Genomic DNA, 72,089 nt, shown 5'->3' with positions numbered 1-72,089 from the left:
GATTGAATGATACTCTTTAGAATATCGATAAACTTTACACTTAATTAGCCAATAAAGCCGATAGCACATGAAGTATGGACATAAAACTACTGACTAACCTTTAACGTTTAATGTCGTTAATTATGTCTTTGATAATGTTATTTTAATGAAATTATGCTTAACAAAATGAGACAATGAGCACACAACGCGATTATAACACATTTAAATACAATACTTATCAAAGGATTAAACCGAAACTGTGTTTAACAATAGGTTATTATATTTTTATTATTATTTAAGTTACGTTATTATTATGCACTAATTATTATTCAAACAAAACAACTCTTATCACTATATTTACAATACTACGTCTACATAAAATTAAAACTAAAACCCGTGCAACCCGTTATTTATTTAATTAAAACACAAAAAAAGCGCGTACACCTTCCTTAAAGGCCGGTAACGCTCCAGTGATTCCTCTGGTGTTGCGGGAGATTGTGGCGGCGGTGATCACTTAACAACAGGTGACCCGTACGCTCGTTTGTCCTCCTATCCCATAAAAAAAAATACTATCTTTACGTGGAAGCGTACCAAGATATATATATATATATATTTCAACAAATCTTATAACTATATTTACATTACTATTCTAACATAAAATTAAAACTATCATTACGTGGAAGGGTACCAAGAATACTGGCAGCATTACCGTGTTGGATAGCAAGGCTGATCCGTTGACCGAAATAGCTGCCAGCGCTTGGGTTTCCTGTAGCCTTATTGAGGCGCCAAGATAGTATTTTGAACATTCTCCGCGCCTCTGGGCCCCACTGACCAAGTGTCTCGACACCAAACGGCACAAAGATGTATGACTCACTGAGACCAACATATTTGCGACGCTTGCTGTCTTCGGCAGTCGAAGCAGCAGCCCCAGCACCAACTGACGTAACTTGGACATGAGAAGGAGCCAGAGAGTTACGTTATATTTTTATTATTATTTCATTTAAGTAACCCGATAACCTTTTCATAGCTCGTTTTCAGTGGGACGACAAAAAGCTAATGTAAAAACATAGTTTCAATGACACGTTTTAATCATTTGAAAAGTATATTTTTTAAATAAATAAGAGATATAATATAACAAAGTGAATTTCATTTTGGGTTATAGTTAATAATACCACCGACTCTATGCAGAATTGAAGAATTCTGACAAATTTTTTGATGCAATTGCAGTATTTTTACTAATGCCTGATAACAATTGTAGGTATATACAGAAAATTAGTGAAAGAAAAAACGTGCTCAGCGTGAAAGTTAGGCATTAGGTTAATAAAGGAATCGGAAGTGAAGAGAAAATAAACCCTAAAGGAATCTTTTAGAAGCTTGAAACCTTAGATTAGGAATTGGTCTCCGCTGCGCTCCAACTAGATACCGCACGCGTAGTAGCAAAATGTGGCAACTAATACTACGCCCAAGTAGGCGTACTCGAGCCAGTCTCCAACAATTACGTTAACATGACGCACCACGTGTTCTGTTAAACTTTGCAAATAATTGAAACTGAAATCCCTCGTTGAGTAGTAAAACTTTGTGAAAATAATACTACAAGAAGTAAGAAAGACGCTGCAATCAGATATCATCAGTAAGTATTTTGTATTTTATTAATATCAATATAAAATAACACGAAGCGTAGGTATGTTACAAAATTTGAAAGATACCATTGAGTGTCAAGATGCCACGCACACAAGCATCTAATAGTTACCGAAATAAAAAAGCTACAGTTCTTAGGTAGTGCGGTATCTAGTTGGAGCGCAGCGGAGACCAATCCTTAATCTAAGCCTGAAACGTTTTATTTTTGTACGAAAATCACTGTGACACAATGTTACAAAAGCATTTTTTTTTCAGATTCTTTGGAGTACCAAAATTAAGCAGGGCACAATAATTCGTAATACCGTTCACATTTAACCAGAGGTCATTGTTTGCTCTTTAGTTATCTGTATGATAAGGTGTTCTATTGTTGATGTCAAATATAAGATAGGATTATTTAAGCTAGGTATATATACCCTTTTCGTTGTTTGGTAATATTTTTATGAAATTTTATAATATTATTCGTGAAATCCACTTCGAAAACCATGGCACAGTAAATTGTTTTCATTGTAAATTAATTAGGCTTAAAGAGGATGTAAAAACTTCGAAATAAGAGGTGGGACTGCTTAAGTAAAAACTTGGATTTTAGTTTAGTATGACACGTGCAGTCATTTGACATATTTGTCAAAAATCATCTTCAAATCAATTCGAGACCACACCCGTACAGGATCAATGATATGATAGTATTAAAAGAGGTTGATATGTCACTAGCGCCCCTAAAATCAATCGCCTAAATTGAGTCAATTGGTTCCTTTAGTCGCTCTCTCGATACGAAAACGGTACACACGCGTTTGTTTTTGACAGAATTGCTTACAATTTGATATAGGTACAACATTAAAACGCCGTCTTGTGTTATGGAAAGATGCACTAATTACGAAAGTAAAAAAAAATCATAGAATTACATACCACAGTTAAGAAATCATGAATTATAAAATTTATTTGATTTCATTGTTTATCTAACAAAATAAATGTCCCCATGACAACGCCGATCGCCGCCAAGCCGATCATAGATCAACGTACAGAAATGACAAAATATTGATGCTGTCTGTTGCGGGACGATCGAGGTAGAATATTTTAGGAAATGATGTAAAAAAGTCATTGTTGCAGTGAATGTTATAATTTTTAAGAAAAAAGTGCGTATATAGGTAGCTGAACTATCAAACAACTAAAACAAGTTTTAGAGTAGGTAGCGGATGTAGACAGTGAGTGCTATTTGTTTACGTAGGAGTTTTTTCAGTATATCCCTTGCTAACTGCAGAAGAATCAATGGATCATTTTCTTCTTCTCCCATTACCTTATTGTAATAAACCCTCATCAAAAAGACATTCATAAATAGATTAAGATACAAAAAATAATAATTGTAATCTTAAAACTTAGCTTAGCAAATTAGAGTTCTCTTTTTCGATTGCGATAATTGCATTTACTATCCTTCTTTGACGTGTAATCGTAATATAGTGTGCTATTGCAATGTTAAATTATTCATGTGTGCGTTAATTTATTATTTTCAAACACCGAATGTTGTCTACGTAACCTATCTATATTTTTAAATATCATTGTACAGGATGCGGAAAATATAACTTATTCAGTTGAATCTTCAAAAGGCTCTAGTTTCCGCTTTAACTGAAAACTATGTTTGTTATATCACTGAAAATCTCTTAAAACTTCGGAGTACTCATAATTTCGGGTGATTCTACAGTTAACTGAAGGCAAGAACTGGAAGTCATCAACTGAGCGTGCCGATGCTTCAAGCCTCACCACCACCTTCAAGAAAAGAGCATACTCCCACCTTAAGGGCCGGCAACCCATCTCTTGACACCTAATGTTGTGCCGTGAGCCTCTTGCCCGTTTGCCCCCTCTTATATATATAAAAAAACATTCTATGGCTCCATAAGGCACAGGGCCAGTCATATATAGAGTACTGCTTTCATCGCTGGCTTGGTGCACCCCAATATTAGCTCGAACTAATGCTGCTGCAGTACTACTCGAAGTAACAGGGATCTAGTCCTCTGTGGATCCCCCAATCATTACGACAAATGCTTAATTCTATGTCTTCTATTGCAATTTTTGTATGTAAGCAAAAGCTTAAACTTTTGAATAGTGACTACTTTATGTGTCACTTCCGCTGTAGATGTTGTTATATCTGTTAGTAACATTTAATTAAATTCAGAGAACTTCAGTGAAACTAAATTAATTATTAATATAGCAATTTAATTATAATGATAACATAAAATAATGAAAACCAATACATTATCAGTAACGAAAAACTAAAAAAAAATTTAATCAAAACGGCGAATAGATCTCACATTTTTATTATTCTACAAAAACAAATGTAAGTGTTTTTAGATTGTTTGGTTGTGTTATTAGAATAATGTTAAATAAATAATTTACTACATGTAATACTAGAAATAGAATTAACGCCCTACCCTTTTTACTACAATATCTGACTTAAATTTTAATTTCGATGCCTATGTTCCTCCAACTTTTATATTTTTTTTATTGTACGATATTACAATTTTTTAATATTGTATATTTATAACACTAAAACTATTACAATATTATATTTTGTTCTTACTTGGGTAACTTTATTAATGGCCTTACAACTGAGCAATACCCAGTTATTTACATTTACATAGACTAAGAATTCATATTAATATTACGAGAAAAAGGTACTAGAACTTTAGTACCTGCAAATATTCACTAAAAAAACAACTGCACTTATAACATAAACGTTTAATATTAGTAGATAGTATTTTATAGCTAATGTTCTGGTACCTATAATAATACATATATTATGTGGAACTATTATAATATCTTTTAATTTTTCAAATACTTATAAGTAGATTTTTGTTTAAAATCTTATATTATGATAAGTGATTCGTCATGTGAAGTAGCGGTAAATTCAATAAGAAACAATATTTATATTTTTTTTGACATTCATAAGTGTCATTTTTGTGACCTACATGAATAAAGTGTTTTTGAATTTGAATTTGAATTTGAAATTTGATTACATTTACAGCGCACACTCATTCTTAAAAGGTCGGCAACGCTCCTGTGATTCCTCTGGTGTTACAGGAGAATGGGAGCAGGTTCACTTAACATCCTTAAAGAAGAGGAACATCTGTCTTCTGCCTGCTCGGTATCTTTAACAATCCATTTAGATTGATCGTTTTTGGAATTTCACATATATAGGATGGGTCACTCTTAATACAATATCGGCACAGAATTCAAGATCGGAAGGCTTTGTAACAGGTTCGATTCTATATTTTCTAAAAAGTCCTGTCAGTACTGTTTTCATTTCCAACATTGCGAACTTTTGACCTGAAATACACAAATATAACAGTTGAATATTAGAAAAATTTTTTGATTATTAATTGGTTTATTTATTAAGCTTTGACTGCCAATCGTCAAATGATGCGTAAGTTCGTTTGAATCTTATTCCAAAAACAGCTTACGGGACTAAACGTCAACTCTTTTTTAAGGCACACACAAAATGCCTGAATTCTTCTTACGCGTAGAAAGACCTGTATGTATCTGACAATTAATGAGATTATGAACTAGAAGTGACAAGAGTAGTAATCGAAGGTGAATTATTTTATGCCCTTCCAATTAAAATTAGCGTAAACAACATACCTAAACAATTCCTGGGTCCAGCACTGAATGGTATGTACGCATATGGGTGTCTTTCTCTGCAATTCTGTGGCAGGAATCGTTCAGGAATAAAGCGTTCAGGGTCTGGGAAGATGTCGGCTCGGTGATGCACATCATATATATGGATATTACAAATTGTGTTAGCTGGTATTTTAAATGAACCTGAAAGGAAACATCATGTGAAAAAGATTTCGACTGGAAAGTAATCTCGCACCTTTATTGACCTTGAATATTTTTTTATGAAAATAAGGGACGAGACCAGCTAGACGTTTATCATCATCATTTCAGCCGGATGACGCCCACTGCTGGACAAAGGCCTCCCCCAAAAAGCTGGATTTATTGCTACGAACCCGAAACCAAAAGACAATCAGCTCAATGGGTGTGTCCTTTCGAGGATCGGCCAACTAAGGTAAAGAAAGGAAGAAGTCAAAAAAAAAGATGATTGCCTCATTCTTTGGTGGGTAAGGTCATTTCGCGACAGTTGTGCTTAGAAGATGGAAGGATAGTTACTGCAGACTGGTATGTCAATCGCAGTTTGCCTGTTGTCTTGGAAAAAATTCGACTGCAGCGCCCTCGAAGTAGGATCCTCCTTCACCACGATAATGCTTCAGCGCACTCCGCAAAATGGACTTTTGAATATTTGACTATGGTAGGTGTCGAGATAATGAGTCATCCGCCATACAGTCCTGACCTGGCGCCCTGCGACTTTTATTTATTCCCAAGAACTAAAGAAAAAATTCGAGGTATTCGCTTTACGAGCCCTGAAGATGAGGTGAAAGCGTACGAAAATGCCATAGAAGAGACCCCTAAGGAAGAATGGTCCCACTTCTTTTCTCAGTGGTTCCATCGAATGCGACGATGTGTAGAGAGGAACGGAGATTATTTCGAAAAATAATAAAAGTATTGGCAACTTTCTACATTAAGCCGTTTTTCATTGTCTAAACATTATCAGTGCTACCTAGGTATTAATATTGCGCTGATCCCACTGTATCCGAAATGTATATATTTAGCAAAATATAATTTTTCCGGATGATGATGATTGTTTACAGAACAACACTAAGGACTATTATTATTTAAATCATAGGTTCTCAACGTAGGCGATAACACCCCCTTGTGGGCGTTTGAGACTTTCGGGGGGGCAGTAGAAGACCCAGAGAAAATTAGGGGGCATTGAGATGGCGCAGATAGGGCGTGGGTAGATTAAAAAATATAGTCTAAAAAGGCAAAAAAGAGAAACTATGATTTAAATGTTCATATATAATGTATTTAGGTTGTCAATATAATATTTTTTTAACATATTCGGTTCGTGTCTTATATCTGCTGGTAAACTATTAAATATATATTGGATTCTCTTTTTTAATTTGAATAAACGTTTTAACGTTATCTGTATAAGTTGATGTATACGTATGTACAACGCTGCTCGGATATTTATTGACGACCTTTTAATAGGCGTTTGGGAGTCTAGTTGTAAGTCAATGGTTCTCCGTCTAATGATATCGTTTGTCTAAATATCGTAAATAATACAATAGGTACTACGAAATTTGGCATAAACTTACTCAATTCAATTTCTTCTGTCAGATACCTTGCTATAAAAGGCACACTGGGATAGAGTCTCAAACATTCTTTGATACAGCAGTCCAAATATTTAATTTTGTTCAGATCTTCAGTGATAGGCAATCGATTGGATTCACCAAAAATACTCTGTATCTCATCAAATATTTTATTCTGTAAATGAATCAAAAATAATCGAACAAAAAAATAGAATGTATTAATGAGAAACAAAAGTGAGAGGTAAAAAAAACTATATTTAAAAAAACCGACTTAAAAAACTATAAAGTATAAAATTACTTAATAAAGATTCAATTTAATACACCTCTTATCCAAACCTATAAACTTTAATATTGTTAAAATACCTGTGCCATCTATTGATCGGTTTAAAGTCGGTGCCAGGCCAACTATAAGTTAAATGATTACTCCTAAAAAAGCCGCACACAAAATAAAATTACATCGGCCACGTAAACAATAACATCATCTACGTAAACATGAATATTCATAAAAAAATTTTCATAAATGAAAAACACTGGGCCATTACTATGTAACATTTTACGGGACCTTCTTCTTCTTCTTCGTCGTTACACTCTTGACAGAGCGGTCGTGGTCATAACGCAGTGAAATCTTTTGGAGCAGATGTGATTCGCCCCACAAGACTTTGCCACTTTTCCCTGCTGGCCGACAGTCTGGTGCACTCATTCAATGGACCGCCCACAGCGGACTTAATTTGAGTGAGTGCTATTTGTTTACGTAGGAGTTTTTTCAGTATATCCCTTGCTAACTGCAGAAGAATCAATGGATCATTTTCTTCTTCTCCCATTACCTATTGTAATAAACCCTCGTCAAAAAGACATTCATATATAGATTAAGATACAAAAAATAATAATTGTAATCTTAAAACTTTTTGGGAGCCGTCGTTAGTAAAATTGTAAAAATGGGACCCTTACTGTAGATACCTTTCGGTTTTGTTTTGGTGTCTGTGTGTTTTTTATTATTTTATGTATAAATAATTGATATCATCAATGTGGCTGTATCATATAAAATCAATGACACATTATCTACTTAATTTTAATGTAGTTTTACTACTTTATAGCTTTTACTACATGAACTCATGAATGAATCGTAATTTAGGCATAAATCACGGTGCACGGTAAAAAATCATATCTGATGAATTAACTGTATTTTTTTTATACAAATACGAATCAATTAGCAAATTAGAGTTCTCTTTTTCGATTGCGATAATTGCATTTACTATCCTTCTTTGACGTGTAATCGTAATGTAGTGTGCTATTGCAATGTTAAATCATTCATGTGTGCGTTAATTTATTATTTTCAAACACCGAATGTTGTCTACGTAACCTATCTATACTTTTAAATATCATTGTACAGGATGCGGAAAATATAACTTATTCAGTTGAATCTACAAAAGGCTCTAGTTTCCGCTTTAACTGAAAACTATGTTTGTTATATCACTGAAAATCTCTTAAAACTTCGGAGTACTCACAATTTCGGGTGATTCTACAGTTAACTGAAGGCAAGAACTGGAAGTCATCAACTGAGCGTGCCGATGCTTCAAGCCTCACCACCACCTTCAAGAAAAGAGCATACTCCCACCTTAAGGGCCGGCAACCCATCTCTTGACACCTAATGTTGTGCCGTGAGCCTCTTGCCCGTTTGCCCCCTCTTATATATATAAAAAAACATTCTATGGCTCCATAAGGCACAGGGCCAGTCATATATGGAGTACTGCTTTCATCGCTGGCTTGGTGCACCCCAATATTAGCTCGAACTAATGCTGCTGCAGTACCACTCGAAGTAACAGGGATCTAGTCCTCTGTGGATCCCCCAATCATTACGACAAATGCTTAATTGTATGTCTTCTATTGCAATTTTTGTATGTAAGCAAAAGCTTAAACTTTTGAATAGTGACTACTTTATGTGTCACCTCCGCTGTAGATGTTGTAATATCTGTTAGTAACATTTAATTAAATTCAGGGGAGTTCAGTGAAACTAAATTAATTATTAATATAGTAATTTAATTATAAATGATTACATAATATAATGAAAACCAATACATTATCAGTAACGAAAAACTAAAAAAAAATTAATCAGAACGGCGAATAGATCTCACATTTTTATTATTCTACAAAAACAAATGTAAGTGTTTTTAGATTGTTTGGTTGTGTTATTAGAATAATGTTAAATAAATAATTTACTACATGTAATACTAGAAATAGAATTAACGCCATAACCTTTTTACTACAATATCTGACTTAAATTTTAATTTCGATGCCTATGTTCCTCCAACTTTTATATATATTTTTTATTGTACGATATTACAATTTTTTAACATTATATTGTATATTTATAACACTAAAACTATTACAATATTATATTTTGTTCTTACTTGGGTAACTTTATTAATGGCCTTACAACTGAGCAATACCCAGTTATTTACATTTACATAGACTAAGAATTCATATTAATATTACGAGAAAAAGGTACTAGAACTTTAGTACCTGCAAATATTCACTAAAAAAACAGTTGCACTTATAACATAAACGTTTAATATTAGTAGATAGTATTTTATACCTAATGTTCTGGTACCTATAATAATACATATATTATGTGGAACTATTATAATATCTTTTAATTTTTCAAATACTTATAAGTAGTTTTTTGTTTAAAATCTTATATTATGATAAGTGATTCGTCATGTGAAGTAGCGGTAAATTCAATAAGAAACAATATTTATATTTTTTTTTGACATTCATAAGTGTCATTTTTGTGACCTACATGAATAAAGTGTTTTTGAATTTGAATTTGAAATTTGATTATATTTACAGCGCACACTCATTCTTAAAAGGTCGGCAACGATCCTGTTATTCCTCTGGTGTTACAGGAGAATGGGAGCAGGTTCACTTAACATCCTTAAAGAAGAGGAACATCTGTCTTCTGCCTGCTCGGTATCTTTAACAAGCCATTTAGATTAATCGTTTCTGGAATCTCACATATATAGGATGGGTCACTCTTAATACAATATCGGCACAGAATTCAAGATCGGAAGGCTTGGTAACAGGTTCGATTCTATATTTTCTAAAAAGTCCTGTCAGTACTGTTTTCATTTCCAACATTGCGAACTTTTGACCTGAAATACACAAATACAACAGTTGAATGTTAAAAAATAAACTTTTAGAGTTTTAATGGTTTTATTTATTAAGCTTTGACTGCCAATCGTCAAATGATGCGTAAGTTCGCTTGAATCTTATTCCAAAAACAGCTTACGGGACTAAACGTCAACTCTTTTTTAAGGCACACACAAAATGCCTGTATTCTTCTCACGCGTAGAAAGACTTAGAAAGGATTACATATAATATACAGGAGTATAAAAAAGTAACAGCAACAATATTATATATATTCACCAGTGGCAGGCTCCTTTGCCCAGGACGCCGGCTAGATTATGGGTACCACAACGGCGCCTATTTCTGCCGTCAAGCAGTAATGTGTAGGTAAGCATTACTGTTTCGGTCTGAAGGGCGCCGTAGCTAGTGAAATTACTAGTCAAACCAGACTTCACATCTTATGTTTCAAGGTGACGAGCGCAATTGTAATGCCAATTAGAATTTTTGTTTTTTTTTTAGAATACTGAGCGGCACAGCATTATAATGGGCAGGGCGTATCAATCATCATCAGCTGAACGTCCGGCTTGCCTTACTGTCATAAAAAGATGTATCTGCCCATTAATGAGATTATGAACTAGAAGTTACAATAGTAGGTAATCGAAGGTGAATTATTTTATGCCCTTCCAATTAAAATTAGCGTTAACAACATACCTATACAATTCCTGGGTCCAGCACTGAAAGGTATGTACGCATATGGGTGTCTTTCTCTGCAATTCTGTGGCAGGAATCGTTCAGGAATAAAGCGTTCAGGGTCTGGGAAGATGTCGGCTCGGTGATGCACATCATATATATGGACATTACAAATTGTGTTAGCTGGTATTTTAAATGAACCTGAAAGGAAACATCCTGTGAAAAAGATTTCGACTGGAAAGTAATCTCGCACCTTTATTGACCTTGAATATTTTTTTATGAAAATAAGGGACGAGACCAGCTAGACGTTTATCATCATCATTTCAGCCGGATGACGCCCACTGCTGGACAAAGGCCTCCCCCAAAGATTGCCACGACCATCGGTCCTGTGCTGCCCTCATCCAATCTACTCCGGAGATTTTGACCAGATCGTCGATCCATCTTGTGGGGGGAGGGCGTATATATAAGAAAATTGCCACGACCATCGGTGCTGTGCTGCCCTCATCCAACCTACTCCGGAGATCTTGACCAGATCGTCGATCCATCTTGTGGGGGGAGGGCGTATATATAAGAAAATTGCCACGACCATCGGTCCTGTGCTGCCCTCATCTAACCTACTCCGGAGATCTTGACCAGATCGTCGATCCATCTTGTGGGGGGAGGGCGTATATATAAGAAAATTGCCACGACCATCGGTCCTGTGCTGTCCTCATCTAACCTACTCCGGAGATCTTGACCAGATCGTCGATCCATCTTGTGGGGGGAGGGCGTATATATAAGAAAATTGCCACGACCATCGGTGCTGTGCTGCCCTCATCCAATCTACTCCGGAGATCTTGACCAGATCGTCGATCCATCTTGTGGGGGGAGGGCGTATATATAAGAAAATTGCCACGACCATCGGTGCTGTGCTGCCCTCATCCAACCTACTCCGGAGATCTTGACCAGATCGTCGATCCATCTTGTGGGGGGAGGGCGTATATATAAGAAAATTGCCACGACCATCGGTCCTGTGCTGCCCTCATCTAACCTACTCCGGAGATCTTGACCAGATCGTCGATCCATCTTGTGGGGGGAGGGCGTATATATAAGAAAATTGCCACGACCATCGGTGCTGTGCTGCCCTCATCCAACCTACTCCGGAGATCTTGACCAGATCGTCGATCCATCTTGTGGGGGGAGGGCGTATATATAAGAAAATTGCCACGACCATCGGTCCTGTGCTGCCCTCATCCAACCTACTCCGGAGATCTTGACCAGACCGTTGATCCATCTTGTGGGGGGAGGGCGTATATATAAGAAAATTGCCACGACCATCGGTGCTGTGCTGCCCTCATCCAACCTACTCCGGAGATCTTGACCAGATCGTCGATCCATCTTGTGGGGGGAGGGCGTATATATAAGAAAATTGCCACGAACATCGGTCCTGTGCTGCCCTCATCCAACCTACTCCGGAGATCTTGACCAGATCGTCGATCCATCTTGTGGGGGGAGGGCGTATATATAAGAAAATTGCCACGACCATCAGTCCTGTGCTGCCCTCATCCAACCTAATCCGGAGATCTTGACCAGATCGTCGATCCATCTTGTGGGGGGAGGGCGTATATATAAGAAAATTGCCACGACCATCGGTCCTGTGCTGCCCTCATCTAACCTACTCCGGAGATCTTGACCAGATCGTCGATCCATCTTGTGGGGGGAGGGCGTATATATAAGAAAATTGCCACGACCATCGGTGCTGTGCTGCCCTCATCCAACCTACTCCGGAGATCTTGACCAGATCGTCGATCCATCTTGTGGGGGGAGGGCGTATATATAAGAAAATTGCCACGACCATCGGTCCTGTGCTGCCCTCATCCAACCTACTCCGGAGATCTTGACCAGATCGTCGATCCATCTTGTGGGGGGAGGGCGTATATATAAGAAAATTGCCACGACCATCAGTCCTGTGCTGCCCTCATCCAACCTACTCTGGAGATCTTGACCAGATCGTCGATCCATCTTGTGGGGGGAGGGCGTATATATAAGAAAATTGCCACGACCATCGGTGCTGTGCTGCCCTCATCCAACCTACTCCGGAGATCTTGACCAGATCGTCGATCCATCTTGTGGGGGGAGGGCGTATATATAAGAAAAGCTCCATAACTTTACATTTACATATTAAGTTACTAAATGTTATTACGTGGGTAACACTGAAAATGTTTAGAACTGGTCAGATAGAAACATTGCTAATGAAAACAATTTGAATTTCAATTTTAGAACTCTTTGGTAACCTAATGTATATTGCATTCATTTGTCATTTGTTTTTGTGAATTGGCGGCAAATCTAAAACTGTTGTTACACGTGAAAATGAACCTAACGCGAGAAACTTTTCGGTCAATGATTTATTATGACTTTCGTTGTGGGCTTACTCAACAACAAAGGTATGATAGGCTGCGATTAGCATTTCTTAATGAAGCCTCATCTCGTGGCACTATTTACCAATTGGTTTAACAAGTTTAAGCGTGGACGTAGCAATCGCAATGATGATCCGCGTGAGTGACGTCCTTTAACAGCGACTACTCAAGATAACATCAGTGCTGTGCGACGCATGATAGAGGAAGATAAGAGAGTGACCTATCAGTAGATACGGGCAAGCCTAGGCATTGGTATGAGTAAATTTCAAAAAATATTACACTAACATTTAGGCGTCAGGAAGCTTTGTACCAGATGGATTCCCCTTAATTTAACCGACGACCAGATACACCTTCGCATGGACTGGTGTCGCCAAATGTTAGATAAGTTCAACGGCGGTGACTCAAATGCTGTATTTGACATCGTAACAGGTGATGAAAGCTGGATTTATTGCTACGAACCCGAAACCAAAAGACAATCAGCTCAATGGGTGTGTCCTTTCGAGGATCGGCCAACTAAGGTAAAGAAAGGAAGAAGTCAAAAAAAAAGATGATTGCCTCATTCTTTGGTGGGTAAGGTAATTTCGCGACAGTTGTGTTTAGAAGATGGAAGGACAGTTACTGCAGACTGGTATGTCAATCGCAGTTTGCCTATTGTCTTGGAAAAAATTCGACTGCAGCGCCCTCGAAGTAGGATCCTCCTTCACCACGATAATGCTTCAGCGCACTCCGCAAAATGGACTTTTGAATATTTGACTATGGCAGGTGTCGAGATAATGAGTCATCCGCCATACAGTCCTGACCTGGCGCCCTGCGACTTTTATTTATTCCCAAGAACTAAAGAAAAAATTCGAGGTATTCGCTTTACGAGCCCTGAAGATGAGGTGAAAGCGTACGAAAATGCCATAGAAGAGACCCCTAAGGAAGAATGGTCCTACTTCTTTTCTCAGTGGTTCCATCGAATGCGACGATGTGTAGAGAGGAACGGAGATTACTTCGAAAAACAATAAAAGTATTGGCAACTTTCTACATTAAGCCGTTTTTCATTTTTAAACATTATCAGTGTTACCTAGGTATTAATATTGCGCTGATCCCACTGTAACCGAAATGTATATATTTAGCAAAATATAATTTTCCCGGATTATGATGATTGTTTACAGATTAACACTAAGGACTATTATTATTTAAATCATAGGTTCTCAACGTAGGTTATAACGCCCCCTTGTGGGCGTTTGAGACTTTCGGGGGGGCAGTAGAAGACCCAGAGAAAATTAGGGGGCATTGAGATGGCGCAGATAGGGCGTGGGTAGATTAAAAAATATAGTCTAAAAAGGCAAAAAAATACACGAAAATACTCTAGAAAAAAACATATTCTCAAAGTGGGCGGTGAGCAAAATAAGGTTGAGAAACTATGATTTAAATGTTCATATATAATGTATTTAGGTTGTCAATATAATATTTTTTTAACATATTCGGTTCGTATCTTATATCTGCTGGTAAACTATTAAATATATATAGGATTCTCTTTTTTAATTAGAATGATAGTTTTAACGTTAATTGTATAAGTTGATGTATAGATACGTATACTATACAACGCTGCTCGGATATTTTTTGATGACATTTTAATAGGCGATTGGGAGTTAGTTGTTTATTGTACGTCAATGGTTCTCCGTCTAATGATGTCATTTGTTTCCATATCGTAAATAATACAATAGGTACTACAATATTTGGCATGAACTAAAACTTACTCAATTCAATTTCTTCTGTCAGATACCTTGCTATAAAAGGCACACTGGGATAGAGTCTCAAACATTCTTTGATACAGCAGTCCAAATATTTCATTTTGTTCAGATCTTCAGTGATAGGCAATCGATTGGATTCACCAAAAATACTCTGGATCTCATCAAATATTTTATTCTGTAAATGAATCAAAAATAATCGAATAAAAAAATAGAATGTATTAATGAGAAACAAAAGTGAGAGGTAAAAAAACTATATTTTAAAAACCGACTTCAAATACTATGAAGTATAAAATTACTTAATGAAGATTCAATCCTATTACCTGTACCACCTATTGATCGGTTTTAAGTCGGTGCCAGGCCAACTATAAGATAAATGATTACTCCTAAAAAAGCCGTACTCAAAATAAAATTACATCATCCAGGTAAACAATAACATCATCTACGTAAACATGAATATTCATAAAAAATGAAATATACTGGGCCAAACTATGTGACATTTTATGGGACCTTCTTCTTCTTCTTCGTCGTTACACTCTTGACAGAGCGGTCGTGGTCATCACGAAGTGAAATCTTTTGGAGCAGATGTGATTCGCCCCAAGAGACTTCGCCACTTTTCCCTGCTGGCCGACAGTCTGGTGCACTCATTCAATGGACCGCCCACAGCGGACTTAATTTGGTCGGTCCATCGCAGGGGCGACCATCCCCGCCCTCTGGTGTTATGGGACCGATTCCGCATCAAACTTAAGAAGGATCACGTAAATCGGATAATAAATCTCAGCATAATCGGTGTACACACCTACATAAAAAATTCCAATCGAATTTAGAACCTCCTCCTTTTTGTAGTCGGTTAAAACGCATATCTTTATTATGAAAGTTAATTTTAAATTGAAAAGATTATGTTTATCTCAAGTGCAATATACTTACTTGTGCTTCAGGTTCATTTGCTATCCTCATTAGAATGAACGACAAAGCCATTGCTGTAGTGTCGTGTCCCTAAAATTGTTAATTGAGCACAAGTTATTTTTAATATTTTTATTAATAATAATAAATTTCGTTTATTTTAAAGATTACATATACATTTTTTTGTGGTTGAGACTTCCCAGTAAGTTGTCTTAGGACACTTGTATTGGGAATATCTCGCAACTTCCTTAGCAGATACATTTTATTTAGTAAACAATATAGAAATAAAGAGAAATTATTAAAAACCAAATTTTACAATTTACAATTAATTGTGTGTGTGTGTGTGTGTGAGTGAGTGAATGAGTGAGTGTGTGCACGTGGGTTTGAATTGGACCTTTAATTGGGTATCTATACAATGCGTGTGTTTGTCATGTCAGTCTGATCAGAAGATTTTCAACTTCATCATAAGCAAGACAAGTTAGCCAATTATTTAAAGCTTTTCTGCATAAATTTAATGTCATAGGATAAATATTTAGGACACGATTTATTTTATTATATAAGTACACTGATTGACAGCTAAGCTGTCGTTCAGCAAAAGTAGTGCGAAAAAGTTTATTGCTTATATTCCTCGGATTATAATATTTTGAAAGCAATATTTGCAAAGAATAATTTTGCTTACCTCGAACATAAAAGTATCAACCTCCTCTCTTATCCCTTGCATGTCTATCCTGCCTTGTGTTTCCTCCTGCAAAAGCAGATCCAACATGGCCAGTCTCCCATTATTGTTCAATACTTCATCTACATCAACAAGGCCCCTGCTATATAATTCTTTACGTTCTCGAATTATATTGTCAGTGAATTCATGCAGATTTTTTACAATTCTATTTTGCACAAAAGCATTTCTAGTAAAAGCGAATATAAAATCGAAAAAGAGCCAAACACGGGAGAAACGTTGAACCATACAGTTACCAAATATGTGAATTGCTTTAAAGTATTTATCAATTACTTCTTTTATTCCATTCCTCATTGATGTACCCATCGCGGTTTCTAAAATAAATACATTTTATTTGTTAGGCTTAAGTGTATTCAAATTATGATAATTATTTTAGTTCTTATTAAAACCATCTTCGTTATATTTTGTGTTTGCTATTAATATGTTTCTATTCTGTCTTTTTAGCTATAAATATTTGAAAAAGCGGAACGCGTTTCACAATTATCCACAAAACATTAATGGCTTATTCATCACTTGCTCCTTAAATTAAGGATTGGTCTCCGCAGTACTCCAACTAGATACCGCAGGCGTAGTCACTGAGTGCGGCAAATAATACTACGCTAAACTGGGCGTACTCGAATCAGTCTCGAACAATGTGTGACGTTGCCACATGTTCTGTTAAACTTTGCTAATAATTGAAACTAAAATGCCGGGTTGCCTAGTAACTCTTTGTAAAAATAAAAGAATTAATAAAGACACTGGGATCATATATAATCAGTAAGTTTTTTGTATTTTATTAAAATAACACGAAGCGTATGTTACAAATTTTAAATATGCCATGGAGTGTCAAGATGTCATATATATGTCATACGCAAGCGTCGTTTTCGCGCACACCCGACCGAGCTACTTACGTCGTTTGCAAGTAGTTCAAAATAAAATCACGCGCATGGCAACCGGAGTCCCGTGGTTCATACGAAATGTAGACCTTCACCGCGACCTAGAGCTTCCGACGATAGCTCAACACTTTAAAGAGATCTCGCGACGCTTCTTTGACAAGGCACCTAACCATCCCAACATCTTGGTTAGGAAGGCATGTGGGTACACCCCCCTTCACCATAGTCTCAACCCAATAAGACGTCCCAGACACGTCACGGTAGACCCGGATGACGACATCACCATCGCGAACGCGACACCCACACAAACACCGACACAGACACGCACACACCGCCTTCACAGGCGTAGGCGCGGTCAACCGGCGCAAACCACTGGCACTCGTCACTCTGACGATGGCCAGCGGCCCGTACCCTAGATACACCACACATTGTTTTTATACCCGACGAGACGTTAGTCCTCGTCCTGTAATCGTTTCACTACACTCACTAACACACGGACTGACTGACGGACTGACATACACCACTTACACAATCACAAACACACTCCACAAACAGACACAAACACAAACATACACGCACACAAACATTTACACTACTTACATACATACAAACATACATACATACAATCATAAACACATACATACATTTTTTTTTTATTTTTTTTTTTATTTATTATTGACATTACACAAAACATCACCACACTCGCCGGCGAGTGTGTTCTTCTCATCGTTTCATCTTCATTTCATCTTCATCTTCATTCTCTCTCCTTCCCAAAAGCACACAGCCGGTCCGTGGTTCGAGTCTCCTTAGGAGACGCCCCGCGACTGTTGTTGCGTAGTCTTGCGGCCTCCACGGCCCACGTCCTACTTCGCTGTGAAAGCCAGGGCTAACAGCACAGAGGAGGTCTTAGTCGGTATGGGGTGTCCGCTTACGCGGACACTCGAGTCCGACATATTACGCCCCGTTCCGGGGCGTAAATACGTAACAGTATTTCCTCCTCTCAAAAAAAAAAAGTCAAGATGTCACACTCAAGCATCTTGGGCATAAAATTAGTTGTTGCACTTAGCGATTACGCCTACGGTATCTAGTTAGAGTGCTAATGCAACTAATGAACTATACTGACCCTACAAGCAAGCAATAAAAAAGAAATATGATATTCTTCACCAAAACATCCTTATCTATAAATATATATTGTAACTAGCTGACCCAGCAAACGTTGTATTGCCGAAATTAAAATCTAGATACAAAAGTAACTGTTGATCGTAGATGGGTGAAAATTTGAAGTTGTATGTATTTTTTAATGCTGACTCATAATAAAACTTAAAATAAAAATAAAATCGTGTGGACCACCCTTTACATTTAGGGGGATGAAAAATAGATGTTCTCCGATTCTCAGACCTACCCAATATGCACTCAAAATTTCATGAGAATCGGTCAAGCCGTTTCGGAGAAATTCAAAGTTTAACACCATGACACGAGAATTTTATATATTAGATATTTATATATATAATATCTTATCTTATATAAAAATAAACGAAATATTAAATTGGAATTTGTAACGGTGGGTGGTATTAGCTATGAAGGAGTGACTAAGCCATACTTTTGTGAAAAAGGCATCATCTTGAAAAGTTAGTGAAGCCCCTTAACAACACCATGTTCAATAACCAAGAATTCCTTCCAGCAAGACTCGGCGCCGGGTCTTAAAGCTCGGTCTACGCAGTCTTGGTTGAAACGAATGTTTCGGACTTCATCCGAGTCGTCTTGTTGTCGTCCCGATCTTAATTCGTGGGATTATGATATATGGTCAGTTATAGAGAGTACGGCTTGCACCAAAGCGCACGTTAGTTTTTCAAAATAAATTTCGTTTTTGCGCTAGTTTTAAAAGTAATACCATTTTAATATTGTAATACATAGATAACTACTAACGAAGGTCAGTCTTAGGCTCCCTCATCGTTTATGAAATCAGCAATGAAACTATAATAATAATAATAATAATATTGACACACTTGACCGATTCTCATGAAATTTTGAGTGCATATTGGATAGGTCTGAGAATCGGACAACAGCATTAAAAAATACATACAACTTCAAATTTTCACGAATCTACGATCAACAGTTACTTTTGTATCGCGATTTTAATATCGGCAATACAATATTTGCTGGGTCAGCTAGTGTTTAATATATAATTTATAATAAGAAAAAAAATCCATGGCATGTAAGTTTGTCTGGAAAACAAGAGCTCAATATTCTATGAGGTTAGATTTTAAAAGTGTAAACTTCTTTAACATACGTTGAATGAGATTAAGTTGTCACGATTGCTTAAGTAATGCTCGTGTTGACTGCAGCGCGATCAGCCAGATTGAGTTTTTTTAGTAAGTCGGTTGTAGAATGTCTAGTGTTGCTTAATAATTCTAAAAACACGAAACATACACAAATCAAGACGTACGTACGTACGAATTCTTAATCTATACCAGACGAAGAAAACGTAGATTCAACCGAAACCATTCACACCAATTTACCCACACAGTCTGTAAATATGAAAGACGAATTCAGTCCTACAATCTCAAAACCACCAAGCACCAAAGTGTATCCCAAACTAGGAAAAAGATCATCGCACCTAAACATTGGGAAAATTCGCGATCTTTCACACAAAACATAAGCCAATCAAAATACAAATCTTACGTGGTTCATCTCACACCTTTATTATGGTATGTATGTTTGTTTGTAACCGATTCATTTGGGCGCGATTTTGACCCACTTTTAACGGCCAGATTTCGTTCAAATTTTGTAGATTTATCGAGGTCCGATGACAATACATTAATTTGATAAAATTATTCCATTGTTCAATTTACAAAATAATATTTTTGTCAATTTATATAATTTTTTCATCTATCGTCGATATGGTAGGAATTGATGTTTATTTTTAATTTCAACCATTATATTTTCATCCAAAGCGTGATTTTTAGTTTTTTGAAACAACTTTTATTTGAATATTTTGAAATACAAAAAATTTTGTAGTAAGAACTCAATTGTAATGTAGAAATCTAAGACAAACCAAAAATCTTTTAATATTTATTAATTTAATAATATTGATCAAGTTATAGAAGAATGCGAAACCAAATTTCGAAGAAAAGACCGACGGTGTTAAAATATAATAAATTTCATGACGTACAAAATATGTATTAAGAATATACTATATGTTAATTGTTTGAAAATATTTCGGCTGACGCTAATAAACCTGTAAGTTGTTAGTAATTTTTAATATCAGAAATCCAGAAGATCGAAATCTCGAGTGATTACCCATTCGGTCATCTAGAAGACAAAGCCAAATTACCATCGAAGAAATTGGACGTTATAAAAGGCATAAAAGGCATTTATTTTCTCAAAATTGATTCTTTTGGAATAATATTTCATGTCATTTCTAATATGCTAGATACTAATACCGCTTCGGTAACAAATAGCTCCAAGGGAGAAGAAGCGGCGCAAGTAGCTCTCCCAGCATTCTTTTTTTGCACTCTTTTTAATAAAATATACAATATTGTGCTGTCATTGCTATTGCTGCCCAGGCTGTCCGACCACTTAGATATTCAGCTGTGGAGTTAGAGGATTTACGATAGAGCCATTTTTTAATAAAACATTTGAATTTATTTATAGTTAATGCCTGAACAGTGGCTGGGACTTTATTATAAAAATGTATACATTTATCCTTAAATTTATTATGTATCTTATGAAGCCTACTAGAATAAATTACAAAAAATCCCTTATTTCTAGTGTTATAATAATAAAAATCACCATTAAGAGCAAAAAGGTGACGCTTTTTGCTAACGTAAATTAAATTTTCATAAATGTACTGACAATGAACAGTCATAATATTTATTTCTTTAAATTTTTCTTTGAGAGACTGTCTTTTGCAGAGCAAACACTATATCAATGTCAGCAGCAGGACCCCACAGAAAAATACCGTACGTCATGATGCTGTGAAAATAACTGAAGTACACTAATCTAGCGGTTGTAACATTCGTGTACTCTCTAATCTTTCTAAGGGCATATGCCGCAGCATAGGCAATATGTGGACCCCACTGAAGCTTTTTATCTGAAGAGAATAGGACCATAGTATCCACAAGTTCCAATCTCTAGTCATTTATAAGTACGTTGGTTTCTACCGTATAAATTAAGCACGGCAATATTTCAAGCCGGCCCACATTCTAGCACTCTACTAAGCGCAGATCCGGCCGCATATAGAGTATTGCTGTCATCTCTGGTCTGGCGCACCCCACAGTATCAGCTAAAGCCATTTGACCGCGTGCGACGCAGAGCTGCGTGAATTGTGGGAGATCCAATGCTCTGTGAACGGCTGGATCCCTTGGCGTTGCGTAGAGACGGCGTTTCATTGTGTGTCTTCTACCGCATTTATTACGGGGAGTGTTCCGAAGAGCTATATTTTGTTTTGATTCCTGCGGAGACCTTTAGAGATATTAATCTCACCATCTGGATGTTTGGCGTTTCTCTACAGTCCAGTTTTCCAGGAACTTTTTTCCACGTACAACTAAACTGTGGAATGAGTTTCCTTATGCGGCGTTCCCAGGACGATACAGTATGGGTACCTTCAAAAAAGATCAGCAACGCTCCTGTGATTCCTCTGATGTCGCATGATAATGTCGGCGGTGGTGATCACTTAACATCGGGTTGTTTGTCCTCCTTTTCCATAAAAAAGCCCAAAGTTGCGTATGCGCAACATTTTGCGTAATTTTACGAAACACTCAATTTGTTTTCGAATATTATTTTCTCTCCTTGAATGTATTAATTTTGTAATAATTATTATATATAAGTAATAGAAAAAAAAATATTTATTTTATCAATATATATTTGTTAATTACAGAATACCAACCTCTTAATGAAATTTGTAACAAATACGTATACTAACCACACATAATATGAAGAGTTGTTTTACTAATCAAAGGTACTATATCTGTCATTTCATTTTCGGTTTCAGCTTCGACCTTATTCAGGAAGTTGTCGGACTGTTCTATGATTGTTCTAGAATATTTTCTTAGAATATTGAAATGAAAAGCATTAGTTAATAACTTACGTCGTTGTTGCCACTTTACTCCTAAAAAATAAAGATTGAATTATTTATACTGAAAATTTTGGCATAAATTTTATTTATTAAATAATTAATAATAAGTTTGAAAATTACCTTCAAGTTAAACAGAACTTAAATATGAATTTAAATTTAATTGAAGTTTAATTTCAAATAATACATTTTGAAATATTATTACCATTACTTGTAAGTAATCCTTCTCCGAGCCATGGATTAAAGAATGTATATGGAATGTCTTTGCTTATATGGCGAACTGAAGACAAGATTTTCTGAAAGGAAAATTACTTAATATATATGTGAAGCATATATATATAATATAGATTTTTTTAATGATAATAAGGGACGAGACGAGCAGGACGTTCAGCTGATGGTAATTAATGACAATGCAGTGCCGCTCAGGAATGTTGAAAAACCCAAAAATTCTGAGCGGCACTAAAATTGCGCTCGTCACCTTGAGACGTAAGATGTTAAGTCTCATTTTCTCCGTAATTTCATTAGCTACGGCGTCCTTCAGACCGATACACAGTAATGCTTACACATTACTGCTTCACGGCAGATAAAGGCGCCGTTGTGGTATCCATAATCCAGCCAGTATCAAACTAAATTGTTGTATAATTATCTGTATATTTGGACATACTGTAAATCTTAAATAAAAAACAAAGGCAGTAATACAAATACCTCAATATCTTGTGGGCTGTACAAATTTACGACGCGTTTGTTAAGAGCGTGGGCTTCATTAACATCTCCAAATTTATTTGGTAATTGTCGTAATAAATAAAATATTTTGACTGAAAAATAAAAAAATTGGACCAGTAAATTTCACAATAAAAGCTATGAATAACTAAACTAATGAAAAGTCATCACAATTATGAAATTAATAAATATTGTTTCTAAACAAAATATTCTCAGTTATAGGATTATAAATATTTTATTTATGCAATGGGATGAATTTTCAATATACAGGGTGTCCCAAAGTTATGGGACATGAAGGGAAAGTACCTTAAATATCGAAGCTAGGCTATTTTACTGAAAGAAGACTTTATATTATTTTTAAAAGTTAGTAACTCTGCATTCAAAGATTTTCTAAAAAATACTTGCCTCGTCTGGGAATCGAACCGACTTTAATGTAAAAAAAAACACCCCTACTTTTATGATGCCAAAGAAAGAATGGCCAAAAACTAATAAGTCTTCTTAAGTTACATACTATTTTAAGAGAAAGTAGTCAATTAAGTGGGTATTTTTTTGTAAATTAATTAATTAAATGCTCAAAATGTGATCTCTCTTGTCTTACGCAAATCGCCAATCTTTTAATGAGTCCGCTGCCTTGATTTTCTTATCATTTTATGGTGAATACTCGATATGATATGGCACAATTCTGTTTTAACTCGCCCACGTTCTCGTATCACTTTTTGTATAGCATATCTTTCACATATCCCCAAAAGAAGAAATCTAATGGTGTAAGGTCTGGGGATCTGGCCGGCCATCTAATCGGTCCATTCGTACCAATCAAAGTAGGAAAATATTCATTTTACGTTTTTCCTTTCTTTTAAAATACTATGTTACCTAAGAAGAGTTATTATTTTTTGGCCATTCTTTCGATTGGCATCATAAAAGTAGGGGTGTTTTTTTTACATTTAAGTCGGTTCGATTCACAGACGAGGCAAGTAATTTTTAGAAAATCTTTGAATACAGAATTACTAACTTTTAAAAATAACATAAAGTCTTTTTTCAGTAAAATAGCCTATCTTCGATATTTAAGGTACTTTCCCTTCATGGCCCATAACTTTGGGACAACCTGTATACTTTTAATACAAAAAAAACAAAGTGCAGTCAAATCGACAATTTCATACTTTTTTTAGACTTTTAGTTTTTTAGACAGACATATTAAGATTAAAAATCATACCTGGTGAACTGATATAATTCAGTGAATTACCGATAAGCGGGTAAACAGTAAAACCTGGAATTCCCTTCATAACTCCTCGACTGTATAAATATTCACTTAAAAGTAAAATAACAATTACTAATAATAAAAACAACATTATTATAGAATGTTACTTTGCTAATCGCTGTCTTAGACACTGTTTGATTGCTAACACTGCTGTTAAGGATATTCACAATAATTATTGGCTAACAGTGGCTGATATACTCGATTCGATGTTACCAATATCCGTCAGTTCGTATGGACTCATTGTTTTCTATCTCAACGTAAACAGACTATTATTTACTGATGATAAGTATTATGTACTATATTGAATATAGTACAGGATCCAAATAGGAAATACCTTCATCAATCCTAATTGATAAGTATTTTTACATCAAACTAGCTGCTGCCCGCGATGTCGTCCGTGTTTTTTTTTAATGAAAATAAGGGACGAGACGAGCAGGACATTCAGCTGATGGTAATTGATACGCCCTGCCCATTACAATGCAGTGCCGCTCAGGATTCTTGAAACCCCCAAAAATTCTGAGCGGCACTACAACTGCGCTCGTCACCTTGAGACAAGATGTTAAGTCTCATTTGCCCAGTAATTTCACTAGCTACGGCGCCCTTCAGACCGAAACGCAGTAATGCTTACACATTACTGCTTCACGGCAGAAATAGGCGTCGTTGTGGTACCCATAATCTAGCCGGCATCCTGTGCAAAGGAGCCTCCCACTGGTTTATAGGCTAAATTGGATAGTTTGTTCAAACCATGATCATTTTATACCCGTCATAACTTCTAAACGAAAAGCCCAATTCGAATATCTTATACATATAACTTTCGTCTTGAATCAATTGTTGACCCTTAACTAGTAACCACTGGGGCCGCGCGGGCCCCACGCATGACGTTTTCTTGGTTTTGTAATAAACTAAGCATCGTGAGCAACCGCCTTTTGAAGTATAATTCTCATTACGTCGCTGTTCGCGGCGGGTGCCGGACGTTTAGCGCTGTATTACTTACTGGGGCCCAGGTATGCACGTGTTGGGGTCCGTGCGGCCCCCACGATACCAATTACGTAGGTTTTTTGCATAGCAATTTTTATATTTTTGTTATTAATTCAAGATGTCGCGGTCTTTGAGTGATAAAATAATAGAAGAACTCTTACACGAAGATTCCGAATCAGTGATCTAGTCTAGTCTAGACTGAACAAAGTTTCATATTAGTATTTTTGAGCCTTATGGTTAGTAGTAATTTGTTTCATGTTGATTTTTCTGTTTTGATTAGAGATTATAAAACATTATTTGTTTTTTAGTTTGCGTGTTATAAATAGAGTAAAATAATGTTATTTTTGATTTTAACGTTTTAAACTATAATTTTGAATGATATCCTAATTGATAAGTATTTTTACGCCAAACTAGCTGATGCCCGCGATGTCGTCCGTGTTGATGCTATAAAGCAGCAAAATAGATTTTAAATAAAAAAAATGTATACTTAATATTTAGAGTTTCAAGTTTAAAAACTATTATTTAACCTAAATACGTAAATTAATATTTGTTAATAGGCTAAACGTTGGACAGTTTGTTCAAACCGTGATCATTTTATACCCGTCATAACTTAAATGAAAAACCCAATTCGAATACTTTTACATATAACTTTCATCTTGAATCAATTGTTAACCCTTAAATTAATTAATTAGTAACCGCTGGGGCCAAGATAACAGTTACGTAAGTTTTTTTGCACGGCAATTTTTATATGTTTATTATTTTTTACGGTTATTAATTTGAGATGTCGTGGCCTTTGAGTGATAAAATAATAGAAGAACTCTTACACGAAGATTCTGATACCGAATCAGTGATCTAGTATAGCCTAGACTGAACAGTTTCATATTAGTATTTTTGAGCCTTATGATTAGAGGTAACTTATTTCATGTTGATTTTTGTGTTTTGATTAGAGATTATAAAACATTATTCGTTTTTTATATTTCGTATTAAAGATTAAGTAAAATAATGTTATTTTTGATTTTAACATTTTAAACTATAATTATCATTGATATTTGTAACGTAGAAAAAATATTACCAAAATGTTGATACTACTTTGTGGTCTCTTCTAGTACTGAAGCAAGAAGATTTATATTAATAAATTACTATTTGACTACATAAAACTAGCCTATTATTTATTATTTGTGACCATTTATTCAAGTAGATAGTTGAAACCTAATGTTAGAAGCACACATACTAGGGCCGCACGGTCCCCACGATACCTGTTACGTATGTCAAATTTACGATACCAGTTAGGGGTTAGGCTAAACTGTATTAAAATCAGTTGAAAAGTTAATAATTTAAGCCATCAGACTTCGGAATTGACTTAATTTTATACTATGTAAAGATTTATGTTCGAAAATATATCGCGTTTGGGTTGTTTGAAAAGTTTCTGTTAAGACCATACAATAATTACCTCAAAATTAATTTTTATACATGCAATGTGTTCAATTTGCAATCATCTGTTTTAATAAATAACCATTTTATCAAATTAAAGATAATTTAAATGCGAACACGGTGTTGTTAAAAAAACAAACCCAAAGTTCGGCATTGCTAAAAACTAATAAAAGTTGGAAATTACGTAACGTTCACGATTACTCATTGATAAGTAATGAAAGTTTAAGAAACTGATCAATATTTATTAATTTATTTATTTAAGTATATTAAAAAATAAAACTATTACTAATTGCTTTAGTTAGCCTGGCCTCCCTCTTCTTCTTCCATTTGGACCAGTGCGGGGCCAGAGCACTCCTTCGTAAATTACTAGGTAGTCTCTCCATCTATCTCAACTACTGTTCAATATACCAATAGAAGTATAGAAAATCTTTCATCATGATAACGCAAGAGAACACATCTTAAGTCACTCAGAAAAAGAACAGGAGTTTGTCTGAGAGGCGTCAATGCATCTGTAATAATAGGGCTTAAAAAATGAAATTGCCGTTTTATTGTAATGGGTAATTCGAATTGACATAGAACCTTCATGGTATATATGGTATACACCTATATAGTTCTTCGTTTAAAAAATGTGCAACATTCGGTTATCGACTTTCAGTTGTTTTTTTTATTCATCTTAGACAAGAAGACGGATACTTCGAAAATTCAAGTGATTTTTGAATACGAGTTTCGACGCGGAAATAGTTGTAAATAATGGAAATAGCAATATCAATGTTGCGTTAGAATGAAAGAACCGTGCGATTTTGGTTTAAACGCTTTCGTGATGATAAATTTGATTTGAAGAACGAACCACGTGGAAGACAATGGAAGACAGGTGAATAACAATGAATTGAAAGAGGTGGTGGAAGCCGATCCAACCCAAACTACCCAGGGATTAGCGGCAAGGTTTAACGTTTCCTTACCAACAATATTGACTCATTTGCGTCAAATCAATAAAATACAAAACTATGAAAAATGGGTGCCTCATGATTTTAATGATCTGCAGAAAGAAACGCGTGTTGAAACTTGTGTTATCTTGTTGAATCGATACAGAAATAAGGAATATTCTATCGGATTGTAACATGCGATGAAAGATGGATTCTTTACAATAACTGTAAGCGGAAAATGCAACGGCTGACCCCAGGTCAAACGCCGCAACACTGTCCTAAAGCAAAGGTTACCAATTAAAAGGTAATGGTAATTGTTTGGTTGTCGCAGCATTATTCACTATATCTTACTCTGATCTGGTCTAGCAATAACAGCTAATGATGTCTACTGTCCGAACAATGATAGCTAAACTAGCAGTGAAACTGCCCCGACTCATGAATTGATCTTCAAATGATAACGTGAGACCTCATACAGCACGAGAAAACGTTTTAGCAAGAACTGGCAATTAGAAACCATTCGTTACCCTTCGTATTCGACAGACCTTGCTCCAACGGACTACCAATTTTTTCATGATTTGGACAATTTTCTATGTGATAAAAAATTTTCGTACAAAATGCTTTCACACAGTTTGTCGAATCTAGATATATAGTTCTATCGCATAGTTATAAATTAGCTTCCTATTAGATGGCAGCAATGTATATAGCTGATAAGTAATAATGTTAATTATTTTGATTAAATAAATATGTTAAATTAAAAAGAAAACAAATTTTAATATTTCAGTACAGGTCGTCAATTTTCATACTTTAATCCCTAATATTTGCATATTATAAGACTTTTGTAGATGAATGTACTTGTAATAAAATGTATTCAATCTTGTAGACGATTGTTCTTTTAAGGACAATAATAAGATAACAACCATTAGAAATCATTTGCTATTATCATTTACCACTAATAGAAGCGAAGTCCATTTTGTTGTTTGTTTAGTTTGATGTTTAGATAATATTGTTTCGGCCTACAGAATTCTTTAATCAGTGTCAGGTTATCATCAAGAGAGTACTACCGAAACTATTAGTCGCTTTTTTTTTGTTCAGAGGTCCCAAAATGACTACAGCAATCAAAGAGGATGGTAAAAACTACGTAATATCACTCACCTACAAGGTGGCAAAAAGTAATCGTACGAAAAGGCTGTAAACTGTAATTAAATGTAAATAAACTTTGAAAAAACAGTCTTTTTCAGACAGCCAGACGCCTAATTGTGGTCTTAAAGCGAAATTTCTTTGTTTTTACATTCTTTTACATTTTTATTTATCTTTACAAAGTAATAATATATGCTCTAGGTATAGTTATCCAGACTGGTACACTAGAGAAATCATTCGAGATATAAAAATTAAAGCCGCGCATCACAAGCGTTATAAGGCAAGCAAATCAAAAACAGATTACGAAGCGTTTAGTTATTATAGATCGAAAGTAAAATACGAGATTGTATTGGCCTATGATCAATATCGTCAGCGGGTTCAATCGAATGTAATAGAGGAACCAAAGTCCTTTTGGAATTTTATAAACAAAAGTAGGGCTAGTGTCAAAAGTAAATCTTTGATTAAAAGCAATGGGGAGGTGATGACTGCACAGCAAAGCGTGCATGAATTTGCGGATTATTTTAGATCAGCTTATATCCAGCAGAAACCAAATTTAGATGTAAACCTAGCAATAAAGGAAGCGAACTATGACATCGGAGCTGCAAGAGTTCACATTGGGGAGTTACAGCTAAGTGACGTGCAGAGTGCGCTAACTCAACTTAAGCCAAAAAAATCGGCAGGTCCTGACTATATAATCCTCCATATATATTAAAGGATTGCCGACAGGTGTTGGCAAAGCCACTGCTCCATATTTATAACTTGTCTTTAAAAGCAGCTATATATCCCGAGAGCTGGAAGATTAGTCGTGTAGTTCCGGTACCCAAAAGTGGGGGTAGCAGTAGAGTAGACGAATATAGACCTGTGGCAATCTTGCCAGCACCAGCAAAGGTTTTTGAGTCAGCAAAGCAAGCACAGGTACAATGTTACTTGTCAGATGCTCAACATGGGTTTAGACCGCAAAGAAACACCACAAGCAACCTATTAACCCACATGGTAAATATTATTCCAGTAGTTGATGGTGGCGGAAAGGTCGATGCAGCCTACTTTGATTTTAAAAAAGTATTTGATCTAGTCCATAACGATGTGCTCATAAAAAAGTTAGCTGGATTTGGATTCACGCAGCAACTATTAAACTTTATGGCCAGTTATATGGCTGATAGACAGCAATATGTAAATTATGCTGGACATACATCAAAGCCATATTGTACCAGATCCGGTGTGATTCAAGGCATTAATATGGGTCCATTAGAGTTTATTATGATGGTTAATGATCTTCCTAAGGTAGTTCAGTATGCGAAGTGCTTGCTCTTCGCCGATGATCTAAAACTTTCATTACCAATAAAAGAAAAGAATGACTGTGAGAAATTACGAAGTGACATCGACAGGGTTGTAGCCTGGAGTAAATACAATTTATTACAGTTTAACACCTCAAAATGTTTAGTTATTACTTTCTCCAAATCTCGTAATCCAACATTGTTTAACGACCACGTAGACAGACGGGGCGCAGATGCGCCCCGTCTGTCTGTCACCAGGGTATCTGAAGTGAAGGATCTTGGAGTGATTCTTGATGCCAACTTGACGTTTCGTGATCATGTCACTAAGGTTTGTAAGAAAGCTTTCAGGAATCTGGGGTTTATAATTTATATTATGTGTGGCTCGTAGTTTTTCCAATATTAAGGCAATTATTAACTTATATAACGCTTTGGTTCGAAGCCAGTTAGAATGCAACGCCGTTATCTGGGCTCCTCATGAAGCAAAGTACAGTATAATGTTAGAGCGGAAACAAAATAAATTTATACGTTACCTATATATGAGGCTATACGGGATTTACCCTTTTTATCCGCTTATGTACCCAACATTATTTATTTTGGGTATGGTCCTGGCGCTGATCTCATATCTGTTCAAAGTACTTAGAGAGAAGGTGCATAGGCATAAAGGCATAAAAGGCATTTATTTTCTCAAAATTTATTCCTTTAGAATTCTTTTTGATGTCATTTCTTATACTACTAGATACTACTACCGCTTCGGAAACAAATGGCGCTCTGAGAGAGAAGAAGCGGCGTAAGAAACTCTCCCAGCATTCTTTTTTTGCGCTCTTTTCAATAAAAATATACAATATTGTACTGTCATTTCTATCGCTATAAAATAATCAGAATTTAGTCCCAGGCTGTCCGATCATTTAGATATTCAGCAGTGGAGTAATAGGATTTAGGACAGAGCCATTTTTTTATAAAACATTTAAATTAATTTATAGATAATGCCTGAACAGTGGCTGGGACTTTATTATACAAGTGTATACATTTACCCTTAAAGCTATTATGTATCTTATGAAGCCTACTAGAATAAGTTACAAGCAATCCCTTATTTCTAGTGTTATAAGAATGAAAATCACTATTAAGAGCAAAAAGGTGACGATTTTTGTGAACATATATTAAATTTTCATAAATGTACTGACAATGAACAGTCATAATATTTATTTCTTTAAATTTTTCTTTGAGAGACTGTCTATAACCAAGCTGATATATAGAACGAGCAGCTCTCTTTTGCAGAGCAAACACAATATCAATGTCAGCAGCATGACCCCATAGTAATATACCGTACGTCATGATGCTGTGAAAATAACTGAAGTACACTAATCTAGCGGTCGCAACATTCGTATACTCTCTAATCTTCCTAACTGCATATGCCGCAGAGCTGAGTCTATCTGCTAGATGGGCAATATGTGGACCCCACTGAAGCTTTTTATATAACGTGATACCCAAGAAGACCGTAGTATCCACAAGTTCCAATCTCTGGTCATTTATAAGTACGTTGGTTTGTACCTCCGCTGTGTTTGGTGTAAAGAACCGTAAACACTTTGTTTTTTTACTGTTTAAGTGCAGATTATTCGTCTGAAACCAACGCACTATTTTTGAGAGTGCATTGTTTACCTCGTCATCAATATCCACACGTCGCTTCACTTTAAAAATAAGTGAAGTATCATCAGCAAACAATACAATCTCATGACTATCATCTACCACAAACGGTAGATCGTTAATATATATAAGAAACAAGAAAGGACCGAGAATAGAACCCTGTGGAACACCTATTCCCACAGGTTTACCCGAAGACCGTTTGCCATTTACATCGACTATCTGAACTCTTTCGCTTAAATATGATTTTAACAGATTTAGGGCTCTATTTTTCACTCCATAATGCTTTAGTTTTAGGAGTAAAGTTTCATGGTGGATGCAGTCAAATGCTTTTGACAAATCACAAAAATGCCCAATGCATCATGTGACTCTTCCCAGGCGTCAAAGATGTGCTCAATGAGTCTAGTACCCGCATTAATTGTTGAGAAGCCCCTAGTGAAACCAAACTGAGTTTTGTTCATTAATTTACAAAAATGCATTTGTAGCTGTTGAAGCAAAAGTTTTTCAAAAATTTTACTAAAACAGGCAGCACTGAAATAGGTCTGAAATTAGCAGGGTCAAAAGAACTGCCCGATTTAAACAAAGGTATAACTTTGCTGTATTTCATGAGGTTAGGGAACACACCCTCATCTATGCATTCATTAAATATTATTGCTAATTCAGGTGCTATAATGTCAAGTATGTATTTTACAATATTAGTCGAATGGCCCCATAGGTCTTTTGTATTTTTTAGGTTAATTAATTTGAAGATTTTTAATATATCGCTACTTGTAACATACTTAAATTTCAAATCAGTGGAAGATACTGGTGCGTGTAATTTAAGCATATCATATGCTGCTTTTGGCGAAGAGTTAAGGTCTTTTGTCGTGACAGTCGGGATTTCGAAGAAGTATTTATCAAATTCATTTGCAATTTCTATTTCCGAATTTATAACGCGATTATTAATATTTAAACAGATAGAGGTGTTACGGCAATTCGATCTACCAGTTTCATTGTTAATTACACTCCAAGTCGCTTTTACTTTATTATTACTGTATTTAATTTTATCTGCAATGAAACGTGTTTTCGCTTCATGACAAACTACTTTAAAGAGCTTGGAGTATTTTTCACATATATTTTAAATTCTTCACTATTATTGTAATGTTTCTCATAATAAAGGTCATATAAGCGTTTACGACTTTTGTGGATACCCATTGTTGCCCAATCATTAAAACAATGTTTGTTGTTTACTGTCACCGTTACTGGAGTAAAAATCCTGTCAAATTCCTCACAGAAGGAATTGAAGACTAAGTTATAGTGAAAATAAGCAGTTTCACCACAGTGTAAAAATGGTATCGTATTTACCAAATTATTTCTAAACCTCTCAAGACGGCTACTCGTAACTGATATAATCGTCACCTTTTTTGGTCTGACATTGTCCAATCTTGTATTTACTTTTATAAGTTGCCCACTATGGTCGGACTGAAGATTATTAATTATTAGTTTACTAGTAATAGTAACATCTGTAAAAATATTATCTAAACAGGTTGCTGTTGTAGAAGTGATTCTAGTAGGTTCCCATAATACATTGAACAAATTAAAACTTTGAAATAAATTTTTAAGGCTAGTACAATTGGCCGAAGTTTCAAGCAAGTTTATATTAAAATCTCCACACACTACAATTGACTTGCTGGTTTTGCTAAATTTTGATAGTACCTCCTCCATTCTATGTTGGAATTGATCATATGATGCAGTGGGGGGGCGGTATACACTTACAATAATAAATTGCTCTAGTTCTATACAAGCTATCTCAATTAGTTGTTCTATGGAGAGATTAACAATATCTCTTCTATTTTTACATTTTAGTCTGTTATTAATAATAATTAGGGAACCTCCATGTATTGCCCTACTTCTACAAAACGAACTGACTACTTTATGTTCTCTTAAATTAAACTGGAGCTGATGACTCTTACGCCAATGTTCTGTAATACATAATATATCTATATTACAGCAGCTCAAAAACTTACTTACTTGAGATACCTAGTATATTCTGGTGAACAATATTTATGAGCTTTATATTATGATTATCCCTAGCAGTAACATTTATATTTGGTGAATGTTGCCTATTTTGTATGATATTGCAAGAGTTGTCCTCCCTTGTCAAATAATGCGGATATATTGAGTAGACTGTATTTTGTTGTTCCGGATAGGTACGTATGGCGCCGACGTCGGCCGCCGTTGCTGATGGTGCCGTCCGCGCGCACCAACTTGTTAAGCCAGGCTGCGGTGACGCGTGCCCTTCGTACTATTATTGAAATAGCCTCACAGACGGATCTGTTTTATTTATTTATTTTATTTCATTTATTCAGGATACAAACGGTCACAATTCAAAAACTTTACACTATTTTATTTAATGAAGACCTACAGTTCCATAAAATAATTTTAAAACTACTTAATACTTACAATGTGAGTGCTTTGTTATAAATAAAATAATACTAAATTTAATTGCAAATAAAGTGATAAAATATAAAACCTATAAAATACAAAACTTAATATATTACGATATGAAAACAAAACAGAAAGATTTACTTATGCTACTTATGTTTAGATATGGCTTCTTTAATCATAATTTTGAATTTAGCAAACGGCAAGTGAAAAATATCTAATTTTCCAAATTTTTCATTAAAAAGTTTACAAGCTCGTCTGGTATAACTATTGCTAGTGTGACATGTATATGCTCTTTTGATGGTAAACACATCTTTTTGAAGAGTGTGTCTTTCAGGTCTGCAAGGAACTCTAAAATTAATCTTATGTAGTAATTGAGGAACGTCCACTTTATTATTAAGGAGTTTATAAAGATATGTTATGTCAAAAATATCCCTACGATGTCTTAATTTCGTCTTCTTTGTGTTTTGTTGCACTCAGGGTGAATAATATGTTATAAAATTTAATGATGTAAAAAGTGAAATATTGTATGTATCTCTATCGCATTGGAATATACTGTAATGATAGTGTGTATTTTGATAAAATAAAAAAATAAAAATATTACTAATTCCATACTTACTCCTTACATTTAATGCTGTTTCTCGCCGATATGCTTACAAATACATGGTTCAAAGTAGGTATACATATTTAATGAATATTATATTTTATAAATTTCCAATTTTTTCGTTTTTATAATAGATATTTTATGAGAATCAAAGAAGGTGGAATATGTGGCAACTATTTAGTTAACGAGTGGGAGGCTCCTTTGCACAGGATGCCGGCTAAATTATGGGGTACCGCAACGGCGCCTATTTCTGCCGTGAAGCAGTAATGTGTAAACGTTATTGTGTTTTCGGTTCGATCTGAAGGGCGCCGTAGCTAGTGAAATTACTGGGCAAATAAGACTTTAGATCTTATGTCTCAAGGTGACCAGCGCAGTTGTAGTGCCACTCACAATTTTTTGGTTTTTCATTCATCTTGAGCAGCATTGGGAAGGGCGTATTAATTACCATCAAGTGAACGTCCGGCTCGTCTCGATTATTTAAAAAAAATCATTAATTACATTCAAAAGAGCTTAGTTTAAACCTAATGGAATAAAGTTTATATTTGACTTTGACTTTGAATACTCCGTGAACATATTGGATATAAGAACGGAAACAAATTTTGACTTGTATTGGTTGAGTAGCACGTAACACTACATCTGTGTTAAAAGTTAACTCATCATGTTTGGTCACTGGTTCAATCTTAAACTGCCACAGCAATGTCGACAGTAATGTTTTCATTTCCAACAAAGCGAACTTTTGACCTGAAATAAAAAACAAAGTCTTCATATTCATAATATACACAATATGTGTATCATTAAGACTCATCGACTATTTCCTTGCAACATTTCAATTAAACAGCTTACATGGCCGACCTGATAAAGCATCGGATAAGCCAACCTATGAGTTTGAAAACCAAAAGTACATTTTTGAAGTGAAACTTCTTTATCGACGTATGAGAGAAATTTTATATCAATGTCGTCACGATTTACGGTTACGCGCCATGTTGTTTTTTTTTTATCAAAGTTATAGTGACGTAGAGAATAATATATTTGTTTGAAATTGATACAATAAAAAGACTTATTTTTACGCATGTCTATAATGAAAAAGCTTTAATATACGGATTTTTTTTTCTTAAGCCCTATCTACACAATTTCTGTGAAGTTGTAAATAGTAGAAAAATGATATGTCTTAAATAATTTTCACTTCATACAGGCAATACTTCAGGCCAACCCACATTCTAGCGCTCTACAAAGCGCAGGTTCGGCCATATAAGGTGTACTGCTGTCATTTCTGGTCAGGCGCACCCCAGTATCAGCTCAAACCATTTAAACGGTGCACGCAGAGCTGCTCGGGATCAAGTGCTCTTTGAACGGCTTGATCACCCATGCCTTTCGATATTTATTTACATTATTTGAATATATTCGATTTAAATGTCAAAACCGATTTTTGAAAGTCGGGTTGTTTTAGTTAGCACTTTTGTCGGGCGTCCCGAGATGCGCTCGTTTTTTTTTTCAATTCCACTTCTGGGGAGTTCATTTATTCGGCAAGCATTCTTTTGAACGCATCGGTGCTCCCCACCTGATGCTGGCTGATCCGCACGGGTACGCATTAAGGGTATCAGTTCCGTTCCGTTCGTATACGTGTTAAACCTTAATTAGTATGAGTAAATCAAGGATCGAGGTTGTTCTGTATCTAGGAGCCACAGAAAATAACTTAGCTCTCAGTTACACATCTCTGTGTTCAGTGGAACGCACTTTAAATTGGGGTTTTTGTTGTTGTCTCTTCCGGGATAGGAATCGTGGAAGTTAGGGAGTGGAAGTTGATTGTACCCCAAGGTTGCGAGTACCTGGAGAGTGGAAATTTTATTCCAGGTATTTCATGGTAATGGAGAGATAGCCCGCTCGGAGTCTACCTGCGAGATCGAATCAGAATTAAGAAGATCCCTAGGAGAACCAAAGTTACCAACATAACACAAATGATTGCGAGACTGAAGTGGCAGTGGACAGGGCACATAGTTCAACGGACAGATGGCCTTTGGGGTGGTAAAGTCCTCAAATGGCGACCACGTACTGGAAGACACAGTGGTGGTAGGCCCCCCAAAAGATGGACCCACGATCTGGTCAAAATCACCGGAATACGTTTGATGAGGGCAGCGCAGGACCGATCGTCGTGGAAATCTTTGGGGGTGGCCTTTGTCCAGTAGTGGACGTCTTCCAGCTGATGATGATGAAGATAGCTCCTCGTGGAATTCCTGTTTGAACCTTAAACATTTAGTGCACAATCCACAAATTTGTGGTGCTAGCAGTGTGGGTCTGTTTATTAGCAGCACCCAGGCAGGATTTTATACATGTGAGACGAGGAGTGGTCAGCGTGGTAGTCTAAAATGACAAACATAACGGGGCTTACTTCCCCTATCTGCACCCCTTCCATTTGATAGGCAAGTAAGTTATGTAAGTAGGTTTTTTGTACACGCTCATGTACAGACAGTAGTAAAAAATGGATATTTTAAATTTGCATTTGTACAATCAATTTCCACTCCCTATCTAACTTTCACGATTTCTATCCCGGAAGAGACAACTTTGACTTATAAAACTGGTTCATTGGTCCAGTGGGATGTACATCGTTATTATTAAGTTTGATATTCGCCATTTAGGCGCTGTTGGCAATGTAGCGAGAGTCTGCGCTACTAAAGCTAGTGCTGACAACCTCAGCAAATATCGATAGATGTAAAAAAAATCGTATACTTTATTACGTTGATTCTTGCAGTATAAATAACACGGAAAACGAACAAAATTTATTCAAATTGCAAAAATACTTCAGAGTATTGTACGTTCCTTCGCAGCCATTTGTGTTATACGTCAATATTAGTTCTCTGGACGCTCGCGAGTGGCGCTTCAAATAGGCACAAAAAATTTACTGTCAAACATATGGAACAGCCTGTCCTGTATTTATACAGATCAGTGCATTCGAGGTTTCAAAAATCAATCAATGATTAACCTATAAATACTCTTATTGAAAACTAAAAAACAAAATGTCACCTGACTGATACGAGTGTGCATGATCTTTATTTTATTTTTGGCATAAGTAGTCAAAATTTTCTGATGTCGCTGCTTTTGTAACACGAAATTTATAGTATATCAAAATTATTGTGTAGTTATTAAAAATGACTGAAACGAAAAAATATAAAATACCGACAATACAAGAATTTCTTGAGAAAAAGGTTAGTATTAGCGAAATACTTCGAAAATGTTAATAGATTGAAATGAATCAACGTTAAACATTTCATTCTATAGATTCAATCTACATATATGTGGATTTAGTAAATTTTATCAACAAACGGCTATCAGACCTAATCAGATGTTTTCTGAGTTCAATAATTTTTGCAAACTTCTTTTAAGATCGACATCGCAAGGTATACATAAATTAATATTTCTTACGACCCAGTGAGCAGTTGTAATAGTGGTTAGCTCATTCTCGGTATTTTGTTTTACTGTGGGCATGTAAAGAAGTTTCTTGTAACGGAGGAACAGCCGGGCTATATGTTTCTGCCCACAATTAAGATAATTCTTTGAATTGTTTACATATATAGAAGTTAGTCTTAGATTAAGGTTTGGTCTCCGCTGCGCTCCAACTAGATACCACAGGCGTAGTCGCAAATTGAGGCAATTAATTCTACACACAATTAGTAGGCGTACTAGAGCCTGTCTCGAACAATGTGTGACGTTGACGTGCCACATGTGCATACTTTGCTGATAATTGAAACTAAAATGCCGTGCTGCGTAGTAAAACTTTGTAAAAATAATACTACAAGACATAAGAAAGCCGCTGGGATCACATAATATTATAATCAGAAAATATTCTGTTTTTTGTTCATTTCAATGTAAAATAATACGAAGCGTATGTTACAAAATTTGAATGATGCCATTGAGTGTCAACATGCCACGCACACAAGCATCTAATAGTTGCCGTAATAAAAAAGATATTGTTCTTAGGTGGTACGGTATCTAGTTAGTTAGCAGCGCAGACCAATCATTAACCTATGAGGTTAGTCTTCTACCAATGTGAAATAAGCGAAATGTTATAAGCAGTAAGGGGGCGTCCATAAATTACGTGATATGTTTAAGGAGGGGAGAGGGTCGAGTCAAATCTCATCTAATCTTACGTTGGAGAGAGGGGAGGTCTCGGCAAATATCACGCAATTTTTTTCTGATTGAAACCAAATAAAATCATACTATTTTGATCCATGTTATCATAATATGTACATGTTGGTTCCAATAGTCTCTCTTGAGACCCTGCATGATTCTCCATGGACTGCATTAGAGTAGATATTATTTTTTTAATCACAGTAGTTACGATTTAAGTAAGTATTCTATTGTTAAATTTTTATTATACTTATCAGTTCTCAGCAATATTGATTACTAGTCTTAACTAGTCGTAAATAAAAGCACGAAGCATTTTTTTTTCTTTTTACAATAACAATGCAACGCGTTTACGTAACCCCCATTAAGAAAAATCACACGTCATCTCACTACAGAAATTTCAAAAAAAACACCTCACGTAATTTATGCCCCTAACCCATTACCCCTATACCCCTAATAAAGAATAATAATTTATGGCAAAATGTTGAATACGTTAAGTTTGTTTGCGTGTATTATATGTAGAAAATATATGACCACAAAGAGCCAGTATGGGTATACTTGGAAAGAGAGATGCGAGAAAACTCCGAAAAAAAGCCTTACAATGAAAAAGTTGGAGCGTGGCTGAGATTTTTAAAAGATTTGAAATTGCATTACCATCGCGAAGGTAAGTAATACGTAATTCAGTAAATATATTTATCTGCACCCATGTTAAATTATTATCTATGAAAGATTCTAAAACAGTTCATTTATTGCCAAAATTAAAGCACCCAATGTCCTAATAACCATTACATCAACCAAACGAGTGTTGTAATGAAATTCAGTACAACATTACATCATCCGTTTTCATAATAACACTCCTTTGGATGATATTATGGTTACTAGGACTGGCTTTTTTAATGTTAGCAGTAAGCAAACTGTTTCAGAATCTTTTAAAGAGGATTCATGTTATTGGTGTAGATAGTCTTGTAAGCAACTGTTGATAGTTAGGTACTAAAACACTCATGTTATACTATTATCAACCCACATTCGTGTTTTAATGCCCCTTATTACACAACAGTTGCATAAATAACTATAAGCGTATGTTGCTGCGTTTTGTAATTTTTTCGCAATATGGCTAAACATGAGATGATGATAGTGGAATAAAAACAGTTTTAGAGGGCAATTCAAGAGATTTGATAGGTGCTGTTCGCAAAAAATTGTACGCTGCACCTACTGACGGACAGCCTGGGACTAGACTATGATTATTTTATAGCTATAGAAATGACTGTATAATATTGTATATTTTTATTGAAAAGAGCGCAAAAAAAGAATGCTGAGAGAGTTTCTTGCGCCTCTTCTTGTCTCTCATAGCGCCATTAGTTTCCGAAGCGGTAGTAGTATCTAGTATATTAGAAATGACATCAAAAAGAATTCTAAAGGAATCATTTTGAGAAAAGAAATGCCTTTTATGCCTTTTACTAATAATACATTATGCAAAATTCAAATATTTTTATGAAAAATAGGATATAATATATATTGAAAGTGAATAACTACCACCCATTCCAAAAAGTATGCTTCAGACCTGAGAAGAACGGGCGCAACAAACTTAGTGGGCTTCTTTTTTTTATAAAAACGTGGTAACCGTGTAAAATCGTACAATAAAATTAATTTTTGATAATGGTCGCTCCATTCCCAATCTGTTGTATCATTAAGAAAGTCATTTCTGTTATAGCAACCTTTATACCACACAAACGTTGTTACACAATTCTTCTGAATTTCGTAATACAATTGTTGTGAACATTTTCTGGGAACTTGTTGTAAAAGCATAACGCCTCACAAAAGACTTACTAACTCGACTTAGCCGAGTAGTAGGCATTATTCAATCAAGAATTCTGAGAGATACTAAATTCTAATGACCAGGGTGTATTACCTATGTTCAGGTGAAAGTCTTGCGCGTCTCGTCCCTGATTCTCATAAAAAACCAATGTTCTGAATTATTGATTGTTACCCACGAGGTGGTATTGAGTGCGCGAGCCATTGGCGCCTGCGATAAGGGAACCGACAGTGTCGTGATAAACGCATACGCGTCTCATACGACGTTAGATTTTAACCCCCTTATTCATAATAGTCTGCTAACTTAAAGCATTGCTAATTATCACTCTGTCTTCTTCTATTGACCTAAGTCAGAATGAGAAAAAACACACCTTAGCGGCTGTTTAAAGTTAGCGGACCATTATGAATAAGGGGGTAAGTTAATAAATTCGTGAAAAATTGCTTATTTGACAAAACTGCAGCACAATCTACTCCTTTAGTACTATGCAGCTTTTTATACGTAATACAATTGTATATGCAATTATATTTTTATATAAAAGAAGGTGCAAACTGGCAAGAGTTGATAGTGGGGAGTGTTGAGGCAACCGCCCATGGACATTCGCAGAACCAGGGGTCAAGAGATGCGTTGCCGGCCTTTAAGGTGGTCCCTAGGTCGTATCGTTTCGGGAAAACAGCAGCCGGTAATTGATTTCACAAAGTTGCTGTGCGAGGCAAGAAATTTTTTGCAAAACGCGCGGTTGTGGAATGCCAGACGTCAACGTGATGCGGGTGGTATTAATTTATCAATAAATATTATCATTAGATCTAATGTAGTTAACATTTTCACATTCACGTTATTATGTAGTAAATGGCAACAAGAACACTCATTGTTAGTGTTAGAAAGTTTATTATTGATAATAATACACATAGATCCTCACAAAAATCGTCACCTTTTTGCTCTTAATAGTGATTTTCATTATTATAACAGTAGAAATAAGGGATTGCTTGTAACTAATTCTAGTAGGCTTCAAAGGATACATAATAGCTTTAAGGGTAAATGTATACACTTTTATAATAAAGTACCAGCCACTGTTCAGGCAGTATAATATATAAATGTTTTATTAAAAAATTGCTCTGTCGTAAATCCTACTACTCCACAGCTGAATATCTAAGTGATCCGACAGCCTGGTAATGGATTATGATTATTTTATAGCAAAAGCAATGATAACACTATAGTATTATTGATTAAAGTGAGCGCAAAAAAAAATGCTGGGAGAGTTTCTTGCGCCGTTTTTTCTCTATCAGAGCGCCATTTGTTCCGAAATGGTAGTAGTATCTAGTAGATTAGAAACCGAATCAATAAGAATTCTAAATGTATTAATTTTAAAATAAATGCATTTTTTATGCCTTTTAATTGTAAAGATTATGTTTTTAAAGCTCAACGTAAATTGAAACGGCTGGAGAAAGAAATTGGTCCACCGTGGTATTGCGAGTTATCGAGTGACCAGCGAGAAGTGTTAAGCCGTCTAAAACATGATATGTATCAAGATCTTCTAGAAGATATACCACGAAGAATGCGAAAATCATTAGCAGATTTAGGGATTACATTAAAACTACCAAAATCTATATTGATGAAGGCAATGCTTGATTCTGAACACGATTCCGGACTATTTATGTGGAATCTTTATACAGCATACTATAAGAAACCGCCAAGCCATCTGATGCACGGTAATTGACATTCTACGTTTCAATTTTGAATTTATTTTTATGATAATACGGGATGAGACTAGCAGAACGTTCAGCTGATGGTAATTGATACGTCCTGCCCATTTCAATGCAGTGTCGCTGGGGATTCTTGATAATCCCAAAAATTCTGAGTGGCATTACAATTGCGCTGGCCACCTTGAGACATAAGATGTTAAGTCACATTTGCCCAGTAATTTCACTAGCTACGGCACCCTTCAGACCAAATCAAATCAAATAAATCAAATCAAATCAAATCAAATCAAATCAAATCAAATCAAATCAAATCAAATCAAATCAAATCAAATCAAATTAAATCAAATCAAATCAAATCAAATCAAACCAAATCAAATCAAATCAAATCAAATCAAATCAAATCAAATCAAATCAAATCAAATCAAATCAAATCAAAAACAGTTTATTGAAAGTAGGTATTTCAAAATACACTTTTTCACGTCAAATAATTACAATAATAATTTATACGACATCATTAAAAAATACAAATAATATGTATATAAAATATACGAATGTTATTCATTACAAAACACAGTAATTACACATTACTGCTTCACGGCAGAAATAGGCGCCGTTGTGGTACCCATAATCTAGACGGCATCGTGTGCAAATATAAACCTAATATAAATATATAGTAAAGTATAAAAAAATATTATGTGTATAGGTACTTTACTATAGCTATACATACTATCAATACAAGAAATAAAAATAAAATCGCTATTCCAAAAACGAGACTCGGTAAATAAAAAAATCATTTGTATGTCTCATGTGCAGTTCTTAAATAAATATATTCAAAAAATTTTAATGAATCGTCTTATTCAAAAACCCTACTATACGATAGAATAATATAATATACAAGATAAAGAATTATATAAACTAGATGCTCCTGGTCCACCTTATAATAATTCTTCATAATAATTAATACTATTAATATAATAATATTAAGATTGTTTAATACATTTTTATATTCAAAAAAATCTTTAAATATAAAATCCACTGTAATTGCATTATATAGAATCATTTTGTGTGCTTGCTTTGTAAGCATTAAATTTGTAATTTAATAGTTAACATGCGCATGTGCCGGGTCGTCTCCTTCCCTCAAATATTACGTGCGAAGGGAATGACTGGTCTATGCGTCAACTCGTGAACGGGTGCTACTTGTGGTGCCAGGTCGACCTGTTATAGTTAATATCATTGTAGTTGTTGGATACGATTACTAATTATGTCAGAAATCACGACCATCATGTTCACGGAGCATCCTACACAAACAATGAATTAGTTAATAGGTTATCATCCATCCATGGCTTTTTTTTTTTTGAGAGGAGGAAATACGGTTACGCCCCGGAACGGGGCGTAATATGTCGGACTCGAGTGTCCGCGTAAGCGGACACCCCATACCGACTAAAACCTCCTCTGTGCTGTTAGCAGCCCTGGTTTTCACAGCGAAGTAGGACGTGGGCCGTGGAGGCCGCAAAGACTACGCAACAACAGTCGCGGGCGTCTCCTAAGGAGACTCGAACCTCAGACCGGCTGTGTGCTTGTGGGAAGGAGAGAGAATGAAAATGAAGATGAAATGAAGATGAAAGATGAAAAGGTGATAAGAACATACTCGCCGGCGAGTGTGGTGATGTTTTGTGTAATGTATGTAAGTGTGTATGTATGTGTTTATGATTGTATGTATGTGTGTTTGTATGTATGTACGTAGTGTAAATGTTTGTGTGCATGTATGTTTGTGTTTGTGTCTGTTTGTGGAGTGTGTTTGTGATTGTGTAAGTTGTGTATGTCAGTCCGTCAGTCAGTCCGTGTGTGAGTGAGTGTAGTGAAGCGATTACAGGACGAGGACTAACGTCTCGTCGGGTATCAAAACAATGTGTGGTGTATCTAGGGTGCGGGCCGCTGGCCATCGTCAGAGCGACGAGTGCCAGTGGTTTGCGGTGGTTGACCGCGCCTACGCCTGCGAAGGCGGTGTGTGCGTGTCTGTGTCGGTGTTTGTGTGGGTGGCGCGTTCGCGATGGTGATGTCGTCATCCGGGTCTACCGTTACGTGTCTGGGACGGCTTATTGGGTTGAGACTATGGTGAAGGGTGGTGTACCCGCATGCCTTCCTAACCAAGATGTTGGGATGGTTAGGCGCCTTGTCAAAGAAGCGTCGCGAGATCTCATTAAAGTGTTGAGCTATCGTCGGAAGCTCTAGGTCGCGGTGAAGGTCAACGTTTCGGATGAACCACGGGGCTCCGGTTGCCATGCGCGTGAATTTATTTTGAACTACTTGCAAACGACGTAAGTAGCTCGGTCGGGTGTGCGCGAAAACGACGCTTGCGTATGACAGTATGGGCCGTACGATGGTTTTGTACAGCGTCACTTTGTGTTTGAGCGGAAGTTTGCTTCGCCCACACACAAGTGGATAAAGGCGACTGAGGACAAATCGGGCTCTATTGCATACCGTATCAATATGTTTCTTGAAGTTCATATTGCTGTTGAACGTGACTCCTAAGTATTTGTAATCCTTCACCCACGGTATGGGTGTTTCATACAATTTAATGACGTCGGTCGGTCGTTTTCTAGCGCGGATGCTATTCGCGTTACCGAAGAGTACCGCTGCACTCTTGGTGGGGTTCACTTCAATTCGCCATTTTCTGAACCAGTTGCCTAGTTCATCGACGGCGGCTTGAAGCACTTTAATGTTCCTGCTCAAGGTTGAGCGGTTCAATAGAGCGGAGCCAAAGTAGAGTGCCGTATCGTCAGCGTACTGAGCGAGCTGGACACCCGGAAACTTGGGAATGTCGCTCGTGAAGACCGAGAAAACAGTGGGAGAGAGGACTGAACCCTGTGGCACGCCAGACCTGATGGGCCTGGGTGAGGATAGGGTGCCCTCTACTCGATATCGGAAGGAGAGATCAGTAAGGTAGGCTCGTATGATGCGCACGAGCCTGTCTGGCACTCCCAATTGATACAGCTTGAATACTAAGCCGTTGTGCCATACCTTGTCGAATGCCTTCGCGACATCGAAAAACACGGCTGCCGTGGTAGCGTGAAGTTGACGCCGTACGAGAATGTACTCGGTCGGTCGTGAGTCGGTGAGCCTGCTGGGGACACGAGTGAGCGGTTCTGAATCCGAACTGTATGTCGGGTATCAGGTTGAGCTCCGCGATGTAATGATTAAGATGCGCGAGAATTAATCTTTCGTAAAGTTTCCCGATCGAGTTAATTAAGCTAATAGGCCTATAGCTACTCGGATTAGCTTTAGGTTTATTGGGTTTTGGGATACCGATAACAATGGAATCCTTCCATTGTTCGGGGAACGCGCTGTTAGACAATAGAATATTAAAAATGGTAACCAATAAAGTAATAAGAGTCGAGGGTAGGATTTTAAGAACCCTATTGTTTATAGTGTCAGGCCCCGGGGCCTTCTTGGAGTTAAGCTCCTTAATGATTAGCTTCACCTCTTCGTAAGAGGTGGGTTTTATTACATCGCCTGAAGGGAGCGGAGCGACGTTCAACTTCACGATCAACTTCGTCAACGTGTGTCGGGTCGGCTGCTGCATTTGGAGAGCACTGACTCTTGAGACTATCGGCGAGGCATTCAGCCTTCTCATCGTCATCGAGCGCCGGCTGCAGTCCCGGTCTGTCCAAAGGAGGCATGACAGTGGGCGGCTCCTGTTTGAACGCGCGAGGCAGCTTCCAGAAAGCCACATGTGATGGCTTAAGGTTGCCGAGCAAGCGGTCCCAACGTTCGCCGCGGAGTTCCGCGATACGTTACGCGAGGTGGCGCCTATTCTCGACCGACGGATACCTATCGTAAAGTCTAGTGGCTCTGTGCTTCTGTGTGAGTAAGTTCCTGACCTCTGGAGGCAGGTTTAGGCGATGCGGTTGCATCGTCGGAACCTGCCTGGAGCAGGCCTTGATCCTATTCTGTATATGTGACGTCACATGAGAGATAGCACTGTGAGCCGTGTCGACCGAGTCGATGACGTCCGGTATAAGGTCAAGGTCGTCGGACTTGATAGACTCGAGATCCTTTTCCAGCCGTTGCCAGTCGATCACTGTTTTCGTCGGTGGTTGAAAGTTAACCGGTGGGCCTAGATTTAGGACGACGGGCCGGTGGTCTGACTCTAATTCGTGAAAAACCTCGATTGAATTTACATTGAGCGTTACGTTCTTAAGTAACGCAACGTCTATAATGTCGGGTCGGTGCGCGACGTTATCCGGATAATGTGTTGGTTCGTCGGGTGCTATTACTGAAAACTTCAGCGTGTCTGTCAGCGAATCTAATAAATTCCGTTTCTATTTGTGGCTCTACTGTTCCAGCTGGAGTGTTTGGCGTTAAGATCGCCGCCCACTATGACTGTGGCCCCGTGGCCGAGTAATGCTTCTATATCTGTGTATAATACTTGTTTGTTGGGCGGAAGATAAGCTGAAATAACAGTGTTCGGCTGGTGATTCGCCATACTGACCCGGATGGCAGAGGCCTCGATGTTAGTGAGGACCGGAGGATCTATAGGTATACAGTGTAGAGACCTTTTAAAATAAATGAGGGTGCCGCCCATACGGGTGGTGCGATCATTCCTGACTAAGTTATAATTAGCGATACGCGGATCGCGTATACGTGGTTTTAGAAATGTCTCTTACACTAAGAATAGGTCTAATTGATGTTCGTGAGCGAACTCCTTCACCAAGTCTAGTTGAGGCTTAAGGCCTTGGGCGTTAAAATACGCTATACGGAGCGTATGTGGTTTAACCCATCCGCTTACGTAATTAGGCATCGCGAATGTTTTTATACTTTCGCCCTATATCGGTGAGGACACGGAATATTTTGCCGTTGTCTGCCATAACTTGCAGGAGCGACGGCGGGTCGTCCCGGACAGCCTCCAGCCTGCTGGCCAGGGCTGTGATTTCATCTATGTCGAACAGCTCTGACAGTTCGAACATGAAGGCAAAGGTGCTGCCGCCTTGGTTACCTGTTACCACGGACGCGGGCGCCGGTGGCCTCGGTCGCGGGACCGACGCCGCCGGGCGGGACGCTAGCGGTGGCCGGAGGGGCGCGGGGGCCGCGAGAGTGGCCTCTGTGGCAGCGTTGGCAGCCGGAGGAGACCTTGTCCAGGCGTTTACCTTCGGAGGCGGCGCAGGTTTGAAGGTCGGAGTGAACTCCACCTTCTCTGCTCTGCCTTGCGGCTGGCGGCGCCCTGGGTGACGCTTGTGTTTGGGTGCCTTGGGACACCCACGATAGCTCGCGGGGTGCCCCTTCTCCCCGCACAAGACGCAGGCCGGGGGCTCCGCGCATTGCGCTGGTCGAGGGCACTCCGGCGTGCCGTGTTTTCCGAGGCACTTCACATACCTCGGGGTGTGTTCGCAGTTGCGTGCCGAGTGCCCGTATAACTGGCATCTGTGACACTGACCAGGCCCCCCGCGGTTGCGAGGAGCTTCGGCGCGGATGGCCTAAAGGGAGCAAACCGATTTAATATTAAAAATTTCCTTTCCCTCTTGCGTGAGGTCGAGGACGACGAGAACCATGTTAAATGGTTGTTTGTTGGTGGTTCCGCGCATACGGTGCACCTCGTGTGCAGGGTAACCCTGCTCTTTGAGGTCCGACAGAATGTCGGCCTCGTCTAACTCTCTGGGGACGTTCCTAATAACGACTCTCAGACGCTTCTCCTCAGGCAGGGCGTACTTGTGGAAACCCACACTCAGCTCTCTAAGAAGAGATGTCAAGGCGCGGTGGTCCGCTACCTCTTTGGTCTCTAGTTTGATGAGAGATTGGTACGTCCTCGCCTGGAAGGAGAGCGTCTTCGGGATCCTATTTTTGATAACCAACCAGCGGCCTCGGTCTCCTATAAAAATAGGAGGCGGGCGCTTGGTCGGAGGCGGTACGCGGGCTTTAGCGGGCGCGGGCGCGGACGCGGGAGTGGAGCCAGTCGTGGCCGCGGCTTTCTTGGCGGGTGTGCCATCAAGAGAAGGCGATTCGCGACCGCGCTTCATCTTGCGACTGACGGTGATGAAGCCGTCAGCATCCGACGCGACACTCTCCGCTCTCGACGGTAGAGCGGTTTCCGGCTGGGCCGGTGAAGCACTGGAAGCCTGAGGGGCTTCCGTGCGGTCAGGACTGACCGCGGGGACCTTAGGGGTCGCCTGCGCGTCAAAGTACGCCTGAAGGACAGGCGGACGGGCTGATCGGGTGATTTCGCTTTAATAGCGGCATCCACTGTTTCGTTGATTGATTCTTTCATTAGCGGAGCGATCTTCTCCGTGAATAACCTATCTAGTAGGGCGCTTAGAAGGCCCTCGTCGGCAACCATTGGTGAAGCCATGGTTGTCATATTTAATAACTAGGTTGAGCGGGCAACAACCCCCGCTGCCCGAGTCAGGCAGAGGGGGAATATAATAATTAAGTGGACAACTATAGTTAAGTTGTACACTTGCATATTAATAAATAATATTAATAATAATAAAGTATGCAAAATTAAAAGAAATTAATAATAATAATTAAGCCTAAGACTTAGCTTTGCTGGATGTAGACTGGCTGGGCCAGAACCCCGATGCACGCTGTGCAGGCCCCCGCGGAGAAGACACACACGGCACGAACTGCAACTCACAAACACACACGATTAGCGTGCAGAATCGCGAAACACAGCACAGGTGCTAACTAACACGATCGTAAAACCGGGTAATTAACACAGATAATAACTAAGCTACGTTTCGCGAAGGAACGTAACAGGTGCGAGACTCAAAGAGTCCCGAACAATAGCGCGCGATAACAATAGCTAGCCCAGGTGGCCTGAGCAGATAGTGCAATAACGCAGGTAATAAAAATATTCGAAGGACGACAGATAACGCGGCACGTGTGCTCGCGTTGCCTGCCTGAATCGAACTGTGTCCATGGCATGGCATCCAATATACGATAATTTATATTTATATATAGTTTATTCTGTATTACTTCATATATTATTCTGAACACTAAAATGACCTTCAATGAACACCTATCAGAAATAGTCACCAGGTCATACAAAAATTTAGGATTTATTCTGCGCGTCAGTAAACCTTTCTCAGACATAAAATGTATTAAAATACTATATTATGCTTACGTAAGAAGTATTCTTGAATATTGCAGCAATATATGGAACCCACGATACATAACACATGTCCAAGAAATTGAAAACATACAAGCAAAATTTTTAAAACATATTAACTATCGCGCACGACACAATTATGTGGACTACCCCGAATCTTGCAGGTTTCACAATATGATGACACTTGAGGACAGGCGCATGGTTCTGGATCTCTCTTTCCTTCATAACATAGTTCATGGTAGGATCGACAGTACAGAGATAACTGAACTATTCATACAATTACGAGTACCGTCAGCTCGCACTAGACACACGCCTCTATTCCAAGTCCCGCTGAGTCATACTAATTATTATGAAAATTCGGTAATCTGTCGCACTCTATGCAACTATAATAAGCAATTCAACAGTACTGAACTTTTTAATAACAGTAAAGGCTGCTTTAAAAGGAGTGTTAGTAAAAATCTAAAGGAAGGTTAAATTTAGAGTAATTCACAAACACACACACACACACACACACACACACACACACACACACACACGCATGCACACACATGCACACACACACACGCACTCTCACCAAACCCCACACGCACAAATATCATGTCTTTTTATAAATATTGTAAATCCATTATTAGATGTAAGTCCTACAAAATAATATTATTATAACCTATTTTAAGTTCTGTGGATTTTGTGATGTTTTAAATAAATAAATAAATAAATAAATGTTAAAATCAATTAGGAGTGAGAATTTACTCTTCTTACAGTAACATAATATTATATACATAAAAAATATTTCATGTAATTATTTAATGTTTTACGTCTTTTTATAACTTTGACTTAAAATATTTTAATTGGCATATTATTATTTATCGAATTAAAATATATAAACTGGTATTAATATGTGTGGAAATTATATTTTAATCTGATTGGTGATTTGTCAAATACATACGACACTTTAAACCATTTCTAACATCTTTTGCTTACCATGTTTGATGCAAATAAAGAAATATTATAAATGATGAAAGACATTTGATATTAGAAGAAACTTTTGCTACCAATATATTGTAGGTGCTAAAAGTTAGTTTGGTTGGCATTGCAGCAAACTTGTAACTTAAATTACTCAATAATAAATTATACTCGTTAAACTATCCTTGATTTTGTTTCTGTGGCATCGTGCTACTCAACGGATTTCATAACTCCAGGATACATTTTGGTTTCAAACTTAATTTCTGTAATTAATCCCAGAAGTGAGGGTTGTCATGGCAGATGACATGATAATTAATATAAACTTGGTCAATTTAAATTACCTACATATTTACTTGCCTTAGGGTCACTGAGAGCCTTTCTTCTGCATCGATGCTCTTCCTCATTGTTGTCTCCGAATGTGTTGTGTGTGTATACTTCCATTCTCGGTACATCCCTACAGTTCCGCCGACAAAATGACCGAAAGTGTGCGTCATGTGCGTTGAGTCTGTGAAATATCTGCCAAAGATATTTTGTGCGCAATGCAGACTTTTTGTAAGCCGCAGATTGAGTCTACGGCACACAAAAAGTGTATCATCTGCGATAGGCGTAAAAAATAAGAAATTATTTAGATTTGGATAATCAGCTAATTTATAGAGCAATAATTTAGCGGCTCATTAAAAATGCATGTTATGATTGCAGATTATGATTTGAATGCAAGAATAATAATGTCATCTTTGGTATTTATTGATTTGAATGCGTGCATTAACGCATTGAAGAAGTTATGTCATTGTGAAAAGATCAAGGAACCCGAGAAGCAAATAAGTAATATTTCAATTCAGATTAATAGTACATTACGATACGAGTGCGCAAAGTGCGCAGTTCCTGCATTCGCTTCACTCGTGCGGGAACGACCTACGTGCGCAAGAGTATCGTATACTATTTTTCCTATTAAGTTGCGCAAAGTTCAACCACTATAATTATTTTCAAACATTCCCGCGCTCACCACATTCCCGCACGCTCAGTTACATCTTGTTGTACAGTTGCAAATGCATACGCAAAATCGAACTTTGCGCACGATAATAGGAAAACAATTTTTCTTCTAAAGTATTTACTAACAATTGTATTTTTTGCAGAACAGAAAAAAAATACTCAACCTAATGTCAGGTATGGCGAATATCTACAAAAAAACTATATTCAATATTGCGCAACACACACGAAGCAATTTGAAGGAAATAAACCCTTGCCATTAGGCAACAAAGTGCGGCTTCGAAGTGTTGAGGTAAGTTTTTTTATTATTATAGTTTAGATTTCAAATAGAGAAGGGTAGTGTTCTGAATAGCTGTTTCACTTGATTCGTGGCGCCGTATTCCACCTTCATACGAGACGCTACAAAATAGGATATCATCCCCAACATCTGGATGTGTGGCGGTCTCACTCCACTGTCCTCTTTTCAAGGAGCTTTCTTCCCCGTACTACAAAGTTATGGAATGAGCTTCCTTGTGAGCGGTGTTTCCGATACGCCATGGGTACCTTAAAAAAAATCGACTGCTGTTACAAGGTGAGCGGCGGAGTTCACTTAACACCAGGTGACCCGTACAAACGAGCGTACGTCTTCCTTTTTCCTAAAAAAAAAATCTATAGTAGATTTTCAAAAATATCGGTTTGCGAGTGGTTTAATTATTTCTCGTTATGATTTCTTAAAAATCGATAAGGGTACATACATTTGGGAATATATTATGTATGTTCCCTTATAGACTCCAAAACAATTGGCCGAATTTAATGAAATTTTCGGACCAACTTTAAATTAACTCTTCAGTTATGTGAAGTTTGGTAGCGATTGTATCATCAAAATCTACTACCGTTTTGTTATACTTTGGCAAGGTCGCATTTGGACATAAAACATATTACATCGCAGAAGTTCTAACATTGAATTAAGATAGGTATAGGTAGGTATAAGAATAGGAAGCAGCCAGGGTGGCTGTTTTAGACCGGTGATAGTGCTATGCGGTTGACCGTAGCGGTTGGCTACATCTATGACGACGTATTCGTTATTGACGCGGTTAGCTATTTAGATCTGTAAAGCTTTATACATTGTCATACATTGCCAAACGAACCGGCAAATCCCTGCGGTCAAACGCATAGCACTATCAGCGGCCTTAAGGAGTGAGTCTTTGTCTCTTTTCCACATTTTATATTTTGTAAATTATAAAGTGTAACCTTATTTGTTCCAGAGCTACGAACAACTTTGCAACGATCATTCTTTTGTAAGTTTGTTTTTGTATTTTACTTTCCTTTTTTTTGTTTTTGTTTGGTGCTCTTATCAGAATGTTTTTGTATTGGAATCACCAGCTGAATCCAAACCATGCATCACCGTATTTTAAATATGTATAAGTGGAAAATAAATAACAATTTTTACATTTAGCGACTTTCACCTCTTAAAGCACGTTTGCACAGGATGCCGGCTAGATTATGGGTACCACAACGGCGCCTATTTCTGCCGTGAAGTAGTAATGTGTAAACATTACTGTTTCGGCCTGAAGGGCGAGTAGCGAGTGAAATTACTGGGCAAATTAGACTTAACATCATATGTCTCAAGGTGACGAGCGCAATTGTAGTGCCGCACAGAATTTTTGGGTTTTTCAATCATCCTGAGCTGAACGTCCTGCTCGGCTCGACCCTTGTTTTTATTTAAAAAAATAATAATAATACGTTATTATTTTAATCCAGCTCGAGAAACGAAAGGAAGGAAACAAAAAAGAAAAACGCGTGGAAAGAGTTTGTACCTACAAGTTTTGGGAGCCGCCCAGTACATTACGTAAGTTTATATCTAATATATAAAATTCTCGTGTCACGGTGTTAAACATTGTAGCTCTCCGAAACGGCCTAACCGATTCTCATGAAATTTTTAGTGCATTTTGGGTCGGTTCTCATCCCCCTAAATGTTAAGGGTGGTCAACACGATTTTTTTTTTTTTACTTTGTTTAAATTTTAAATTTAAATTTGTTTGATTATGAGTCACCGTTAAAAATACATACAACTTCAAATTTTCACCCATCTACGATCAACAGTTATTTTTGTATCGCGATTTTAATATCGGCAATACAACGTTAGCTGGGTCAGCTAGTTTTCATATAAAATTAAAGCGCCTTATGATAACATTTAGTAATTACTCTTTGCGGAAAATATTGTAAGAAAAGTTAAAATATCATGGCGAGTCATATGACTGTATGTAAATAGTTGTTTCGTCAAACGGTGGTAGTACCAGTGGGAGGCTCCTTTGCACAGGATGCCGGCTAGATTATGGGTACCACAACGGCGCCTATTTCTGCCGTGAAGCAGTAATGTGTAAGCATTACTGTGTTTCGATCTGAAGGGCGTCATAGCTAGTGAAATTACTGGGCAAATGAGACTTAACATCTAATGTCTCAAGTTGACAACCGCAATTGCGCTCAGAATATTTGGGTTTTTCAATAATCCTGAGCGGCACTGCATTGTGATGGGCAGGGCGTATCAATTACCATAAAAGAACTAAAATATTGTAAATTTCCTTTTCCAGGCAACACAGATCCGAAAATGATAGCTTTAGCCGAAAAGGAGCGAATGTTCAAATTAAAAGCTAAGCCACGGTTTAGAGCTCCGTACCCAAACGTCCAATATTTAGTTGGAGGAGTTACTTTTAGTGGCGGGAAACCAGTATATACTATATCTGGTAAGTCAAAATATATCTGACTAGCTGTTACTCGCGACTTTGACCGTATTTACCAGCGTAAGCATATTAGTTTATGTTCCAGTGCCACATGCATGTATACAGGAAATTCGGTCTATAACGCGGTAGAGTGTTATAGGGGTATTTTGTTGACGTCATAATTCCTCATCAATAATTAATCACAATTCGTAACAAGTATTTCCAATTGTTTGCCTAGTTTTTCTTTTTTATTAAATTTTTAATACCCAATAATTAATAAAATAATTTAATTTTGTAATAACAGTATTGGAAAATAGGCAAAGGTACGCGAAGTTAATTATGAAGTGTACAAATCATTATAAATTTCACAGTACAGAAATATGTAATGTGCGTAATATGATAACACGATATAGGGACGATTGCCTACTATAGAAAACAATCATAATATTATGTCTCGCATCGTTTTAAGGCGACACTAAATGCTAGCGACCTTGAGCGATATGAGTTCACGGCTGCCGGTCCGCCATCTATGTAACAAAGCCAATATTTTCAAACTTCTTGCGTGGAAAACATATGTTTACAATCCTCGTTATTCACTGCTAATCTGAATATAATAACCTAAACAAAAAAGTACAAGCTATAAGAATAACTTTTCTGAGAGAAGTACCAAAAAAATGCGTCACGCCATGCCAAAAAACTTGTTTAACTTCAAAGAAAAGTGGAAGTTCAAAAAGGCTCGGCAGTGTTAACTATAACCAACAGCAATCATTAGCAAGACTTAAGGATATGTGTAACAGGATTAAGTAGTGTTCATAGCTCGAAATGCTATACTTTCACCACAAAACTTGTCTAAAAACACCATGTTTGCGTGTTTTCTGCTTACTCTTCGCCTTAAGGCAGCGCTCGTACTAAATGTGTCTTTCTAAAATTTTCAAAAAATTACTCCCTTCAAACTTTTTAAATTACCTCTTTATAATATTAGTAAAGCCATAACCTGAGAGTTTAACAAGAGTATTATTTTTCTTCTCGTATTTTGTAGACATATAATTATTATTTTGGTGGTAAAAATATAAGCTTTATATGAAACGTCAAGAAATGGTTTCAAGTATGCGCTATTTTGGCGATTTATTGGGATAGCAGCCTTAAAAATATGTCAATACATAATTTATTATTATTTCAATCGTATGTTGCAGGGAATTTCAAAATATTTTCCTTATAATAAGAGATAATTAGAGACATAATTTACTTACTCAAGTAATAAGTTCTAAATATATTATATCTAATTGATATAAATATCATTTTAAGGTGTAAGCATACGACCCACCGGCTATATACCTATCAACTATGGGACATGTTTTGCAAACAATGGATTCGTGACTCACATTGGTGGCTTTTGGAAGTTCCCGATTGTAAAGAAGGAAGCATGTGACAAAACTTGCGACTGCCTTACTAAATGGTTTTTATATTTTCTTTAATTGAAGTAGTTTGACCTCATATCTATCTATATATATAAAAATGAATTGCTGTTATTTAGTCTCGCTAAAACTCGAGAACGGCTGGACCGATTTGGCTAATTTTGATCTTGAATTATTTGTGGAAGTCCAGGGAAGGTTTAAAAGGTGAATAAATATGAAAGTGTTCGGAATTAAATAAAAACAACAATTTTGTTTTTCCTGTGATGTGTCCCCCGTCGTCCGATATTTGTTTTGTATGGACATATTTTCTATGAGAGAATTTATTGACGCACGGTTTGACAGTTCTGCTGTAAAACAATTTCATTACGACAACAGGGTGCATATTTTACGAAGTAAGTTTTGATTTTATGATAAATAATTGACAAATTCATAAAAAAAAAAAAAAAATTATTTATTATATACAGAACAACGTCTGTCGGGGCAGCTAGTACATATATAAAAATTAATTACTGTTCGTTAGTCTCGCTAAAACTCGAGAACGGCTGGACCGATTTGGCTAATTTTGGTCTTGAATTATTTGTGGAAGTCCAGGGAAGGTTTAAAAGGTGAATAAATATGAAAGTGTTCGGAATTAACTAAAAACAACAATTTTGTTTTTCCTTTGATGTGTCCCCCGTCCGATATTTGTTTTGTATGGACATATTTTCTATGAGAATTTATTGACGCACGGCTTGACAGTTCTGCTGTAAAACAATTTCATTACAACAACAGGGAGCATATTTTACGAAATAATTCTTGATGTTATGAAATATTATTGACAAATTCATTAAAAACAGTATTTTATTTATTATATACAGAACAACGTCTGTCGGGTCAACTAGTCTAATATACACTGGCCTGCAAAAGTAAGTATCACACTTTTCAAATAAATTTTTTTGCTTTACTATAGAAGGTAGAGATTTAAGATTAAAAACGTTTTGTTGCAAATTTTATAGGCTTTAATTCTTAGAAACTAAAATTATACATTAGTAACATTTTTAACTTAAAAAAGATAAAACAATGAAAATAGATATTTTTAGTTTAGTGTAAAAAAATCAATGTTATTTACATACAAAACATGTTATTTAATTTTTAATAACTGGTATTGCCTCCTCGAGCTCTGATTACAGCTTCGAGCCGGTTTGGCATACTGAACACTAGGTTTCGGAGCCGATGTTGGGGAATATTCTCCCATTCTTCTACCAGGGCCTGCTTTAGTGCCCTGAGGGTAGTAGGTGGTGGTCTGCGATTTCTGACTAGCCTCCCAAGCTCATCCCAGGCGTGTTCAATCGGGTTGAGATCAGGACTTCTTGATGGCCAAGCCATCACGCTGATACCGACCTCCTGAATATACTTTTGTACGATATGAGCCGTGTGTGGCCGGGCATTATCATGCATCAGCATCGATCCATCACCCATATTTGCTAAATACGGCCCTGCATACTCATTGAGAATCTCTTGAGCATATCTTTGCCCAGTGAGGGTGCCATTTTCAATGGCTACTAGCTCTGTGCGACCTTCTGAAGATATGCCAGCCCATACATGTACACCGCCTCCACCGTATTGGACTCTTTCTGAGATGCAGGCTTGAAGGTATCGCTCACCAGGTCGCCTGTAAACACTTCGCCTTCCATCAGAAGTGTAAAGGGAGAATCGAGACTCATCTGCAAACAAAATTCTTGACCATTCTTCTTCATCCCAGTGCATGTGTTCACGGGCGTATCGCAGTCTCGCTACTCGATGCTGTCTCTCGAGTTTTTGGCCACTCGCTGGTCTTCGGGGTTTCAAATTTGCTTCAGCAAGTCTTCTTCTCACTGTACTGTCACTAATGTAGTCACTCCGGGTCTGAAGTAGCTGTTGCTGGACTTCAACTGCATTTTGGTGGCGATTTCTTAACACAGTGGAAATAATATAACGATCTTCTCGGGCACTGGTTCACCTGAGTCTGCCATACAAGGTCTCCTCAGATGGTGTCCAGTCTCTTCGTACCTTCGCTTTACCTTCTGGACCGTTCGTACCGTCACACCCACCATTCTTGCAGTGCGACGCATACTGATGCCTAGTTCCAGAAAAGCCATGATCCTAATACATTCTTCAACTGAAAGAGGCATGATAAATAAATGTTATGTGCTGTTTAGCATAAATTTTTAAAACAAGACCCATCGATCTTGAAAAAAATTTAAAACAGTAAGAAAAATATGAATGGTAAAATTGTAATTCGGAAACGTCCACTTTGAATAAGGAATGGTTTTGTTTTTGAAGTTTTTTTTCAGCCAATTCTTAAAAGAAGGTTACCGACTATAAAGTTTTTATGTACAAAATTAAATTCTCTTTGGAGTCCTTTTTATTTCGAAAGTATATCTTGTGAACTTAAAACGTTATCCCAATTTTCAAAGTGTGATACTTACTTTTGAAGGCCAGTGTATAAAATTTTCGTGTCATGGCGTTAAACTTTGAACTCCTCCGAAACGGCTTGACCGATTCTCATGAAATTTTGAGTGCATATTGGGTAGGTCTGAGAATCATTTATTTTTCATCCCCCTAAATGTTTAGGGGTGGTCCACACGAAATATTTTTAAATTTCTAAGATTGTGAGTCAGCATTAAAAAATTCATACAACTTCAAAATTTCACCCATCTACGATCAATAGTTACTTTTGTGTAGCGATTTTAATATCGGCAATCCAACGTTTGCTGGGTCAGCTAGTTATAATATATTATGTTGCTAATTTGCATGGTCACTATATGACTATGCTACATACTATTGTAAGTTGGAATATGTTTTTATAATGCTAAATTCTATAAAACGAAGTATGGTCGGGGTAAACCGGCAAAAGGAAATTGAAATATTTATATAAAAAAAAACAAGTTCAAAAGTATAAAGAGAACAAAACGTTCTTTGAAATGAAGATTGGTAGGCCCATGATAGACGTGTAGCATATAGACAGACATAGCGTCTGAGAGAGTAAAAAATATCTAAGGGAGATATTGCGAGATAGAAAAGGGAAGCGAATTTATTATTACTTTAACCGATTATAACACTAAAACTAAGGGATTGCTTGTAACTAATTCTAGTAGGCTTCATACGATACATAATAGCTTTAAGCGTAAATGTATACACTTTTATAATAGTGTTCCAGCCACTGTTCAGGTATTATTCTATAACTAAATTTAAATATTTTATAAAAAAATGGCTTTGTCGTAAATCCTACTACTTCACAGCTGAATATCTAAGTGATCGAACAGCCTGGTACTATGATTATTTTATAGCAATAGCAATGACAGTACAATATTGTAAATTTCGTTAAAAAGAGCGCAAAAAAACGAATGTTGGGAGATTTTCTTGCGTCGCTTCTTCTCTCTCGAGCGTCATTTTTTCCTAAGCGGTTTAGTGTCTAGTCTAGTATTATTAGAAATGACATCAAAAAGAATTCTTAAGGAATCAATTTTGAGTAAAATAAATGCCTTTTTTAAGCCTTTATTAGCTCCTTAGTATTATGAATACTGACCCACATTGACAAATCAAAATTGGTCTCGCATTATTGGGTTGTCAGGTTGTTTGTACGCAGATATATTCTAAGTCTTCGGGTAAGCCAGCTTATGAGCGATGAAACACCAAAATGCATAGGAGCAATAACCACATGATATTCTAGAGGATATAAAAGGAATAGAGATATTCAGTATATTCGATAAGAGGATAAATTATTGAAACAGATAGGAAGACCAATATGCACTGTAATGTCGCAATATCGGAGAAAATGGAAGACCTTGCGTGAGGCCTTTGTTGAAAGATAAACAGTTAAAAGAAAGAGGACGCAAACTCTTTAACAGTCTCTGCATACTGTAATTAAGATTATTATTTATATAATGCGAATCTGCGCACGAGACGATAACCCTAGAAAATAGCTTATATATATGGCTCGGAAGTGATATTAGGTCAAAGGTTTCTTAATTATATATATATTTAATTATCTGCCGTCTCATACGCAGCTTCGACGACTTCCAGCCTATCAAACAAATCAATTCCGAAAAGGCTTTAGCACAATAGACCACAAACACACGCTGTGGCAGGTGTGGAAGACGGAGGAGTATTACCAGCCACTATGCTTGGCGTTCGTGGACTATTCTCAAAAGCCTTTGATTCGATCGAGACTCGGAGCTTCCCTGCTATATTGAATCAGAAACGAGGATATCCGTTGGAGAACCAGTCTCCGACATTGATCGCGAAACTGAAGCGGTAGTGAGCAGTGCACTTAGTTCGACGGACAGATGGTCGTTGGGACAGTAAAGTACTAGAGTGGCGACCACGTGCGGGACGTCGCAGTGTTAGTAGGACCGAGAGTGCCGATGATCGGGTATTGGATCTTAGCTTAGGTGACCTTACACGCGGAATAATGCCTTTATCATTGACGATTAGGCGTTGACTGGCTGCCTCATCCCCATACGTGTCCAAAAAAGGTGAGTGTGCGGGATTGCACTGTGGAAGATAAACGCTGTTTGATTTTTAGTTCATGAAGTTTCGAAACGTTCGAAATTCGTTCCACGATACACGAAGCATCTTTCACCAGCACCACATTTGCAGAGCGTTTATCTTCTTCTTTTCAATCTCTCGTAATGCCCACGTTTCGGTGGCATACAAAAATATGGGTATCATAAGCATTCGCATGATCGCAGGTTTTGCTGCGTATCTTAACCCCGAACTCGAAACTTACACTACCCATCCTATTAAGAATTTCTTCCATATGGTGTGCGCTACTTTCAAAGAGAGTTGTATCATCCGCGTAGCATAAATTTGCCATTTTGTAGCCACCAACTGTAACCCGTATATCCAATTCTCCAGGTTACCCCACGACATCCCACCGTGGTGTACTAAAGCTTCCTCCAGTTTCTCCAACTGTCCTCCAGTTCCTGTCTTGACGTTATATATTGCCTGGGACAATGGTCTTCGTTTATAGTTGAGTTGCCGATCCCGGGGATGCTTAGCACCCTCTGCCCCGTCGCTTATGTCAGAAGTACTACTGCCCATCCTCCGTTCTTTGTATATCCCTTAGTCGCCTCTTACGACACCCACGGGAGGAAATGGGGTGTGCAAATCTGATGTGAAACCACTATACACTATACACCATATGTTATTTTTCAAGGGAAGAGCCAGTTATGGAATATATCAAAAAATCAAAATGTAAATGTGGCCATCTTTACGACTTTTATAATGAAGGGAAGCCAAAAGAGAAATATGTTTATCCCCCTACGAGATATGGACCGTTAAGAGTTGACGAGGCAAAAATATATCAAATGGATCCTGTGGAGGATTTTATAAAGGATACGGTCAGAGAAGCTCTCATGTCTGGGGATCCAACGGTAAATGTTCAGAATGTAACAATTTCTCGAACATCATTTTTGGCTTTTATTGTACCTTACATAAATATAATATGATGACTTTCCACAGCCAACACCATCTGAGCCTTCTGTTTCACCAGATAGTCTTAAAGAAAAAGACTTACTCGAGGTATGCAAAATTATAACATTACTTAATTTTAAACTTAACTTTAATAGTGCTCTGGAAATAAAACACATAATACTGCAAAGTAAAAATGTGATTATCAAAAGAAACTAGTAACTTATTATTTTACAGGCTTTTTTAGCGGAACTTTCACATACGACCTTAATAATACCCCACCTACCCAAAGCAAATCTGCTGAATAACCTTCAGCAGTGGGTGAGAAAACGGGTGAAAGGAAATCTTAAAGAAAGTGAACACAGTAAGTTTTCTCATTTAATACTCTTAATTTTTCATTAAGTATTGTCATTTATTAATATTATTACCTACTCGGGGTGATCTGAGATTTTTGATATAGATGACGTAAAAAGTGTCGACAAAACCCGAAACAGACCACATTATAATTATAAAGTGGTCTGTTTCGAGTTCTGTCGCATTATAATGTGGCCTGTAGTAAAATAGGGTTTAGATATTGAAATCTACATTTCATATTGTAGAAATAAAATCTTTATTTCTTAGAGAGAACCATATTTACTTAATCAAAATTTGAACCCTCGCTACATTTGTACCATCTAATTGGAAAAACGTTAAAACCTTTCCAATAACTCTCAACATTTTTTTTTCCTTTCAAATAAATGTCAAAATTACGGATTAAGAGGTAGGCAGATAAGGCAAAGTCTTGGCTGGCGGATGTTTTCTCACAATACGTACGTCTTATAGTTGTCAAACTGGATCATGAGCAGTGTTAGATCTGTCGTTGTCATGGAGCCAAAATCGCGTCAGATTCTCAGCCATTATTTACATTTCTGTAGGAATCAGTGATAAGCGGGTCAACAGCACAAGTTCTCCCGTATATTTTCCGATTTAAATTGATGCTTTAATGCATATTTCTTTTCTTTTCACTATAAGTCTGATATCGTTGCCATGCCCAGAATAATTTACTACTTCGTCTTGAATAATTATAGTGTCGATGGATTTATTATTTGTTTATAATGATTCAATTAATAGTATTAAAATTGCTTTTAACCTAACACATTCACTATGCCACTGATGGTTTATCTAGTTGTGTCTTATAACATAATATAAAAAGAAAAAATAATGTTTGAAATATAATATATATTTTCATTACCAGAGACCGCTGCGGGCTTCCTTAGAACATTCTATCAAAGTCATTATAATTTGATCAACGGTTTCGTAATGCGTGGGGTATATGCGAATATTGATTTTTACTTAAAAGATAGATAGTTTTCTATAATTAGCAGGCAATATAACGCTGCTCTGCAACGCTAAATTTCTTAAATAAGAGAAATTAGAAAATACACTTAGGGGTTTAAGTACTTACCGCGCCTGTGGATCGGCCATTGTAATCACCTGTGGTGCACGGGCAAAGGGGTATGACAAAATAAAAAATAGTAGCTTCCTGTAAGCTCTTTTGCACTTTTCAAATGACTTTTCAAACTTAAAACTAAATACTTCCACTACTTGCTGTAATACTTCTTGTATTTGCCTTTTTGGGTTTATTTTTATGTTAATTATTAATAGGTTTGTTTTAAAAACGGTTTTAACAGTAAAAAGGTTTTGTTTGCAAACTTATACTAAAAATTTAAATAATATACTTATTTTTTTCTGAGTTGCTACGTCATTCACCAATATCATTGGAGTATGATTGGAGTATAATTAACTTTAATTTAGATGTTTTTTCTAGCTTTTGCATTTTGAAGATAGACGATTTTTGGTTTTCTTGATCTCCAACTTCTTTTTGGCTAAAAGAAGATATGAAAGAATTACTTGGCTTGTTGGTTGTTGTAGTTCAGGGGAGGTGCATATGCGGGGCCCCATTTAACGCGGGGCCTGTAGCAATTGCTACTTTTGCTGTGTGGTTAATCCGGCACTGGTCTTCGGTAGCTTCTGTTTTTTGATTCTGGTATTCATTTGATTCATTTGATCTTAGCTTCTTATTGTTTACACATGCGTACAAAGTTTACTACTGGTATTGAGCGCTATTCTGTAAAGTATTAACTCTAAACAATATGTTATGTTTTTAAAGTGATAACCCTCACTTCTAGGATTAATACACAAATAAAATTTGAAAAACAAAATTTTATGAACGATGCGGGATTCGAACCCACGACCTCCGCCGTTCTGTGCCGGTGCTCTAACCAACTGAGCTAACCGTTCGAGTACCGCCTCGTTATAAAGTTTGTTTTTCAAATAAAATTTGAAAAACACTTTAAAAACGTAACATATTGTTTAGATTTACAAGAGTGACATCTCAAGTCAATTTCCTAATATGCAAATATTGGGGCTGAGCAGGTTATCAACTGTAAAGTAGATCCTGTAAATGAAGCCACAACCTAAGAGTTGAGCAAAGCAAACAGAACACCGGCACGGATCGCCGGAGGTCATAAAATTTTGTTTTTCAAATTTTATTTGTGTAAGTATTAACTCATTTCCATTATACAACGCAATTAGGTCACGTGCATGGAATAGTTAGAAATAATCTTGACTGTACCTTGTAACAACTCTTATTCCTTGAAACACACTTGAAAGATAGTAGCTATTCTGTTTTGGATTGGCCTCACTCGCAGTTTTGCTAAATTGAAGGTTACGCAGTGCGTACGTTTATTAATTATAAAATCAACATAAATGATAAGAAAATCAAGACCTTGAATAAGATACGGTTCATGAAACGCTGGAATGTATGTGTGATGTATTTTTTTACGTTTTTTTGGTATACGAGAAGACTTATACTGCGGAAAATTACAATGTTTCACCCAAGGTCATAAGTAGGAATTCAAATAGAACGAAAGGTCCAAATGTAGCAATTTTTTAACCGACTTCAAAAAAGGATTCTCAATTCGTCGGTATGCTTTTATTATGTTATTATATCTATTGTTTTCGAATAGTGTTTTTGAAGGCGTTTGTTTTTTTGCTAAAAAAATTTTTTTTAGAATTTTTGGGTTTTTCAATAATCCTGAGTGGCACTGCATTGTAATGTTCAGGGCGTATCAATAACAGCTGAAAGTCTTGCTCGTCTTGTCCCTTATTTGCATTTACGTAGCGATAGTGACCACATGGCCGTAGGCTGTTAATTGAGTAGTACAGTACCGTAGTTTAAATTGAGGTGAACCGTTAGTTTCAATATTGTGCGTTAAATCGTTTGTCGGGACGTCCTTGTCTCTTGTTGTCAGCACACAGCTGGTCATGTGATATCTGTTTCAGCTGATAATAAGTCAAAGTTCGGACTGTGACGTTAATTGTTTTGATATTGTCATGATTGCAATATACAGACCACTGTTATATCCATAAAAAAGCGACCAAGTGCGAGTCGGACTCGCCTATGAAGGGTTCCGTAGCATCAAGTAGCATAATATAAAAGTTCTTGTGGTTCGTTTTAACGATTTATGACGTATTAAAAAAAAACCTACTGACTAGATCTCGTTGAAACCAATTTTTGATGGAAGTTTGCATGGTAATAATGTACATCATATATTTTTTTTTAGTTTTATCATTCTCTAAATTTAGATGTTACTATCACATTTTACCACTTTGGCAGTGTCTCTCACGCAAGCAGTTTAGAAAAAAATGATATTAGAAACCCCAATATGATTTTTGAAGAGTTATCCACAGATATTCCATATCAAACATATGGGTTTCATGAAATAAAATTTTTGAGTTGCTGTTCTGAGAATGGGGAACCCCCAAAATTTATTGTTTTTTTACTTAAGTAAAAGACACGACGAATCTATAAGAGTTCCGTTTCTTGCCATTTGGCTACGGAACCCTAAAAATTGTGGTAGCTTTGTTTTGACTGTTGGAGGTCAGCTTTAATTAATTTAAATTAGTTATGAGCGTGGCGCTATATTTTTTTTTCTATGATTATCTTAATAAGGAAGGGAGATAGTAAATAATAATAATAAAACTTTATTTCACTAAAACAGAGGTTCACAACACTAAAATATGTATGTAGTACGTCTTAAAAATTAACTTATCTTAAATAAAATACAGTGTTGAATTGAAACTCTGATACCCATGATAAGATCTAACTTATGTTATGGGCACCAGTGTTCGAGTAAATCAATTTATATGGGTTTAAGATAATAATAACATTAAAAATGAAGGAGCACGCATACACCTAAGGTAATTAACAACATTTTACAATAATCCATAATATATGTATGTAATATTCCTATGTTGTAAACAGTATGTACTCATTAGTATTTTTTAGTTTTATAAGTTACATATCTTTAGATCTTCAGTTTCTGTGTATTACACTAGATACAATCAGTGGGAGGCTCCTTTGCATTGGATGCCTATGAAGATAATGGGTACCACAGCGGCGCCTATTTCTGCTTGAAGCAGTAATGTGTAAGCATTACTGTGTTTCGGTCTGTAGGGCACCCTAGCTAGTGAAATTACTGGGCAAATGAGACTTTACATCTTATGTCGCAAGGTGACGATCGCAGCTGTAGTGTAGGCACTGCATTCTAATGGGCAGGGAGTATCAATTACCATTAGCTGAACGTCCTTCTCGTCTCGTACCATATTTTAATTTAAAAAAAACTAAACACCTACGGTAAGCAATCTTTCAAATTCCAAAGCTCAACTTCAACTAGTTAGATCCACAGTGCCTACTGCTGCAGATATCTGCTGTTGTTGCTTTACCGGTCTTGAGAAAGTTATATAAATTACGGCATGACGATACCAACCTAACAGCTGTCATCGTTTTTCAGTGTCATCCGCGTGTTCCTAAAAGGCATAAAAGGCATTTATTTTCTCAAAATTGACTCCTTTTAGAATTAATTTTGATGTTATTTCTAATATACTAGATACTACTACCGCTTCGGTAACAAATGGCGCTCTGAGAGAGAGGAAGCGGCGCAAGTAACTCTCCCAGCAGTTTTTTTTTCAATGAAATATACAATACTGTACTGTCATTGCTATTGCTGTAAAATAATCATAATCTAGTCCCAGGCTGTCCGATCACTTAGATATTCAGCTGTATTAGGATTTACGACAGAGCCGTTGTTTAATAAAACATTAAAACTTATTTATAGATAGTGCCTGAACAGTGGCTGGGACCTTATTATAAAAGTGTATACATTTACCCTTAAAGCAATTATGTATCTAATGAAGCCTACTAGAATTAGTTACAAGAAATCCCTTATTTCTAGTGTTATAATAACGAAAATCACCATTAAGAGCAAAAAGGAGACGATTCAATATACAAATCAAGTATTCTTCATGAGAATAAAATAAAACAAAGAGCGAGATTCAGACACTTCAAGTAATTGCAACCCAGTCACAACACTTTTCATAATGCTTTTTAAAAGATTTTGAAGTTATAATATCTTTTCAGAACGGTTGAAACTCATTTCTGAGCGGCGCTGGCTCGATTTAAAACATATGGACTTCAGGGCGATCGCGTACAGAATACCTTTTACTTTGAAACAGTTGAAAAATATAAATTGGTCGCATAGAAACATGTTGCAGAAATTGGTAACGTGTCGTTATTTTAAATTAAACTTAGTATTGCATAAGTTACACAAACTAAATTTGAGAAACAAAACTTTATGAACGATGCGGGATTCGAACCCACGACCTCCGGCGTTCCGTGCCGGTGCTCTAACCAACTTTTATTTGTTTGTTTGAAAGTTTTGTTTTTCAAGTTTTATTTGTGTATTAATCCTAGAAGTGAGGGTTATCACTTTAAAAACATATATTGTTTAGATTTACAAGAGCGACATCTCAAGTCAATTTCATAATATGCAAATATTGGGATTGAGCAGGTTATCAACTGTAAAAGCCACAATCTGAGAATTGAACAAAGCAAACAGAATTTTATAACGAGGCGGTACTCGAACGGTTAGCTCAGTTGGTTAGAGCACCGGCACGGAACGCCGGAGGTCGTGGGTTCGAATCCCGCATCGTTCATAAAGTTTTGTTTTTTAAATTTTATTTGTGTATTAATCCTAGAAGTGAGGGTTATCACTTTAAAAACATAACATATGGATTGCTTAAGTTCTTTACTTATTTCATTTAAGTAAGAGTAAAAAGAAAATTTAAGTTGTTATAACTTTCGTGAGACACTCTCAACTTATTTATTAATACGGCTTTACTCACGATTTATCAGTACATACATACATACACACACTCACGCCTCGTTCCCGTCGGGGTAGGCAGAGACAATAGAATGCCATTTGCTTCTATCCTTACAAACCTCACGCGCTTCCTCTACATTCATTGCTCTTTTCATACATGCTCGCCGGTTGCGGGTGCTTATGACCTCTCCTTTTAAAAAAAGGTCCCCAATTTGGTCAACGAATGTTCTACAAGGTCTCCCTTGACCGACTTGCCCACACACACTTGCCTTATTCTTCTTTTACCGCCTTACTATGGGAAGAGTCGATTTATCAGTGTGGGTACATTTTGTGCACCCTTGGATACCAATGGTGACAGTTTCAGTAATACCGTGGTCGTCATCACCACCGGTGCCATTATTACCACTGTCCAGTCGCGCACTATGAGCACAAGTCCGCAGTATGAGACGGGACGTTATCGCGAACCCACCTTGATGAAGGACCAATAAACCTTTGTCGATGTTGTATTACAAATGTATTTGTTTGATTTCAAACAGCGTTTCTCTGACTCAGTTGGCTATTGGTAATTCTGCACTTTTCCGTGTTTGGCATGGTTCGGAGCCAATGCACTTTAATCAATTATTTATAAATACCCGCAGTTTACCATACTTTTGTGTTGTATTGTCACAAAAGCGTTGCCGGTCTAATAAAGCTTCAAATAAACGTACATGATATGAATTTGAAAACTGGAAACGTATTAAACGTGCTGGGTGGGGAACGAACGGGGGACTCCGTGGGGGTCAATTTGGGGATCGTTTTTTTTTATATTTTAATTGAACCTTAGCTGAATAATGTCAAAATTTTATTTATTTATTGAATAAAAATGTTTTATTTAATAAACAATAGGCAGACATATTAATGGAAGATTTTGAAACAAGAAATAGATTGAAGCAACTCACACAGTCCAGACTTTGGTGGGCGACAACCATGTATGACGCGTATCCAGGCAAGCCGTTCTTGTGAGTATCTGTTTACAAATCATTCGTTCAAAACATGATTTTATTATGATTTACAAACATGTTTGTGAATTTTACCAAAAGATTCAACGAAATTTATATGCTGTCGCCGTATTCAATGTTGTTGTCTAATTTTGAGTTTTTTTTTATGGAAATAAGGGAAGAGATGAACAAGACGTTCAGCTGTTGGTAATTGATACGCCATTACAATGCAGTAGTTACAATTCTGAGCGGAACTACAGCTGCGCTCGTCACATTGAGACATAAGATGTTAAGTCTCATTTGCCCAGTAATTTCACTAGCTACGGCGCCCTGCAGACCGAAACACAGTAATGCTTACTGCTTCGCGGCAGAAATAGGCGCCGTTGTGGTACCTATAAACTAGCCGGCATCCTGTGCAAAGGAGTCTCCCACTGGTATTGTGAACTGCATCGCAAGCTGTTTTACTCAAGTACAACCCCTTACTATTAATTCAGTCTCACACAGGGATAAACAGGAGTTCATATTCTTCCTTCCTGCAATACTTACGTGGTTTTTTTATGCTCACGTTAACTTGTCCATGCAGCATGCTATTTCTACCCGTCTTCACCAGATGGGATCGGATAGTGTTTCGTTTCACCAACATTTATGGATCATGCGTCATCCGCACCGTGAGCTTAGAGTCTTAATCGATAAGGCACTGGGGCGTGTAGCTGTACGTGTTCGAATCCCGTTTCGACTATAAATTTTGGTTCATAAATTTGTGTTATTTATACATCTCCTTTCATCCTTGTAATCTGCAGTTTTACAATTTATAGAACGCACAACCCCGTTTGATGTATTAGAGTTGTTTTTATGACTATTAAGTGTATAAATAATATTAATTATCTCTTTCAGGGACATTTATTTCACATACATGCCTGGTAGAATGAAGGACACATTCCTGAATAATCCATACAGCTCTGAACTCACGCCCAAGTCGGGAGCTAAAACATGCCCCTTAAACTTTTGAAAAACAACATGTTTAACTTTAATGTAGTAATTAAATTTAGGAATACATGTATTTAGATACTGTGTAAAAATTATGTGTATGTTTCTGTGAAGTTATATTTAGTCTTTGTTTCCTTTTATAAATAGCAAAATGTGTTACCAGTAACAATTAATAAATTTGAATAATTATAAGATCAAAATGTTTATTTAATAAAGTATTATGAACAGTCGACTTTATTTTTTAAATCAAATCAAATTTAAATCACTTAATTCAAGTATGTCACGGAAATAAAAAGGCATAAAAGGCATTTATTTTCTCAAAATTGATTCCTTTAGAATTCTTTTTGATGTCATTTCTAATAACTACTAGATACTACTACCGCTTCGGAAACAAATGGCGCTCTGAGAGAGAAGAAGCGGCGCAAGAAACTCACAACAAAAAGAAGCAAATGAAGCAAACAAGAAAATGAAGTAGAAGTGGCAAGAAACTCATTGCCACTCTTTTCATTCAACATTTATAGCTTCATCTTTTTACAAATCATTTCAGTTAAAATATATGTAAAGTGATGCAACAAAAACACGCAAACAACAAACACTCAACGCCTTACAAAAGTAATAAAAAATGTAAATTAATACGTAACACCGCCACAAGCACTGGCATTAAAGCGAGCATGATGAAAACTGTCACAAGAACTCAACCAAATAAGAAAAATAAAGAATGTTTATCTACAATATATTCAACAATACTCACTAAACACCTCTACCTACAATTTGACCATTTTGCTTATAGTATAATAATTCATAAGTATAAATATTATTATACATTATGGATTGTACCTATGATATAAATATATAAGTAATACTAGTCCACAGAACTATCGCAAAGCTATTAATTTAATTAAAAGCTTTAAATTGAAAAAGTGAAATTTTCAAAAACAATATAAATATTTAAATAAAATATGTACTCAGAGGAAACAGTATGGTACAGACAACGTACATTGACCTCTGGATCGTCGGCTTCACCTTTGATTTGTTTGATTATTTGTGACGAAACAAAAATTCATTATGTTCATTCTTACGAACACTTAAGGTAAGAGAAATAGTTTTTTTTATTGTCTGGTATGTGCTACATGTGCTCTAAAATTACTTAAAACTTACAGCTTAGTGATTCGCCTAGAATTGAATCATTACGAAGGGGAGGGAGAAAAAGGGATGGCCTGACTCCTCTTGTGCATATATAATACCTTTGACACTAGAATGAAGCCAGTATCCATTTCAGTATCAGGAAGAAGACATAATCATGGAAGGGGTAGCCCATGAAAAAAATTGTATTTTGTACTTAATTCTATCCCGATTCCCGACACATTAAGGCCGTGCCAGGGACGTGGCAACGTGCTCAAATTCATGCATCCCTGTCTGGTCAGAGTCTGTCGTGACAAACCACAGTCCATCCATGCCCTTCTATCACTTTATTCTGTTCAAGTCTTCAACTGTCCAGTCCATCTCCCATTTTTATCATTATCATTTATTTAATAATTCTTTTTCCGATATTTCTGCTATTGCTCTAAGAGCAGCGGCATGCCTTGATTTTAAGAGGGTTGCTTTGAAATATAAGATTGTACACTCGAACACCCTTGCACTCTCCTAAAGTCCTGTCACAATATCATAATAGCCCTGACCTAAGGGCCAGAAGGGAGAGATGCATAGCTGATAGCAGTATGGGTATCTCTGGACTTCAATCCCATCCCTACTCTTCTACATGACATAAAATACACACACGTATTTAGTGTCGTACAAAATAAAAATATAAAATAAAAATAAAATTACATCATACTATACTTACCTTGACGTGGTATGACGCATCTAGTAGCTCTTAATGCATGTGTTGATCATTATGTTTACGTGGCTATTTCATTTCTACCCACTTTATGTTGTATAGAATCGCAGTACTACGGATAAGATACCTACGGTTTATATTGTTTTCTCATGTAAGTGAATTATATGTTCTTAATGAGAGTAAAGTTCTTTAACCACAAATCCCCAAGATCTATTCCAAATAAAGCCGAGGTTCGTTACGCTCCGGATACCACCGAAGTTGGAGTCTCAGGCCCTTTCACTACCAGAGTCCGGCGAATGTCGATTTTCCTCTAGAATTTGTAAAATTCTTCTAGAATTAGTGGGACGTACAAGTTCAAATAACAAATCACATGTTATTTTATAGAGAGTCCTTATATAGAGCGGATTTAAAGCTTGCAAAAATCTTCAAGAATGGACCAAGGGAACTTGGATAGGTTAAACGGCGAGGATATCCTAAGATAATCTCCAGCATGACACAGCTTTTACTGCAGGATTGTTTTCTGAGGTGTAGCAGACCTCATCCTTATTCAATAACCTCGGACTGCCGATACTTCGATATAGGATTATGCAAGACCTGGTAGCAGTATTTGTTCATCTCAATATATATTGACGCTATCTGCCTGAAAAACTGTGACCCAACCAAATACAACAGACCTGGTGGTAGAATACGTCACCTTGGTTTCCAAAGCAATTAGTTAAATATGATGAGATTTTAAAAATGAGTAGAGATTATCTCTACTTAGCCAAATACAGGCCTTATCCAATAATAAACTGTGTACTGAGTGCCAAAAATATTGTCACCAGCCTGCGTGGATCAGATGAGTGATAAACAGGTTTTAGATATTGTAGATAACCCAATTAATTGCTATCCCAAGACATTTAATAAACCGTAATGATATCTGTGATGGCAAAAAGACTTATATTTTCTCTGATGGGCTAGTTAAAGATTTTAGCGAAATAACGAGTGTCTATTTAAAACAACCTACAATTAACACATGTTCGCCTGGTGGTAGGTTAATACAAACTATAGATAAAAACAACAAATTTGGATTCAAAATCTACAGTTATTATACTATACGGAGATAGCATTTCTGTTACCAAAAAAGAGATCATTT

At 36.8% G+C, this 72,089-nt stretch overlaps 3 protein-coding genes across 6 annotated transcripts in view; 2 read left to right on the top strand and 1 right to left on the bottom strand.

Annotated features, from left to right (window-relative positions):
• Positions 1 to 9,109, top strand: part of LOC126971652 (neuromedin-U receptor 1-like) — a 12,931-nt gene extending 3,822 nt beyond the window's left edge. For 2 of the 3 annotated variants that reach the window (XM_050818026.1, XM_050818024.1), the window contains exon 4: positions 1,873 to 2,932. In XM_050818026.1, coding sequence (XP_050673983.1) covers positions 1,873 to 1,932 — 60 coding nt within the window. In that variant the 3' untranslated portion in view covers positions 1,933 to 2,932. Of the gene's footprint in view, positions 1 to 1,872; positions 2,933 to 8,337 lie in introns of those variants that run through there. The other variant, XM_050818025.1, reaches the window with a different exon arrangement.
• On the bottom strand, positions 3,925 to 24,339 carry LOC126971893 (cytochrome P450 4C1-like). Its single transcript, XM_050818408.1, has 9 exons — positions 24,270 to 24,339; positions 23,045 to 23,154; positions 22,545 to 22,635; positions 22,190 to 22,375; positions 16,340 to 16,707; positions 15,685 to 15,753; positions 14,767 to 14,935; positions 5,338 to 5,424; positions 3,925 to 3,929 (listed from the first exon to the last, which is right to left on the bottom strand). The coding sequence occupies exons 1-9, from the start codon at positions 24,337 to 24,339 to the stop codon at positions 3,925 to 3,927; spliced, it is 1,155 nt and encodes a 384-aa protein (XP_050674365.1).
• Positions 24,340 to 37,771: 13,432 nt separating this feature from the next.
• On the top strand, positions 37,772 to 69,349 carry LOC126971585 (uncharacterized). 2 transcript variants are annotated; one of them, XM_050817903.1, is made up of 15 exons: positions 37,772 to 37,923; positions 39,365 to 39,506; positions 42,071 to 42,361; positions 51,117 to 51,239; positions 51,551 to 51,696; positions 52,649 to 52,681; positions 53,145 to 53,232; positions 53,974 to 54,126; positions 55,408 to 55,558; positions 60,697 to 60,913; positions 61,002 to 61,061; positions 61,188 to 61,314; positions 66,412 to 66,551; positions 68,039 to 68,151; positions 69,025 to 69,349. In XM_050817903.1, the coding sequence occupies exons 1-15, from the start codon at positions 37,867 to 37,869 to the stop codon at positions 69,137 to 69,139; spliced, it is 1,956 nt and encodes a 651-aa protein (XP_050673860.1). In that variant the 5' UTR covers positions 37,772 to 37,866; the 3' UTR covers positions 69,140 to 69,349. The 2 variants fall into 2 exon arrangements, with proteins under 2 accessions (XP_050673860.1, XP_050673861.1); XM_050817904.1 differs by lacking the exon at positions 51,117 to 51,239.
• The last annotated feature ends 2,740 nt before the right edge of the window (positions 69,350 to 72,089 follow it).

Source organism: Leptidea sinapis, chromosome 24, assembly GCF_905404315.1.
Source record: "Leptidea sinapis chromosome 24, ilLepSina1.1, whole genome shotgun sequence".
Classification (NCBI taxonomy): domain Eukaryota; kingdom Metazoa; phylum Arthropoda; class Insecta; order Lepidoptera; family Pieridae; genus Leptidea; species Leptidea sinapis.
Note: the sequence above shows the minus strand (reverse complement) of the source record. Positions and strands in the feature narration are given on the sequence as shown.

Bases quoted from the DNA above. Each gene is read 5' to 3' on its own strand.
- LOC126971585 (XM_050817903.1), top strand. From the start codon at position 37,867: ATGACTGAAACGAAAAAATATAAAATACCGACAATACAAGAATTTCTT. The intron at 39,507-42,070 runs GTAAGTAATACG...ATGTTTTTAAAG, and splicing joins ATTGCATTACCATCGCGAAG to CTCAACGTAAATTGAAACGG. The intron at 54,127-55,407 runs GTAAGTCAAAAT...TATCATTTTAAG, and splicing joins ACCAGTATATACTATATCTG to GTGTAAGCATACGACCCACC.
- LOC126971893 (XM_050818408.1), bottom strand. From the start codon at position 24,339: ATGAAGGGAATTCCAGGTTTTACTGTTTACCCGCTTATCGGTAATTCA. The intron at 22,636-23,044 runs GTATTTGTATTA...TTTTCCTTTCAG, and splicing joins ACAGCCCACAAGATATTGAG to AAAATCTTGTCTTCAGTTCG. The intron at 5,425-14,766 runs GTAAGTTTTAGT...GTTTCCTTTCAG, and splicing joins GACAGAAGAAATTGAATTGA to GTTCATTTAAAATACCAGCT.